Genomic DNA, 72,089 nt, shown 5'->3' on the forward strand with positions numbered 1-72,089 from the left:
AGAGGTCGTTATGCCTATCTTGTTATTGAATAATCATGCTAACGTGATTTCCGATTATTGTTATACGAAATAATGTTAATATCTTAATGAGCAGTGCTTCTTGCGACTATTTTTTTTGTTTGCGTGGGAATTTAAAAGCAAATCCGTGTTAATTGTCATAATTTACCAGGAGTTAATTTGCACATGGAAAAGGAGGGTTTTAATTAACGAAAGACTATAACTCACCTTGAAACAGAAAATAAATTAAAAAAGCTTTTTTTTTGTTTCTGCACCGTCCGATTTTTACCCACATGGCAGATAATCGTAACCCAGCATTGTATATGTGAAGTTATGTAAATAAATGTACATTCTGCATGACAAAATGCAGAATTTTAAATGAAGTTTACAAAATAGATATTCCTATTATTTTTAATTTCATTTCCATTTGACTGCTGTTCGCAGGTGAGAGAGCCGTCTCGCTAGTAGTTTCCATAACAGCGAATTATGCTTCCATTCATTATTCTTGATCTTGTTAATGTGCATTTTGATTAACGAGTTCCCCTTATTTAGTCGTTGGGACAGGAAGTGATGTATGTGACCAGCGACAATTCAGCTTTTTAACAAGAAATGTGCTCATTAACAACCTCATCAACTCAATTTCAAAGCATTAACGGATTGATAACAACTCAGAACTCCACGGCTTCTGTTCCATCTGCATGACTGGCTCGATTCAGTTCCTTTCCAATTCACCACATAACCTAAAAACGCAATCTTTTTAAAATAAAGTGTATACATTTTTTTCTTGCAATATGATTACATTTTATTTATTTATTTATTTATTTGTATTATTAAAGTCGTCAGGACTATTTACATTTCTCAGTGGAAAGGTACCCGAAAAGTCATACTGTAGTTCATCCAGGTAGATCCTGATAGTTCAAATCCTGATTGCTTACACGCATTTATACAACGAATTACATTGTGGGAAATATAATTTTGTATATGCGTTTTATACATGTGTGAGTGTTGCACTTACTTTATTAAATAGATAGCTGGAAAAAAAACATCAGTTGAGCCATTGAAGTGACCCTCTGTAATTGTATTTTAAACCCACCCATATCACAAGATTTCATCTTCAAAATGAACCCCTCATGGCCAGATAGAGGTAGTGTGTTTTCTATACATTGCACCTGTTACATGTTTAAAAACATCTGACGAGACCTCTTGTCTTTGGTGCATTTGTACCCCTTTCACACAGACAAGTTATGACGACTCAGAACCGGCACTGATGCAGAATTCTGGTCTGTTTGAATTGCCAATGCCGTCACAGAGCCATCATATTTGATACCGTCTCTGAACCACCTCACAAGCTTGCTCAGATGGCACTGAACTGTCTTAACTGCCTGTGTGTAATGCTATGCCAGTACTGAAGCACTATTGAGGGCGTGGATTGAAAGCCAACATCCCACGTGACTGTATACTGGACACAGTTGTTCAGCCGGGTAATGAAATGTTTCTTCCCATGCGAAAATGTTTTTTCCACTCACTATCCAAAAATTTTAGGAGATGTTCCAAAATACATCACAATGCTGGTGTTCCATTGTTGAGCTTTCACGTGAGCATCTTTTACATATAGCAAATACCATCATCCAATGTATTTTCACTCTCTGCTTTTCCCTGAAGAGCTGGACTCTCTTTCTTTATACATGACCTACATTGCGCCTAAAGTTCCTGCAATTTGACATTTAACAGGTTGTTACATATATAACTGAAAATTAAAAACCAACAAAATGCAGCCAAATGTACTACTTCGACAAACGACTGTGCCATTTTGTTTTGTGATTTTGTTTGGTGACTGACAGGTTTGAAAGTTGTACACACATGATCCCTTTGGCTGTGTGAAAGGGTTATGACGGTATTATACTGGCATAGATTGTGCAATATCGTGCTTTGTGAATGGGTATTTTTAAAAAGATTTTAACGGCTCTTAGTGGGATCAGTAGCGGCATTTGTGTGTGAAAGGGGTATAGGAGCGACAGTAAAATGATGAGATTTATTGTCAAGGGCACTGAAAATAGAGCAATGTGTCAGTGGGATAATTCACTATTTTTATTTACAGGTGATCTTGTGCAGTCAGTACCATATCTTGTAACTCATAAGAGGACTGATAGTACATTTTAAATTCCAGTGTACAAGATACCAGTAGAGGTTCATGTTAAACCTTGGATCTGTCAGGTTATGATGCCTAATAATGTCTTCATTATTCCATTCATCCACTCAAATTCCATGGCTCTTTATTGTTTTTTTAAAAAAAAGCTTCACTTCTAAATACATTTTGTGCAAAAACATTTCAAGGTTTCAAAGACATAACACTGTGAGTTCAGTTCAAGGCACATACATAATACACCAACAATTGTTTTATAGGAGAACAAAACTTTGGTTCCTGAATTTATTTTTCTTATGAACCAGATCCATAGACTGTGATATTTACTGACAGAAATAGAACATCCTACATTTGGTGAATAGTCAAAACATTTTCTGATTGGGGTATCCAATTTGTATTAAAATAGTTTGGATGTAATTTGTATTAACTGCGTGGTGACAGTTTAAAAGACCCACAGAAGAATATAGGCATTTAGGAGATGTCCCAAACACATTATTGTTTTTTTCCTAGATCTGACATATAAACTGTACTGACAGCATTTATTTGTTTTCTGATTTATATACATCTAAAAATAATTTGCATTTGAAAATTTAGCAGAAAGTAGCACTCTAATTTTTGTTTGATACATGATGACTATGATAAACATAACATAATACAAGTCATAACCAGCATATACCTACAGTAAGCCATAGCAGGGCCACTTTCATTCTTCCTAATCATATGGTGTGTTGTTTACTGTAATTTTCAATGTATTTTTAATTTGGATGTATTATTGTAGACTTTGTGCTTATGGTTAGTGACGTTTGGACTTCAGATTTTAAACTCCCAATTTTGAATTTAAATTGTGTTTGGTGCTACTGATCTTAATCAGAAGCCTCAATACATGTTTTTAACAAGTACAATAAACTACTATTACTGCACTATTTTATGTTAGAATATAATTTTATAAAACTCCTTAAAAAGTAACATTAAACCAAAGCTACAGACATGGAGACAAAATTAACATCAGATACATTCTTAAAACATTTGGAATACTTTTCTTTTTTCACATTCTGTAAATAAACACAATGCATGTTCTCTGACCTCCACTGACACATATCTTTATAATTCTCATTGTAAATCGAAGGAAAATATTGAAGATGGAGACCAATGCAAGCTCTGGTTTGTCCTCTGAAAGCTTCGATGAGCCAGGCAAAGAGATTGTTAATCCTAGCTTTTTGACATCTGAAGGTCTTTAAGTCACAATTGATTGGAACATTTTTAAACCTTTGATTACTACAGAAGAACTGGTTGCCATGTATAAGTCTTCATAGTTTTCTCCTAACGTCTTACTGGTGTTGAAGGAATACCCTTATTACATTATCGAGTTGTGGTACATGCAGCAAAAGACAATACAACATGAAGACGTCATTGCCATAGGAGGAGTAGATTTTTATCATATTCCTATTCTAGCAGGTACACAAATACAATGACTGTGCTTGTTTCAATGCCTCAGGATCATATATGTATGAGCAATATTATTTGAACTATGGGTATATATGTAGTTATGAAAAATACTTAACCAAGTCCAAGGTACCTTCAAGTATGTATTCCTAATAGCCTCCGTGCTAGTAGAAGTCTTGAAACATAAATCATATATAAATCAAAAAAATATTTTTGGTCATTTTTAGTCATCATAATGGTTTATATGATTTTTTAAATCTTATAAATCCATGTTAAATTACAACTAGTAAGTGTTTCAGCATTTGGAAAAAGGGCAATTTCATTTTTTTTTTAAACTATAACATACTGTACATACATGTGGTAAGAAACATATGTCTCTACAGAAAGAAAATATATGTGCTTTACTTAGTTCAAGTAAAGGCTGTAGCTAGGTGTTATATACACTGACAGAAAAGAAGGATTGTGACTAACACAGAATATACAGAAGAGACAATGTTGTATCGTTGCATGTTTGCTTTTTGTAATGGGATCCTGTTCTGTCTGGTTAAAGGCATACAGGGCTTCTGTGGTTAACAAAGCAACATATCTTTTAAACTTACCGGAAGCTAAAACTGATCACCTACTATTACAAGGAGCTGGGGAGGTCTGATTGTACAAATACAACTGTATAGTACTTAAGTAATACAACTCAACCAACAAATTATAAAACAATTAGCATTTTACTAAGGAATAGAAAAGATAGCTTTCCGTGTCATAGCCCACAGTATACATTACACAGTAGACAGGCTTGGGAAATATATATAAATATATATATATATATATATATATATATATATATATATATATATATATATATATATATATATATATATACTGTATATCAAAAGTATTATTATTACAAATATTCTTCCCAAAATCTGTCATGTGTGGCAGCATTCCTCATCAGGAACATTGCCCTTGGAATATGTTAAGCTGTTTGCTATGTGGCAGTCTCTGAAGCCAATACTCCCATTTGGGGTATAGATGGGTTGTATTCTGAAATCTCCTTTAAGGAGCTGTTCATTATTTAAAGAGACTATCTGAAAGCTTGTTTCAGTCATTTCAAGGATGGAATTATCCTTTTTAGTCCCTGCTTCGCAGTAGTCATCTTTTCTTCGTCCTCTGTTGTATTTCCACTTGGAAGAATCAGATCGTCCTTTTTTATGCATATGCCAGCAAAATATGCTCAGCAAGAAAACAAGGACAACAATCACAGCTCCCCCTATCAATCCTGCTAGGAGAAAAGGAGAGCTTGGGTCCTGCTGAGTGGCATGCTCAGGGCCAGTGGCCTTATTGTTAGAGTTAAAAGTAGCAGGCATAGTGGTAGCCTCAGAGCATACTGTATCATCTCCAGGACGGTAATTATTAGAAGCATCTAGAGGGATTATGCAAATGCGATAAGTGGATTTTGGCTTCAAGTTTACAAGGCTTAGCCTCTTCCCTTTCCCACTGACCACATTCTCTTGCACAATATCTCCTGTCAAGCTTTGACCCATTTTAACCCAAGTGACCTTGTACGCTGTGACTGAAAAGATGGACATCCAGCTAACTTTGATGCACGTGTCATTTACAAAATTAATAATGATTTGGATTGGCTCCCATGGAGGAGGGTTAGTCCTCTCTTTATTGTCTCCTTCAGGCAGAGGGGACATTGTAGATGAAGGTGAAGTTGGGATTCTATCTAAAGTGCCTGGAGTCATAATAGTAGATGCAGATGTAGGGTTGGTAGCAAAAGTTGAAGGCAAAGGCTCTGTGGGTGGACGAGTAACTGGTGGAGACGAGGTTGTAGAGCTGGGGCAAGTGATGAGATTCAGGTTAAGCTCTCTGATTACCATGCCTCGTACTCTTTCAGGCTTTTGACACATAAACCCACGTACATTTATAGACGCTGGCAAAGATTTTAACCACTCAATCACCCATTTAATGTTGCAGTCACAGTACCACAAGTTGTTTCGAACAGTGAGTTGTTTCAAGCTTGTAAGTCCATCAAAGACCCCCTTTGTCAGCAACTGCAGCTGGTTGTTTGAAATATCCAGTTTCTGTAGGTGGCGCAGATTGGAAAAGGCTGCCACAGGTATCTCACTCATTTGATTATCCTGCAAGCTGAGTTTGACTAAAAAGTCTCCAGGGAAGTCAGATGGAGGACTGGTTAGTGAGTTACGAGACATGGAGAGCTCTGTCAGCTTTACCAAATGCTGAAAGGTCCCATCTGCAATCCCCTCATTAGTCAGAAGATTCCCATCTAGAATTAAGCGTTCAAGTTGCGTGACATTCATGAATGCTTCCTTAGCGATGGTGGCAATTCGGTTTTCATCAAGCCGGAGCTCTTTGAGGTCCAGTGGTAGCCCAATTGGCACACTGCTTAAGTGGTTTTTTGTCAAAAATAAGAGTTTAAGGCTAATGGCTTCCCTGAAGGCAGCCTCCTCAATTCCAACCGTAGAGATGGAGTTATCATCCAAGTGCAACTCTTGTAGTTTAGACAGTTGAGCCAGAGCTGCCCGGGAGACAGTTTGAATATTATTCTCCTGTAGGTGGAGCACACGCACATTTTTGGGAAGGTTTAAAGGAAACTCATCCAATTGGTTACCATATAGGAATACTGTTTCCACAGAAACAATATTGTGCAGCTCAACCGGGAATCCAGCACTGTTGATTTGGTTGTTGTGGAGATAGAGAGTCTTGTAACCCTCCTGTATTCCATGAGGCACTGATGTCAAGCTCCGCTCGTTGCAGTAAATGAAACCTTTATCGCAGCGGCATTGCTCCGGACAAGAAGCAGCCCTATAAAACTGCACATGGAGGCCCAGTAATATGGTTATCCAGGATTTTAAAAATGGTGCCCAGTCTTTATTCCATAGTCGAGTCTGTAACTCCATCTCTTTAAGATGGAGGGATTTCTTAATTTTATTTTTGCAAATACAAAAAAAAAGTTAAAAGAATAAAAAAAAGAAATCCACTAAACAGAATGTCTTTAACAGTTCTCGCTGATGCTTACTTCTCTGGCAGGTTTGCTTTATGGAAGTAGTCGGGGTAATCCTTCTATAATTGCTTGTCCTAAACTCCCAATACAAGAGCAATGGTCTCATTAACTTGCGGCGCTCTTCTGACTGCCTCCATCCATGCTTGGATATCAGATGATAGCACAGCTCATCACATTTTGCTTTCAGCCAGGCAAGGGCCAATTTAAAATCAAGCAGCACAGAGAGACATCGGAAATACTCAGCAGGTTTATCATGCAGGACTCCCTCTCTTGCACACGCTCCCTCGTCACACACTGCTGATCCCTGACAGAAGTTGCCTCCTTTGGACTTGACATTTGGAGCCAAAGACCTATTTCAATAAAATAAATTGGAGATTAATAGATTCTGTAATTTTTAGGCTTTATACAAAAAAATATATAATATTCTATTGGATGACATCAGCAGTTAATAAAACAAGCCAATAAAAGTAATCTAGAAATATAGGAGATGCCATTAAGTAGCGTTGATTATCATTTGGCAAATGTAGTAATAATAGCCTATATTTTAATTGCTTTATGATTAAACTAGTTATTTATTCATAGAATCTGTGAATCATTTTTTATATTTGGATATAAAACCTCATTCGTATCACAACATAGCAAACAGAACTACAGTAGGAAAGGAGGAACTCTATTTTCAAATGATATGTTCTTTTGGGAAGTAAAATCTAACTGTACATATATTCGTTACAGATGGTACATTAAGTTATATTAGAACAATCCATAAAAAAAGCCAACACACATCTGCTGAATATTAAAAAAAAATAAAAAATAAAAATAAAATAAAATTTCTGTTACAAAGTTTAAATACTTTCTTTTTATGCCTGCCTGTTCTACCAGATCTATGGGTTTAAACCAGTTTTCTTTCATTTTCAGAGCCTGCTTGAGGTAAAATCAGTCTATTTGGAGGAGTGTTTTTAACAGCAAATAATGCCTTACAGATTTAGTACTGAGGTCTTCTCAAATTCAGAATCTAATTAACAGCACATGATACAGAATTATTAAAAAAAATAAAAAGTTAAATATGATTTACAAGACAAGATTATTTCCTTTACCCCGATTCTACAAGGAATTTACCTTTGATATTTCATGTGAACGGGCAGGCGCATCATTTTTATTTTACTGTTACCCCCTAACAGAAGGCACTGAATAATTTAATCTGTCACATTCCATAATCATTGACATTTCACCATACAACAAGCTTCAGGTCAGTCATTCACATATTTGAAAAAAAAAAAAAAAAAAGCTTTTTATAATCTATCCTTACAATCACCGTGCCCTTAAAGAGAATACCATTTTTTAATGTGTTTAAATAAGAGTCATCTTAATAACCTTTACAATTAACAGTTTGAAATCTCATTACCAATGAGATCTCCTTTCATTGAATCTGAAACAGAAGGTCACAAATGACTTTGAAACTCACTTATTTGGAAACCTTGATATGACAAATAGAACCAGTCAATAGACAGAAGAATGGAGAGCTTTGCAATTTACCTGCAACATGAACATAGAAATATACACTGTTTCAGTCTCTTCAAAAGATGTAAAAACAACATGTCTACAATCTATGAAATTGATCACATACTGTAACTCCAAACACTCCACTGAGAAAAGTAGTACAAATCGACTTTGATTTGATCATCTACCAAACTATAAAGAAAAACAAAAGATGAGTCACATACTTTTGGTAAATGCTTTAATTATAATCTTAGATGTAACTCTAAAGTAAAGAACACACGTGACTATCCTAATAACCTACAGATGAAGATGAATATCAGTAAAGGTTATAAATTGGAACAAGCTCCATACACAGAGAAATGCAAACAGGGTATTGTATAGCTAACAGAGAAAAATGCAGTGTCAAATATTGACAGGTTTGTACTTCTGGCTTGTCAAATATATCTGTAATTGTAATTTAAATGTCTTGTTTCACAGATTAAATGTTTTGTTTCACGGATTAGCGCCGATCGTGCACTACCTAATTATATTGTAGGTAAAGTATGGAAGACTAGTGCTAATCGAGGTCTGCCAAACCATCTGAAAGAGTTAACTTGCCTTTGCTACACTCACATAAACCCAAACCTCATACCATACTATTGGGATGTACAGAAGACGATTTAATCAGTTTAGTATATACGTGTTCTTTTATTTTGTATTCGATAGTGGCAAAACCAATCTTCCTTGAAATCCACATACATCCTGATGTTCTGTATAAAGCTGTGAGATACTGTTTTCAATTAAGAGGTCCTCAGTATTGATGGGTTATTACTTTTAGCTGACTGTCTAAATTAGCGACCTTTTCGATTTTTATTATACCTGTCTGACCTATATGTACTGCAGATCCATCAGCCGCTGGGATAGCATCAATAAATAATTTATAAATAAATTACACCTTTAGAAATCTAATTAAATGTTAAATTATAGTCCGTCTATACTAAAAAGAAAGAACACGTAATAAGAAATATAAGGGATACACTTAAGCCCTTTCATGTATAGTTTACAGTTACAGCAGTGTAATGAATACCTTGTGTTAATAGGCAAAGACGAGAGGTTCCATCAATGTGATAATATACAATATATTTTGATGAAATCGTTTTTTGTTTTTTTTTTAGTATTTTGGAACTTTCTATACAGATGAACAGATCATCTACAGTAGATTGTTCTGTCGATGGATCTGCAGTATAATATTTTTTTTTACAGATTCCATAACCGCAATTAAACCAAAAAACAGACCTTTAATAAAGCAATATTGCACCCACGTTTAATCTAAAGCTGTATAATAAGTTTACTCTGTGACTGTTATAAAGTAAAACATAGCGTACATTATTATTATTATTATTATTATTATTATTATTATTATTATTATTATTATTATTATTATTATTATTATGTTTTGAAACAAGCAAGCAAAAGTGATATATAATAGACTTACAAAAAAAACCATTACCTTAAATTAGGTTTAAATCCTCTTCATATTGCATCCTTTGAAACTTTATATTGAATGTTATTCTTTCTTTTCAAGTAAACAATTTATGCGTTCAGGAGGCGTAAAACATTCCACTGTTCCAGCAGTATTCTACATGGTACAGACGGGCTTGCTCTGTGCTGCGGACCACCTCCGCGGTTCATTAGCAGCATTCTTGCTCAGTCCAGGGGACGGTTCTGCAAGCCTCACACTCTGCCGCGTCTCAGTCCTGCTTCTGCAGCTTTCAACACAGGAATCACACTCTGTCTCCTTTTCCTCTGCTGCGTGTTCCTTCTGGAGATTAAAGGATTACATTAGGCAAAAACTATGGAGACTTATTGCTCCCACTCCCCGTGTGTGCCCCAAACAGTATGCGTGTGTTTCCAGTGATTGCTGCCTGATACTCCAGTAATAATGTCTCAGATCTGATTGTTTATACCTAATGTAAGACTTGACTTTTCCGCTTTAAACCCCTGAGAGATGTTTACAGTGATGAATTCCGATGATAGCGATCTCTCTCTCTCTACTGCTCTCTCGCTCTCTTTCTGCCCCTCCCACCTCCCAGTATAAAGAATGCTTGTAAAGAGAAGATTTACAAAGTGGCTGAATTCCACAGATTTTTAATTTGTTATTTATTTTTTTACTTAGTTTCTTATAAATTTCATCTCAGTTTTATAGATAAATCACTTAATGAAAACCAATATTCTGAAAGGATTTAAATTCAACAAGCTGTAGGTATAAGGATGAAGCTCTGTAGTTTAGCTATGTTGGTTAAAATTGGACAGCCACCAAAGGTGTGGCATACTGTTAATCACAAATCAGGACAACAAAAACAGGTCATGATTTGAACTTAACTTGACTGTATATCTAATCACATTTCATCTTTCAAAATAGCACTTCCAAATCCTCTACATAGTTTTGTATATATAGTTTCTTGAAAGGGAACATGTGTGGATATTGGCAAAAACAAAAAAAAAGTAATGCTTGCTGTGACTAAATGACGTCCTACCGTATGTGACATTAAATACAATCCTTAAATATAATCATATAGATTAAAACACATTTATAGATGCAAGAAACGTTAGCTTTTCAATACCAAGATTATCTATGTATCTGTGGAAGCGTGTTGGGCTTTGCACAGATAAATCCTGCTGAGATAAAATGCTTACTTAATGAGAGCTTGTAACTTTCAATCTAATCTGTCTTGCATTAGAAACTTCATACAGTACATCTTGTTTTTTTGTTGTTGCTGTTTTATATGTTATTATCCTAAAAGTAACAGAAGAAAAAATGTACATTATGATAATTGTTTCCCCCTGCTGTGGACAGCAGAATGACAAGCTTGTCAAACTAATCAGAAGTGTCTTTTATTCCTGAGATTCAAATGCAGCCTTTGTTAAAGTGACTAAATCATTGTGATACATGCAAAGTCTTCTAAGGTAAAGCATTATGACTGTCCATCTACTGGATCAGAACCAGTTTTGCACAGCTTGCTAACAATGTTTAAAGAGCCCCAGGTTTAACATGGGGGTTATGCCAATGATAAGATAAACAAATACAGGGGTGCTGGGAAGTCTATTTGGTGACTAAAGGGCTACACTTTTCAGCATTTCACAGCTGTCAGATGTCACATTAAAGCTTAAGGGAAGACTACCCTTTCATAAGGAGAATAGCACTGGAAGGTGTTCAATTTAATATCCTTGTGCGTGGCTGACTCTGGCCTTTTGACACAATGAAGGACAGCTTATTAAACTGGCCACAGTAGCTACTTATGTTTTATTCTATCAATCAGGAGTGGCAGCATTCTGCTATTTTTACCCGACCTTGATACCATCATTCAGAGTGATTAGCATAAACAATAAGTACTGCATGGGATCTGCTTAATATTGGCTATGGCTATTTAATTACTGTTAGGTCTGTCCTAGCTGTATAGATGTCTGAGTGACATCAAATTAATGGCAAAAGGATGACTTAATGGATGGCCTGTGGTTAAAATGCGATATGCTGATTATGTCACGCATGATTGATCGATCTTATCAATTTGTGATCATTAGTCACAGATGACAAGAGGGAATGCCAGACTCTTAGCTGATGATGATGCATGTTCTATGCACCTAAGAGTCTCAATGTCATTATGAAAATAAATTAGATATGTTTTAAAAACTTTTTTTTTTGTAATCTTATTGAAATTGAGGGTTCAGTTTCATGCAACTTTTACATTACACATTTCTTCAAATCTCATTGCAGTGTTTAGTTATACTGTATGTGCCTGCTACACTGGCACAGATCGGTCACATCTGGCTTTATTCCAAATTGTCATAATTAAAATTGGATCAAATTCTGTCTGGTATCATATTAATAAAATAATGGGGCATATGATCAAACTGCAGTCTGCTATTTCCGTGCAGATGAAATGAAATCTGTTTCAATCGTTTAACAGATCAGCATAATTAAATAGTAGGGTATGTGCACATATCTGATTATGTTTATTTGGATAAAGGCTGGTACAGTAGCAGATTAAATACAAAAATAGTTCTATGGCATCATCACATTCTATGCACATTGCTACCAAGACATAATACGTATCAGATTAAACAAAAAAAAACAACTCCCCTACAACACTGCAGTGTTAGAACATTATCCATATCACTTTCAGACAGTGTGCATAGAAAACCTTGTGGCACTTCATGTCATCCCATTAATATCTCAAACACCACCTCCGAGGTCTAGTAAATATAATATATACAACGCTTCAGTGTCCTAATCAATTCAACAGTCACTTTATTCTGATTTTGGTACTGTAAGGGAGTGCATAGTTGGTATGCTGCAAATCCAGTAGACTAGACCCAGGTGGCAGTAGTGTACAGGATTACATCACAAGCTGCTTCTCATTGCACTGAACTGTGTCTAATGGAATCCATTGTAAATCACAGCCAGCTTTATCAAGTTAAATCATATTATGTAATGTTTAGAGATATTATCTTTTTTTTTAATAATACAGTATGCTATATAAAATACAAAGAGTTGTAACACAATAAGCTTTATTTAAAAGTATGGCATTTTATATTTAGGTCAGCAAACACAGCTTTGCACCGTTATTGAACTATAAGAGTATGTGGCATGTGCTGTATTTTCTTCCCAAGCGGAATTGTTTAATTTAATAAACATGGAGAAATAAACAGTGAGATACTCATTATAATAGTGAAAAAGAACCACTTAGCTCTGTGAATTAAATACAATAAAGAGTTGATTTGATCATATGATTGGTCAAAATAATATAATATTGAAACTGACACATTTCCTTCGGTAAGGGGCAGGGTTTTAAATGTCTAGTGGAACTGGAATGTGATTTGTACATTGGTCTAATTTCTTCAGCCACGTTGTCAGCGCGTTCACATCTAGGTCCTTTTAGCACTAGTGTCGTCGTTTGTGAAAAATACAATTTGGTGAATGGCAAAAATAAATTCCTTAACCTCAACCATATATTTTTTCTTTTTGTGTTATTGTTCACTGTTTGTTGAGTCCAGAAAGTAAAACAGGAGCAGTATTCAATCATACCACACTTTATTTAATCAGTAGTCCTTCCAGTAAGCAGTGAATTATTATTATAAAGAAATGTGCTGCTGGGTTGATCCAGATGGATGTATCCCCTTTACATGCAGCAAGCTGTAACAACACTGAACAGCAACAAAAAGAGCCTTATTAGTCAGCAAGCACACCCAGATATGCAGGAAAAGGTCAGGGAGTGAGGATTTGTTTAGAGAATGGGATGCTTTCTGAAGTTACATCTGCAAAAAATATCCTCTTCGAGGTCAAACAAAGGAAGTCACAGCCAGAGAAGCTCCAGTGATGTTCTTACATTTAGTGTTTATATATCGTGAGTATTAGCCAGAGTTTTGAATCCAGTTTGGAATGGAGGGGGGAAAAATGTCAAGGCCAATACTTAGCTTCCTTGCACTGTACTAATAGTAGTTTTTACAACTAATAATGGATACAAACAAACAAACAATCAAAAAGATAATACCCTGTAGGTATCAAGGCACTGACAATTGGAAATCGTATTTCTTCTACACATGTTCTCAAAGAATTATCTTGATATCTTCATTATAAAAATGATGTGTTTTGAGATATGTTCCAACCTTTTGGTACAAGGTACTTTAATCCAATGGGTTACTTAAGTATTTCTTAACCAAATGACAATTGATATTACTAAAGTTATCTATTTCTGAATAAAGTATGGTGTTATCTAATCAATCCCAAGTCTCTGAAACTAGATGTGACCTTTCCAAATTCTAAGACCACATTCATGTTAGATTATTATTATTATACTATCATTATTTTCAATATTTTATAATGTACTGCTTTTATATGCCTTAAACAGTCAAAGCAAACACGGCAATGTACATTTCCTGTGTTATCAAGTCTGTTAACAGAAAACTTTCAAAGTCTTTCAAAGTCAGTTGCACACTGACGGTTACTGTTGGTAAAAATGGTATCATATTTACAAAATACAGCAACTGAACTTCAGAAATCAGACAGTAAATAACATGCAGAAGCATGTGTAGATTTACATTGAAAGTGTTTACCGTGCATGTGGAAAATAGTGTGTGATGATAGCTGGGGTATGTACAGTGTTCATTGCCTGGTCACGTGGTATAAAGGCAAGCACAGAGCAGAGGTAGCGCGTTTGCTCCTAAACCCTGATGGCCCAGGAAGTGACACCTGATTGGATTGGACCCTCTCCGAACAGGTCTAAGTATGCATACCACTCTGTGATGCTTGGAGGAGAGCTTCACATGCTGTCCCAGACATGAGGACATTCATCACAACGGGTGGAACAAACTAAGAAAAGAGTGAGGTGAACAATTGAAGAGACACAAGTGATGATGAACATTTTGGCAGAAAAAGGTACCAGTACATGTGGAATGTAAAAACATTGCATAATTTTATTTAACTTCAACAGAAATCGCTCAGGTCAATATTGAGCTCTGTTTGTCTAGAGCTTCCTAAGCAGCAGAAGCTCCATTTTGTTTAACAGAGGGTTCACATTTGATAGCATGATGTTTATTTTCCAATGACAGTAATTGCGGGGTCTCCTATTTTAGCTTAAACCAAGAAAGTAAATGATGTCATGAAAAGTCATTTCAATTGCTAATAAATCTTATAAAAGAGTTTAACTGCAATAGGCACGAAATGTTTGAGGTTAAATTACTCTGTGATGAAAAAATACATTACAAATTACCACCATTACCAGATCATCACATTTGCGCTAACAAGACTTACTTCAAATTTGGATTCAAATAAATCAATCATCAATCTTTATAATAAAATGTGTAAAATGTACTTTGCAGAAACATTTCTGTTGTTGGGTTTAGTAATACAATGTTGTCAAATCTATAATTAAATATGTATTATAAATATAAAATAATAATTGATAATTATATTATTTGTATGATACTTGGATACAAAGACCAGTAACCAAAACCATACAAAATATGCCTTTAGAAGGTGGAAAATGATTTTGTCTAGACTTGTAATTCTTAGGAATCTTCTCATTTCAATCCTATTTCCTGTTTTGGGGAAAGTTGATACAGTGTGGTGCTTGGAAAAGTAATCTAATGTTAAAAAGTGTAGTATCCAGGCGTATGTTTACTGTGTCAGTATAGTATCAGGGTCATTATTACAGTCAAATAGTAAAGTAGAGCAAATTATTCTAAGGATATCGATCCTTCAAGTAGCTCTTGGGAAATATTTGTAGACTAAACTGGATTTGAAGTTCCTTTTTGCCATTTCCGAGATAAAGCCTCCATAATTTGTTACATCAATTTGACATGTTCTTAGGATTTGTTACAGACAGTGTTGATAGAATTTAAAACCGCTTGGATGGCAGGACTGATATGTAGCATTTTTCAGTTTTGGCGCACAAGGTATGCAATAGAAAACAATCAAATAAAAAAAGGAAAATCCAAGGACCCATAGGGCTGAACCCATTGTTCAGATTACTTGGCCAAGAAACCCTTGAGAACAGCAGAGACTTTGTAACATTTTATTTAAATTCTTTGGTATCCACTATACAAGCAGGATATCTGTTTGAATGTGGGCCAGATGTGTTAAGGGGCAGAATTGCTGATTTACAGTGATATGTACGTGTAGGCTATGGCATGATTAAAAACAAATTGTAATAGACATCGATACATGTACAAGTTATGAAAAGATGGTGTGGTTAAAAAACAAAGACCATCAGCATTTATAGTAGTTAACATGAATGGTTACCATCAATGTCCATCAATAATGCATGTTTTCTTTTCTTTCATCTTTGCCATCTAAAAATCTCTCACACTCCATTCACAATTTACATAAAAGTAAATACCTCTCCTAAGCCTGTTTATGGAAAATCTTACAGCTTTCAAGTACCCTTGTGATACCGGGAGAGGAACAAACTAATGGCCATATGGCATATGCAAAAAGGTAAAAACAGCCTGATGTTTAACTCCTAACCTAGATAATTTTGTTCCTGAAAATGTTATTTTAATGTAAACTAATGTTTATGCTAAAGCTGTTTTAGTACCTGCATAAGTGCTTCATGTAATCACAGGAGACAAGACTTTAATATTCATTGCATATGACCAGCTTCAAAATAATGTGGATTTATTTCTATGGAACATTCTATCTAACATTATTAAATACATCTACTGCATTGGGGCAGCAGTGTGGAGTAGTGGTTAGGGCTCTGGACTCTTGACTGGAGGGTCGTGGGTTCAATCCCCAATGGGGGACACTGCTGCTGTACCCTTGAGCAAGGTACTTTACCTAGATTGCTCCAGTAAAAACCCAACTGTATAAATGGGTAATTGTATGTAAAAAAATAATGTGATCTCTTGTAACAATTGTAAGTCGCCCTGGATAAGGGCATCTGCTAAGAAATAAATAATAATAATAATAATAACTTGCCTAATATGGTATATAAATTACACAGCAGAACTACACATGGTTCCAATAAGGAGATACTAAAGGTTTTTAGTTGATTTTTAGTTGGAAAGTTCAGCAACCAAATATGTTCTTCTCATAACCTCCCTCCAGCTGTGTAAATGCCACTACATAATTGTGCCAGGGAAAATCACAAGTAATCTTTTAAGAGCACTGTTGGATTGTACAGCAGAGGACCATCATTCCTTTTTAGAAAAACATGTTTTTATTATTATTTGAAAAAATAGGTGAGAAAGTAGCAACCATTTCCTTCAGATTATCTGCATTAACACATATATCCATTCATTTAGTATGCAGCAAAGCACAAATCCAACCCAAACTATGTAAATATATCCTCGACCATGCAGTTATACTGCTAAACATATAATACAAGCCATGCAGGTCTACTGTAGTCACTGGCGTTAGCATTGAATTAGGTGCAATTTATAAGCAATGTTCAGTACAACCACAGCACATTTCTGTTGCATAGCCGCTGTCTCCTTCAGCTTGAACTGCTTTCTAAAACTGCACAGATAGAAGAAATCAATATCCAAATATTTTAATATCCAAAGCATTGTATACAAGAAATGATGAACAGCATCACCTAACTCTGGCCCAGTGATTACTTCGGAACAGGAATTAGTATAAATGGTTATACAACTTACTATAATCGGATTACATCATCGTTATTCAGTATGTAGTGTCATGTAACATTATAATTACTGGAAGTAATAGAGGTGAGACCTGTGTTACCACCTGTAGTAGAAGACCACCTGACTTCCTTTGTATTTCAAGATTAGTGCTAATTGTGGTCGGTGAAATCAGCCAAGTGAAATACAACACTTTGTGAGCACCATTTTAACCGAGAAAAGCATGTTTGAAGTTTGACCGGCTGCTGTGATTGAATAGTAGAAGATTGAACAGGTACTTTCTCTGACTGTGTACCCTGATACTGCTCAGTGGAGTCTGATAAAATGAAACATCAGTGCTATGCCTTGTACTTAAGCCACAAGACTTTGGTAACCAAGATGACTTCCTTGATGGCATACAATGCCTTCAATCAGATGCAGTTGTAGAACATCTTCCTTCCAGAACCAGGGACAGTGTATTGGATTTAAGCATTGAGCTGCATCAGTTTCAACTACAAGCTCAGATGAAAACAATTTAAACCCATGATAAGAACCACAATGATCCCCTAACAGAACAAAGATGGGCAATAACAAAATGGGTACTTCCTAAATAAACCTGTTGGTTTTCATGCCTTGCATATGGCATGTAATATTAAACTACTTACAGTGGCAATCTGCAGTCCCAGCTGGTCATTTTAGTGAAAATTCAATGCATTGACCTCTCTAGATGTTAAAACAGCTGGCCCTAAATGGTCCATTGCTAGTTTCAAAGGGTAACTTGTAATCATTCCTATTTAGAAGAAGTTGTCATATGTTTTCCTTTGAAAAAAAAAAATCAAAACTGGTTTGTATACTGAAACAAGATAGACTCTTCAGTTATGTCAGAGACAGTTTCATTAAACTAATGAAGTATTGTCATGTAAAATATATTAACAATCTCTTTCCGCTCTAATTATTTAGCAGTGGGTCATACCCAGAAAGATCATTCTTCTGCAGGTGGCACTGGGCCGAATACCAGCGTCTGCCACCCTGAGCAGATTAATTGAAGCATACCGCTGCAAATGAATCACATATGGCTAATATCCTTCTGTTTAACTTCACTCTGAAAGGCAAAATTACCTTTCTCAGGGCCTACTTTATGTCATTTTTCTTTTACATTTTTCACTCTATGTTTCAAAGAAACAACCAAGGTCAAAATACAGGGACTATTATTCGTCATAAACAATATAAATTAGCTTTTAAATGTTGTAGAAGTCATATGATTTCGTTTTAACTCTAGTAATAGTTCAACACCAGACTTTCAAGATTAATTACTATGGTTTGGCAGAACAATGGCTGGTGCATTCCGTCTTAGTGATACATTGAGACAAAGAAATCAAGCCACAGCGTCCATTATTCATCCTCACAGAAAATTACAGAAAGTTAGGTCTAGAGAATGTGGCTTCAAAACTGAAAATGTTCTTGAAGAAAAGAACAACAACAATCTTCTGGAACTTCTGGAATTGTATTTTATTTTATTTTTTTTAATTTAGAGTTGGATTTCTCAAATAGTGTCAAAGCACAATAAACATTGCCAGGAACACAATCAACACTGTTTAGATTGTAAGTGTTACTGTTTCATGTTTTTAAATATACGTTTTGCCTCACAGAGCTATACTTTATATCATTCTTTATCATCAATATACACATGAAGACAAAGAATCCCAACTGTAATTCTCTATAGCTTTTACTGAGTGAAAACGATTCCAGTAAGTGTGCCAATATTTTGATATACCAGGTTTAAGGTAAAAAATGATCTTAAACCTGTAATATGTTATTATCACCACTTTCTTTCTTTAATGTCTGTAACAGGTTTCCTAAAACAAACAAACAAACAAAAAAGTTCAGGCTTTATGTTTTAATATAGCAGTACATTACTGTGGCAGGGCAAAAGCCCTGCTCGTTTGAATAGTGTGTGTGGGGAATGTAAGGTTGGCAGGGATGGGGTTAATTCTGTCCCTGCCAACAATCACAAATGTGGCCATTCCACAATTAGGTAATTGAGTGCTAACTGGAGAATGGCCACCTGTATAAAAGTGGTGTAAAATCCTTTGTTGGGGGAAGAGGGAGTTACCTGTGTGTACTGGTGTGTAAACTTTATAGTGAAGCTGACTGTTTAGCCTGTATTATTTGGATTGTGTGAACCTTTTATTTTGGCCCTAGTGATGCATTTATTTTGTTCCTGTTTTTGTGTTAGTGTGCTTTGCATGTAAAACTGCAGCTTTTTGTCTCAGGGTCTCTTTCCTGTAACATCTTGGGCCACAGCGCTATCCTATCACAATTAGCATTCTCCTTTTTGGTTTATTTATGCATTATTCATGTATTTTTTATTGTATGTATGTATTATTTATTTATTTTATTTTTATTAAATAGCTTGATTGACTTTTTGAAGCAGAATGGAAGATGTACCGTTCAAGTTGAATGACTTTTTCCAATTTGATAATACCAAATTGGTAATGTCTTGATCAATATGACCCTAAAAGCACAAAGGCCATGTTTCAGAATGTGATGCAAAGAGGCCACAAGACCTTTTTAAGCTGCATCCCATACATATTGAGTTATTTAAATAATTTAACTGCCACGGTATAAAATAACATTTGATGATAGTATACTAATTACAGCTGCCTAAATAACTTCTTCCATCTCCCTACATAGGTTTCATAATAGAAAGGTGCAGACAGATGCGTAGATAACAAAGAGATACAGGCCTACAGTATGTCAGGTATGTAGATGTAATACTGTATATATTGATGCGTTATCATTATATAAACTTAACAAAAATGCATTGTTATTTTGCTCTCTTCTACGTAATTCACAGTGATACTAGTAGTTTTCTATGTAACAAACTTTTTTTTTTTTTTTCAAATACACAGAATTAAAAGCTCTTTGAACTGAAGACAGTTATGTATTTCTGAGTGTAATATGGCATGAGAGTTAACATTTTTGTACATTTCTCCTACACTGGAAAAATTATGTGTCAGAGCTGGGAATGATATGCTGGCTATCTGCCAGCTTCTCTCTCAGTTTCTAACTAGTATAACTAGTTTTCATCAATTACTTCTTTATAGTATGCTACAGAGAGCAAAGCCTTAAAATACATGTTCAGACTATGTTCAGGAAAACACCTATTTTAATACATTTATGAATGCATGTTTTTATTTAATTCAGTTTGTAATTTAAAGGGTCATTAGCGTTGCACCATGTGATATCTTTATAATATGGAATTGCTCAAAAGGAACGCAACTAGGATACTAAAGAATCAGATCATGCCAGGTACATTCTGATACAGAAAAGAAAGAGGTTCAAATTCAGTATTGGAGCCACAGAACTCAGAATAACTTGCATATAAAAAGTGCTTACAGTAGGGAAAAAATAAATAAAATGGCATTTGAAGTATTACTCTCATGAAAAGGCTGAAAACAATAGGTTTAGAGAACTTGAATAAAGCACTGTCAAAGAAATAATTTAAAATTGTGCATTTTCTTTTGGAATAACTTTAAATAAACAATACATTGCTTGTTACATATTTCAGTACAGTAAGTTCATTAATACATACCTATTGTCAAACTTCAATTATACCATATTGTTTGGTATTTATGTTGTTTTTTTGGTTTGCTCACAAGTCATACAGTACCCACTTCAGTATTCAGCCATTAATATCCATGGCCTCACTGATGACATACAACTTGGCCTAAACTGACATAAGTTCCTAGAATACAAAACTGTATTTCAACAAAATGACAGCATATTTTCTAAAGGCCTTAGGCTGTCCATTGGTTGGTTGCTTATTTCGGTTGGGTGAGTTGCCCCTTTTTACCACAATGTAATTATCTGCAAATGTTCCACACCCATGAGTTCTGTCCACTTCATGGATCATAAATGTTAATTGAAGCATGCATGTTCTTTTGTATACAGGCACATGATTTACTATCAGCATGCAAATCTTGTAATTCTAGTGAGTTGGGCATTTAATGTATTTGGCTCCTCCTGTGTGTAAAGTTTAAGTCTGATGACAGTCAAAACATATTTGACCTTTATTGTGTACATAAAAGAAAGTAACACGGCCTATTTTTCTAATACTATAACATAAGAGTAGAGAACTGATAGTGATGTATTCTTTGGTTACATGTGTAAATGTTTTGCAAAGCATATGTTCAGTGTGTGGTCACGCTCCAGATGGCACATGACACTTACAAAGGAAAAGTATTTCACACTTATTTGTATTCATTCCACATGTTTCTATCAGAGGAAGTAGAGACATGAACTGAGATAATTGTATGCAGGGAGGTGTTATGTTAGTTCAGGTAACAGACCATGTGGCTAAGGGTAGGATACATTAAGAGTGAGAGTTACAAAAATGCAAAATATTTTAAAATTCATATTAGGAAATTTGCATCCTTGACTATGTAGCCAACTAATCATATTGTTGGCTAATGCTCCACAAATCGTGCTTTAAACAGGTTTGTCATTCCAAGTTAGTATTATTATTATTATTATTATTATTATTATTATTATTATTATTTAGAGATCAATGCAAAGTTTTCATGAAGACATACACAAGACTCTTCTCGTCAATCTTACTGTAAAGATATTGTCAAAAAGAAAGCTTTTGAATAATGGTGTATTTATAGATGAATAGATGTTTAAATTCTGTTTGTTGGCTGCTTGTATTTCTGCATTATCGATCTTGTAATTCAGTTAAGAGGCTGCAACCACATAACATATAGAATCTGTAGTGTGTAAGGCATTGTTTAGAGGCTTCTGTGGGAAGGGAAACTAGTGAAAACAGAAATATTCATGGCTTTTAAAGCTGTGGTTTGGGCTGTTGTAACATTCATTAAAGTTCAAGGTTTTCAATGTTGCCTAACGAGCAAGTCTTCAGATATACAATTCATTGAGCAAGTCTTCAGATATACAATTCATTGAGCAAGTCTTCAGATATACAATTCATTGAGCAAGTCTTCAGATATACAATTCATTGAAAGGAAGAAATTGAACGTGCTGCAACGTTCAGTTTAAAAAATATCAATCATGAGCCAAAAAACATAGGCAGTCTATATACAGTATTATTCAAAATATTCAACTATTTGAGCACAGTACAAAATCATAAAGATACACAAAAAAAAACACTTAACCTAAACTCAAAACCTAATCATGACAAAACATCTGTAAAAACTGCTTTTGCAAAAAGGTGATCGTAACCATAACACAATTTAAATAAAAGCCAGATTATGTGGGTGCTTACAGAGCAGAGAACAAAGTGAAATCTAGAATTCCTAATAAGCTCAATTCTGATATGCTTCCAAGGAGTTTAAGGCTTTATGCCAAAGACTGCTAGAACACCACATCCTCATCAAGAAGCAGCAGACTTCCAGGGCCGAGCAGTCCTGCTTCATTCTATTCATTACAACGGAGACTGCATTGTAGAATTTGTTTGTGGGCCCCATGTTACAAATTCAGCAGAACAATCTGCTCCTTTTTGCTCCTTACCTAAAATAATGGGAACAGGATTTTATATGATTTATGTGCTCACAAAATGGCACTGTTAACGAATACTATACACAGAATATTTTATTTACAAATAAAAATGACTCATAATGGTTTGAGTTGGGAGTTTATTCCATTGCTTGCACCCGAGATATTCTTTTTTATTTGTGATTGTATATGAATAGAATCAGGCTGGTTTGTGTTAGGTCAGGAAGCTTTATACACATTGAATTGGAGTTTGACTTCCTGGGAAAATGTGAACATTAATCCTAATTAGATTACATTCTTGTAGTAATACAAGCTAAAGAAAATACCCACATAATGGCGTACATGTAGTGTGCACTTTTACAGAAGGCTGTGCACGCTAATATGATTTATTATCATTTATCAAATATTCTATAGTCATTAATAGAAAGTGGACATTTGAAATAGAGGAAAAGGTCACAAATGTTGACTTCTGGCTTTTCTGTGTATTCAAATATACGGACAACTAGGCTTGGCAAAGTGTACATATATTACGTGATTTTCTTCTACTCCCCCTCAGAAAGCCAAGCATAATGTACTTCTATTTCTTTTTCTAAAACCACACCTCATTATTTATTGTATGTTGTAATAGAACAAAACTACAAATAGGAGCTGGAAAACTGGATACATATATGGCTGGACTATTGGGAAATCAGCTTTGTACTGTGTGAATTAATAAATGCACAGCATGAATTGGTAAGGCATCAAATCATGACTCATTCAGTGGAGAAAAGCAAACACTCCACCACAAGGCAGGCACTGCAGGTATTAGAGGCCAGACATTTCCATTCTACTGTTTATTTTCTTTATCTACATAGACCACCTTGTTTGATTATAGGGGATTATTTAGTTTGCATGCCAATGCCACCCAGGTCCTAGGAAAGTTCTGCAATTACTCTATATTACATCATACCTGCTGTGACCTGAAGCCTCAATTATAAGGTTCTGGACATGTATTTCGTTCTACAATATTATTGTATAAGTTGTGAGAGCTGCACTCAAGCCTTCATTTCTGTGAGTGTGCATTACCTATATATCAATTGTAAGTATATGACCCCAGTGTCATAATTCACTGCTAAAACATACATCCACTCTAATGGGCCTTTCCCTAAAAGTGCATGGCTTAAAGAAATGACTATATATTATGTCACAGTGACTGCGGCTTGTCCACTCCATCAAGAGGAAAGGGTGCATTACTGAAATAAATGTTATTAGCAGGAGCACTTGCCTTTTAGATAAAAAATACACTAATTCTCAACTTCCTGGTGCATTGCAGTGTCTTGGTCTACAGGCGTTTAAAAGCCAGACTTTTCTTGATACAAATTTGTAACAGACAATGTATAGCATGTTCTTGTGCTTATAGTACACTGTAATTATTAAAGAACACATATCATTTGTAACATGACAATACAGTGGAAGACATCTTGATAAAGTGAATAAATGATACTCTAACTATGCATTATATGGACAGAGGCCTGTATTAAATCTAACCCTACTGCAGTGCCCCGTCAACTTCAGAATGAAGGTGGTAACAAACCACACAAAATGCTTCCCAGCACAATTGCTTGGTATCAAATTAGAAAATGGATCAGGGATTTTTTTTAACCTGATTGGTCAATACCAGGGTTGTAATCGCTGGTACAGGACCTTGAATGCTATCTTTCAAACCACCGGAAAATACGTAAATACAGTATTTGTGTATTTTTCCTTTTTTGTGCTTGATGAAAGAAAAATCTCTGTTCTTGTACACACCATCTGAATGTTATCTGTCAGTGTAGACTAATTCTGCTTCCTTGCTGTCCTATCTGTCTATTTACATTTAGTACAGCAAAAAAAAAAATATATATATATATTAATTGAAATCAAGAATAGTGTTTGCTTCAGCGGCAATACAGCAACCACAATAGCAACTAGTCTCCAGTTTGAATGACGAGTTGAAGAAATCAAATAACTGGATGCAGTCAGATTACTTGTAGTAACTTTATTTCAGCATATCACAGTAACTCTTACAAAGCCAGGAAGGAGGCTTTGAATAAACATTATGAACACACACTTTGAACAAGGTACTGAACAAACAGCATGATCATCATTAACACATAAACAACTTTTTAATTATTAAAACGTTTTATTTTATTTATTTCGCTAATACATTTTAGGACCTGACGGTAACACAAATACTGAAACTTACACAAATACATCTGTCCTGTTAAAGACAAGTTTGCATCATTTTTATTAAATGAAAAACAAACTGCTGATGTTACAGTACTAGCAACAACAAAAACAAACAACTAACGGGTCCTTGTAGGAACTTACTGTTACGTGAGGAATTTTAAGCTGCTTTTATTTTGACGGACATATTTTTTTTTGTTTTGTTTTTTAGCTTAACACGCTGGTAAAAGCTTTGTTAATATAGTTCTAAATAAAAATAACATTGACAAAGACAGTAAATGGGATAAAAAACAAATAATAAATACAAATCAACTAACCAAGACATGCACCCTAACTCACGGTACTTTTCTTTGAATGGCTTTGAGGATTTAGTATACAGTCTGCCCAATTGTTACTGTAACAATCCCTATATCACTAAGAAGCCCCACAAACTACATTCAATATGAAAATATGATATGGATAAAGACCTACAGAATGTTCTAAACAACTTTCTGTTTACAATTAAATATGATAACAACACTTTAGACTCTTTGATACAATTTTAAGTGATCCTTTAAGTACAACACTAAATGCCAGCCCAGATAGAAACATGAGAGAGAATCTATTATATCCTTTCTAAATGTTTTATTAATACCATATACATGTGAACAGACCAGCCATGGAAATGCATAAAGGTCTAATAGGTTTGGACACTTCTCTATTGCTTCAGTGTATACCAACACCAATGTCCTGGGTATAAAAGTAACCCCATGATTATAATAATTTTGCTGACAGACAGTACTTATTTTATTTAACAATGTTATAAGTGCAGATGTAATTTAAGTTGTGGGTATGGCTTAGTAGTCCCTTGAATGAAAAAGCTTGTAGCTGTAACTGTAACTGAACCTGTGTGCCAGAAAGCCAACACAAAGTGACTCATGCTTTGGAACCCTTCTATTTGCCATAATAAATTATAATAGGAAGCACGCTGTGAGATCTGCTGAGAAACTGAAATTCAACTCTTGCTTGTAAAGGATGCAGGGTACCCCTCGGTTAGTCCGTCCCTTGTGCCTTACATGCCCTCTAAAACCGCTCCATCAGCTGAACAAATGTTACAAATCTGATGGTAGTGGGAGCAACTCTAGACCGTTGTGCTGTGAGACCTGTATTGTCAACAATTAAACTCTATTAATTATTATTTTAAACTTTTAAATTATCTTTGTAACATGTTTGTATATATACAGTGCCTTGCATAAGTATTCACCCCCCTTGGACTTTTCCACATTTTGTAGTGTTACAACCTGGAATTAAAATGGATTTAATTGGGATTTTTATCATTTGATTTACACAACATACTTAACACTTTGAAGGTGCAAAATATTTTTTATTGTGACACAAAAGTTAATTAAACAAAAAAAAAAGACATTTGTTGGTTGCATAAGTATTCACCCCCCTGAGTCAATACTTGGTAGAAGCACCTTTTGGCAGCAATTACAGCTGTGAGTCTTTTTGGGTAAGTCTCTACCAGCTTTGCACATCTGGATCCTGCAATTTTTGCCCATTCTTCTTGGCAAAATTGCTCAAGCTCTGTCAAGTTGGACGGGGACCGTTGGTGAACAGCAATTTTCAAGTCTTGCCACAGATTCTCAATCGGATTGAGGTGTGGGCTTTGACTGGGCCATACTAAGACATTCAGGTTCTTGTTTTTAAACCACTCCAGTGTAGCTCTGACTGTGTGTTTAGGGTCATTGTCCTGCTGGAAGGTGAACCTCCGCCCCAGTCCCAGGTCTCTTGCAGACTGAAACAGGTTTTCCTCTAGAATTTCCCTGTATTTGGCTCCATCCATCTTGCCCTCAATCCTGACCAGTTTCACAGTCCCTGCCGATGAAAAGCATCCCTATAACATGATGCTGCCACCACCATGCTTCACCGTGGGGATGGTGTTCTCAGGGTGATGAGCAGTGTTGGCTTTGCGCCACACATAGCGTTTTGCACTAAGGCCAAAAAGTTCCATTTTGGTCTCATCAGACCAGAGAACCTTTTTCCACATGTTTGCTGTGTCTCCCACATGCCTTTTGGCAAAATCCAAATGGGATTTTATATGGATTTTTTTCAGCAATGGCTTTCTTCTCACCACTCTTCCATAAAGCCCAGCTTTGTGGAGCGTCCGGGTTATAGTTGTCCCATGGACGGTTTTCTCCCATTTCAGCTGTGGATCTCTCCAGCTCCTTCAGAGTTACCATTGACCTCTTGGTTGCTTCTCTGACTAATGCCCTCCTTACCTGGTCACTGAGTTTTGGTGGACGGCCTTCTCTAGGCAGAGTCACGGTTGTGCCATATTCTTTCCATTTTTTAATAATGGATTTAATGATGCTCCGGGGGATGTTCAAAGTTTGGGATATTTTTTTATAACCCATCCCTGATTGGTGCTTCTCCAGAACTTTATCCTGGACTTGTTTTGATAGCTCCTTGGTCTTCATGATGCTGTTTGTTTGGATATGCTCTCTAACAAACTCTGGGGCCTTCCAGAAACAGGTGTATTTAATCTGAGAACATGTGACACTTTAATTGCACACAGGTGGACTCCATTCAACTAATTATGTGACTTCTGAAGGCAGTTGGTTGCACAAGAGCTTATTTAGGGGTATCACAGCAAAGGGGGTGAATACTTATGAAATCAAGACTTTTCAGTTTTTTATTTGTTAATCATTTTGAAAAATATGTAGATTTCTTTCCCCCTCTTCGACATTATGGACTATTTTGTATAGATCAGTGACAAAAAATCCTAATTAAATCCATTTTAATTCCAGGTTGTAACACTACAAAATGTGGAAAAGTCCAAGAGGGGTGAATACTTATGCAAGGCATTGTATATATATATGATTTTGAATGACTGTTTGAATGACTGTCTGAATGGCTTTGAAGAAACAAAATATGTATAAGCAATATCATTAAAATTCATGACTGCAGGGAAATATAATCGTTTAAGAACAACCTTACAAAATGAAATGTGTTTTGCTTAGCTGGGTGCCTACTTTGTGAAGCTCAAATAGAAAGATAAGGCAACCATTGGGAGTCAATTTGTTTTCATATACCTCTATAACAGCAGTGTACCACAGGGTCAAGGAAAAGCACATACCTTAACCAGTCTTAAAAAAAAGACCTACAAAGTAGGTATAATCACGAGAATCGAGAGACTAACTAGGTAATTTATGGTATTTTTGAGATTTGCATCTGTGGGGTCTGGGGAACAGATGGCTAAACAAGGCAACAGACAAAACATAAATGCTTTAGAAGCCCTACTCACACTGAGAGTTGTTACACTGGAGAGATGTTAACTGTCTAATAAATTATGCCTCAGTGATGAAATGGGTGAAATAGGAGGAGTTCTTGTTGTTTGTAAGTTGAGAATTATTCTATTTTAAATAACTATTTTAATTATAATTATATTTATTACTAAATGCACATAATTATAATTATATTTATTACTAAATGCAATAGGTAAAACACACCTCCCTTGGCTTTAATTATGTCCTGGCCTAATTATGAATAATGATTGTACATTAATTTATTTTCCCCATTGAAATATTGTAAGAGATGGAATGTATATATAAAAACAAGTTTATAAATGTCACTGATTTAAAGCAACATTTTAAATTAACATATAACACAGCTGTTTTGCAAATTCTATAGATATTTCAGAACAACTGCTGATCTGAAGTTGAATTCAGATTAATTAGTTGATTAGTTGAAATGCATGGTATTGTTAACCCACACCCACTGTGCAGAATGATTGGTTCCTTTGATATACGCAAATTACAGAAAATCCAAAACATATAAAAAAAATCTTATGACCTATAAAGTTTTATAACCTTATTATCTGTTTTTTTTTTTAAATAATATAAATGGCAAACAATTTGACTGCTTTTATCGTGAACAGTACCATACCTTCCAATCGCTTAAGATTAAATGAATGCTTTGTTCTGAAAGATCTATCAGAAGGAAGGGATAAATGTCTGAAATATCACTTCAGTTTTGACTGATAAACTATGAAATCTACAGTACATCCACTCTTTACGAAGCCATTCACATTTCGTCTATTTGCATAACGGTCCACTCCACTGCCTCTGAAACACATACAGTATGTATTTACTAATTTATCAGTATTAAATACACACAATGTTAAACTGTATATATTAGCAGTTAATAAACTTTTAATATTATTGTTTGTAAAAAAGGACCAAGTTCCAAGTTAATATAACTAATAGTCCTGAAAATGTTGCAGACATCTTTGAAGAGATTTTAAAATGATCACAAATGCATATGGTTCCAAGAAACTTCCAACATTGGTTCATTTAATTGTAAATTAACAGTACATTATGTGGAATAGTGTCCTACAACAAAGCATACCATGTTCTATCAAATTAAGGTTTCCTGCAGGGGTTGATTCATAGGAAAAGTAATTAGTCTCTAAGGTATGAAATAATTCATCTTATATCTGCAGTGTTGAAATATGCACTTTATTTAGTGGTGACAGTGGACACAGAAACATGACCGATTCATTTAAGTACCCCCCACAACCAGTTTTCAGAATACCTAAAACTTTTAGGACTGTTTGGAGGACTGCTCTTACAGTGTTGATAAACATTATATTAGCTTACATTGGCCCGGACCAAATCAAAACTTTGACAACCCGCTAATCGCACTTAACAAAACTGTATTTAATAGCATTTTCTTTTTTTTGTAAGTATCTTATTTCTTCTACTCAAAAAAAGAAAACACTATTAAATACAGTTTTGTTAAGTGCTATTAGCAGGTTGTCAAAGTTTTGATTTGGTCCCAGCCATAGTGTAAGAAACAAACAAACAAACAAAACAAAACAAAACAAAACAAAACAAAACAAAACATAAAAAGCATTCCCTTAATTAGTCCTGAATTAGTCCTTAAAGTTTTGTGAATATGGCCTTTTACAAAGTCAATGAAAAAAAAGTTACTGAACGTAATTTAGAAAGGTTAAGGAACATGCTGATGCATGTCATCAAACACGATGCAATTGTTGTAGCATAAAAAAATGAACTTATGTTTGCAAATATTTTGGTTGATTTGTTGTGGCTTTGTGACTGCGACTATGAAAATATACGTAATTAAGCAGAAAAAGAATGCTTGGGATTTTTTACACATCAAAGAGTGGGTTTTTGATATTTATTTTGTTGAAGTACACATCCTCTTGCTTTCACTTACTGTAAGTAACAAAAATAAGCTTGTTCTGAGAATATGCACATTCTTATGCTGACAAGATTTTACAGTGATGTTGATTAGGTAAGCATACTTTCAAGGAATCAATTGGCAATATAATAATAGGAGTCAGCTATTTATTAAAACCCCAATAACAGCTTTCTACATGCCTTGGCTTGTATTGTCTTTATCTGTGTTAGAGAAACCTTCCTGAATATTTCAGACTCGCCTGGGGGCTGTGCGTCCTCTTGAGCAGTAATGCTGTTCTATCAAAAAATAAAAGATGCTACAGGGTGGGCAAACTACACCCAACCATAATTAAGCTGTAGAACAAATATATTAGATGAAAATAACAAGTAATAGAAATGCACTTGGCAAAAGGGCAACTATTCAGATGGACAGCTATATTACTTTTTGGCACTTGTAGCATGAAACACCTGCCAGCTTGGTTCAAGATTAAAACTGCTTTTTTCTACTTCCATGGCAAAAGCAAATTATTACATACTGGGGGGATTTTGAAAAAACAGTGTTATTGTATCAAACTCATGGTATAGTAACGACAGCTTTAGTAGCAAATGATTTTCAAACTAAATTTGTCAGCATCAAAGCCACGGTCTGTTAAATTTCTGTTTCAAAGTGAGATATATACTCTTTCGTTAATTAAAACAATCCTTTTCCAAGTGCAAATTAACTCCTGATAAATTATGACAACACAGATTTCCTTTTAAATTCCCAAGCAAACAAAATAAATGGTCACAAGAAGCACTGCTTGTTAAGATATTAACATTATTTCAGAATTCAACACAATTTCGGAAATCACATTAGCACAATTATTTAATAACAAAATACACATAACGACCGCTTGAAAATGCCAAAATCAATGCTACATACCGATTCACACTGAAGTTATCATTTACGACCTTTTGAAAATCCTGCCCACTGTGTTTAATTCAAATAAAACAAGAGGTTTGATTTATATATATATATATATATATATATATGTGTTTGTTTTTAAATAGTGTATCCGTCCTGCTTATATTATGAACATGTACAATACTTGTATAAGTAAAATGTTCTAAAATATAAAACAGTACACATTTGTATCTTATGTCAGCAGAACATATTGAGGAAGCATCGTTGTTTTATCTGCAAGAACAATTCAATAAACAGTTTTTAATTAAACCATATGTTTAAAAACCTGACATTGCAGATCCCCATTGCTTATATTCATGCAGAACATGGAACAGTTTTTTATTGATGTGTCCAATGAATATAAAAGTCTATATTTGAATTTTAAGAGGAATGCAAATATGAAGTGCTGTACAGTGACAGTTGACAGTCTTTGGCACCACTATGTAACAATTACAGGCCGATAGAGACTTCATAAATATTTTTTTTTATTTTCATCCCTATTTACTGACACACACACAAGGTAGGTATTCACCTTTAAAGAATTGCTGTGATGACTGCTTTACTGTTTTAATAAAATAAAATACAATGACCTATTGTAGTGGTAGTGTTCTTAATCTATCTTTGTTTGGTAATATTACTTTCTGTCTGTGCACTTAAAGTACATCCTATTTAAAAGAGTTAGTTACAATCTACAATCACACAATTTATATAATCAGCAGCCTTGGCTGAAATGTGGACTTGGAATTTATAGGAATAGTATTACTCTCTAACTCAAGAAAGTGTCCCTGACAGAAAAACACTGATAGGTTCAAGTTTTTGATCAGTCAAAAGAAACCCGAAACCTGTTGGTGCTGTACCTGTGTATACTTCTGATTCCAATGTCTTGACTTTCATTAGAATTACATTATTTTTCCAAGTTCAGGAATTTTGAAATACACTACTATTACCAGAAAGAAAAAAAAAAAACTCTATAGATTTCTGTCTGCTTACTACTAAGAGAGCACTGAGTTGTACCTTAACTGCACTCAAAACTCAAAGGAACACTGTAAACTCAAAGGAACGCTGTAAACTCAAAGGAACACTGTAAACTCAAAGGAACACTGTAAGATTGTATGCTTTACAAATGATGATATAACACAAAAGCAAGCTTAAATAGAGTATATTTGTAGATTATTCATCAGTAGCATATTAACTAATAGTTTCATGTTCATACTTACATTATACATGTTTTTGGAACAATTTGTTTATAATACTCACATACTTATAGTCTAAAGATGACATTTAATTATATGATGTATGTTTGCAATTTAAATGAAATGTTTTAATAACTCCTAATCCAGTATTACAGTTTATATTTTTTTCCTGTGACATTTTCTTTCCCCAGGGTTCCAATATGTTTTGTTGAAGGACATACATTCACACATTTTGGTTTCAGACACATTAATCTAAAAAATTTACCCGGCAATCTACTCAGAGTGCCTACACATTTTGGTGTACCAAATCATTCTACACTTTCCTTGCTTTGTTATAATATTTCGTTATCCTACTAATTACAAGAAAGGCACTTACCTTGACGAGCCTGCTGGTAAGGATGAGATAAGTAAACCGGTCCCCACACATACATTCTTTGGGATAAGCTCTGAAAAAAAAAAAAAAAAAAAAACTTTTTACAGATACTGAGACTCACTCAACTGAGCTGTACTGTGCTTGAGCTGCTCAGTATCTGCAGACGCCTACTCAGTGAGATCAACACCTCTCTGTTTCCTAATACTCACAGTGTAATTTAACCCTTCACACTCAGCTAGCCTGCAGATTTGGCAGCCAGTCTTTTGATGATGAGCTCACAGTGGAATCAGGTTTAGGCCAAGAGCTATCATGCATGTTCAGGAGGATTGCAGAACAAAGAGGAGAATGCCAGGGAAAGATCAGCACATACTGGAGTATATGGAAGGTTAGAAAGCTCCCATGAAGATAGCTGCAAATTTACAGAGGCATGGTGAAAATAAAATGAAGATACAAGGTTTGGTAAACATGCTGTACAGGACAATTAGATACTCTATTACTCTATTGCTCTATGGATATACAAGTATTTAAATTCAAAGCCTTTGAAGGCAGATCATCAGATATCTTTGAACAACATTTCATAAGTGTTTTTAAGACATCATACATGCTTTGAAATGAATGCTTAGTGGTCCCCTGAGGAGGGTGTTGCAGAACATTACTTTCTTCATAGTTCAGTTCTATCTTTTTAGAAAGCATGCTCTTTTCCAAAGTTTGCTATCTTATTGGGGAGTTTAAAAACATGGGGTGGATTTGTAATATCTGTTAATAAGAATATTTTGGTATTGATGAAAGAATAAATAATAGGTTACACTGATTACATCTAAGCAGTATTTCACCCAGAGACAAATGCCCTGCCCACTGAGTCATTAATCAGATGTGACTGCACCTCTCCTAGCAGATGAGTCAGTTCAGTGAATTTACTAAAATCCCAAGGAATCCAAGATCTGAGACCTATTGTTTATTTCTGAATGGCCTTCTATGCAATTAAAACGGCAAGTGATTTTTCAGATAGAAAATGTTTTTTGTTTTTTTTTAATCTGACCCAAACTAGCAACTGCAATACATAGAAAAGTCTTAAAGTTGTTTCAATGGATTATGTCACCTCTCCTCTACATGCTCCTAATGTTAAAGCTATTTTTGCAAGTGGTAAATCCAAGCTTATTTTTAACACAGATGGCACTCAGTTGGATTTGGAATATAAGCATTAGGTTGTTATGGTGATAAATAGAAAATAGATACACCTGCAAAGTACATTTAATTACATTAATGGTTGTAGAGACAGACATAATACAATTATCTTTATCGCATATAATATTAACATTGTTTACACAGTTTGTTTACACATTTCACACATACAGCAATTGCTGGGAAAACAATTACTTGATGCAATATATAAAAGGTAAAGAAGTTAGAGAATCTGTGCGTGTAAAATACAGGTTGTGCATTTTATACAAGGTACACAGTATACTTGGGTAATAGTATTCTGTATAGTATATTTGTTTTTTTGTTTTTCAGATTTAGGGTTTACTGTGGTATGGTGAGTTATGGTTGGTATCTTTCCATATTGCCACACATAGAAAAGTGAAATGCTGTTCTGTTTTACTTCTTGCTGCCACAATATACAGAAAGATATTTGTAAGGGGTGTTTTTCAGAGTTGGTTGATATTTTAATAATTGAAATGTGTGTTCATAATTATTTTTGTTTTCTGTTATTACAGTAATGTTACTATAACTTAAAGAATGAATGAATGAATGAATGAATGAATGAATGAATTTACCCACAATGCCAGTACATTTTGGAATGACCAGGCTTGTGGTTAGAAACAGGACATGAGATGTCTAACAAAGACTGGCACAAGTTGACAGCCAAGGCATGTTCTTGAAAACACACTTCTGGTCTTTTTATTTGATTTAAACAATTGATGTTACAATAGGCATTTTACAAAAATGTAAAAATGACATTGTCTAAAAATACAAAAATAAAATATGTCTAAAACCGATAAGCCACTGAGTTCATTCATTGATTGCATCCCAGATTACACCTATTGCCAGCAAGAGTTTGTATTGCAATTGGTGTGATTGGGAAACACATCCATTTAACACCAGGCTAACTGTAAAACTTAGCTCTAGGGAACTCTCAAGTGAGAAAAAATGAATAGGGGCATGTACTGATTTTATCAGGGTGCACTGTGATACTACCCAACCAGAAACAATGAAGACGATAATGCCGGGACTGCAACCAAGGATGTAAAGAATTCAATCAAGCTTTGTGACAGATCGAAGTTCACCGAAGCAGTTCATGATTCCAAAAAAGAAAAGTATTGAAAGCTATTTCAAGAGATCTAGTGAGTTAGGAAACAGCAAAGCAAGTTTCAATACATCTTACAGGTATTGTTATTATAATTTATATAGAAGTGATACTGGCTTTTTATGTACCGTAATAAACTTTCCAAGATTAATCAACTGCAATTTTCAATGGCACTTCATATTCATCTGGTATGACCTTTACTTGAATATGATTACATCATTCTAAACCAACACCAAAAGAGATTACAAGCAGTGCAAGAGATTCTGTTAGTGCGAATAGCAATGGAAAATTGAAACATGTATTATAAATAACATGGTATAATTATAGAGGTTCAATGGTGCCAAGGCACGTCTCTTTTATTATAATTATCATCACCACTACTGGTACTTTTAGTAATAGTCTTAGTTGAACATAGTAGCCCTAACAGTTTTTTTAGGTTCTAAAAATAAAGTTGTTTGTTTTGGCACAAAGATGTTTTCTCTGTCCGCCCTGCTTATAGAACACATTGAACAGCTGCTATTTGTAACACATTTATCTTCAGACCCCAGTGGTGGCAAAATACCAAACATAACAATAGCTTTGCTTTCCCATACCACCCTTTAGGTTTAGTGTTGGTTCAGACTGCTTTGTGCCCACAGCCATTACAAATCTGGAACTCATTTCAGCATCACATTTTCAATAGACATCAGATTACATTTTTTGTTACAGTCTGCACTGGGAGTTGTTAGCCAAGTTCTATGATTTTATGGTCCGCCTTTTCTGGCTAGTGTAGTTTTTTTTTTTTTTTTACATTTATTTTAATTGTAATTGTTTATGTTTTTTTATTTCATTTACTTATTTTAGATATTTCTATATATAGAGATATTTCATATGAAGTTAGTGTCTCTTTTGATCTGTTATAAATAATAATTAATGCACAAATGTGCTTTAAAAGATGTTATATTGTTTAGATACAACTGGATGATCATTTTAAAGTAATGACTGAGCACAGAGACAGTTATATGATAGCTATTTGCTTCACTTAAATATTTACAGACCCAGCACTGTTAAGATGACATATATTGTCTTTGTAAAAGGGTGTAATTACATTGTTTCTTTTGTTTCTTTATAAACTGATATGGAGTGTAATTTGACACATGCTTTTACAGTAGTGTCACAACCCCCTGAAAAGCCTCCTCTGTTAACTTAGGGGATGTGCTATTTACTATATGTACAGTATATCTACGATACTATTTTCTGCTCTGTTACTTAGCTTACCTTTACAAGGGACCTCCATTGCAGGTTGGTTAGGGGCTCAAATTTAAGTGCTAAAAAGCATGAAAGGTTCCCTTTTGTAGATCTGCTTTCTTGTTTGCAACAGTTTGCATTTTGCCTTTAAGGGGAATAGTGGAGGTAAAATGAGCAGCTTGTGAGGAAGCAAATTGCTCAGTGAACAACTATCTGCAATAGGTCAAATGTGAGTGGAGGACAGCTGGAGCATAATCTGGAGAAGTGAAACTGCTCATGATGGTTAATATGTCAAAGTAACATTCACAGTAAATAGAATGGGAAGCTTTTCTTTATTATCAAAATGTTATACTGGGAGGAGGAATAACTCCATGCAGAGTGACTAACTCTATCTGATCCATGTTTGAGCAGGGATAGACATAGAGGTAGAGATAATGAGGTGAAAATGAGGTGAAAGAGTGTGTTTGTATGAATATATTTATTCTGTGTCTGTAACATCAACATATTTCAAAGTATTTCAAAATCGACTCTGAACTACACTCACAATATGTAGATTCCAGTGCATGGTTCCAATGGAAAAGATGTATTTTGTCTGGTGTTGAAGGCTTTCTTGTGACTCTTTATAAAGCTCTTCAAATGACCAAATGTGTCTCTCTTAGCCATTCACACAAATGTACTGCTGCTCGACTCATAGTCATCACCTACTACCTCACTGTTCTTTTATGTTCACCTACCCTTTGATCTGATTGGTGTTTCTGGAGCCTGTTTTGAAAGAAGTTTGATTGGCTGTAATAACTGGCTCTTTGCAAGCCACTTGCTCTAAATTTCTATTCAGCTTGGCTCTCTTGCACAAAAAGGTTGGTGACCCCTTATCTAAAGCACAAAGAACATAATGTAGGAATCCATTGCTGATTGGCATGATTGTTTTTATGCTCTTAGCCAGATGCCTGATGGACAACGTTTCAATCTGAAACCACTACATTTAAAATTATATTTCGTTTTTTTGGATAATGTAGAACAATCTCTTGGTTCAGTGCTACACTTACGATTTATCCTGGCTAGATTCTGCACAGGGACATCCAATATTTTAAAAGGATTCCTAAAATGTTCCATTCATTGAAAAGCTGTTTCTGCTGTTTTGCTGTGACCCTGTCCTTTCAGTCACCTCCTAGTTTGAGTACCTATTTCCTGTTTGTGCAAATTGGACAAATCATGAAATCCTTTAGAGTTTTAGATTTTCAATCCGATTATGCTAGTTTACCATGGCTTAGAAGATCCATAATGGTAACATTAGTTCTGGATGTTAACAAGTCTATATTCAATAATATTTCATTCAGTCATTTTACTGTAGTATATTAATGCGTGATTGTAAGATTACAGACAAAATTGCTTACATTTAAATTCTCCTCTCTTCTTGGCACAAAAGTCAGTATTATTTTGCCAAGTAAAACAGCATATGATAACAGTGTTCCTGGTCATTATATAAACAGCACATTTCATACTTTTGTTTTTGTATTTCAAGTAGTACTAAACAGAAACTGCTGTGTGTGTGAACCTCCAGTAAAACAATGGGTACTTTCATCATTTTAAAAACATCTATAACAATAAGCGATTGTTCCATTCTTTATTAGATAAAATTGTTTAAATGCTTCAGTGTTCTGTAGATTAAGCTTTTCTGGCCGGCGCTATAGTAGTACTAGTCATTTTGCTTAAGGCAGTTTAACCTTCTAATCAGAATGGTTACATTTCTGACTCATTATATAAACAACATAAAATAATACTTCTTCAGTTGAGATACTGAACATAAATTACACCTTTTATTGCTATGACAGGCGAGTTCTGTTTATGTAAGAGACATGGAATTTAAATAGTTTGAATTTCTTAAAATATATCAACTAAAGACCCACATATGTCAAAGCTTATCTGCAATGGAATTTATCAGGCAGAATCTCAGCCTATAACTGACAACACTTACACATTGACCCTGAATACAGTGAAGCCATGTCTCCTTCTGGATTTAATGTACAGAAGGTATCTAATATCTTAAAAGGGCTAGGGCTTACTCTTTAAAACGGAAAACAATGACAGCTGGAGATGCTCTGCCAAGTTGTGTCTGGCATACTTTGTAGAAAAACTATGCAAAAATAAATAAATGATATACTTAACTGAAACACAATGCTTGTTTAGATTATCTGATGAATAGCAGCATTGGAAATTAGCTTTTCAATATTAGTTGACTGAGGTTAGAGTCAGGAAGGTTTTGATAAGTACAAGGGTAGGCATATTTTTCATTCTGACACAAACATGTTCTTTGTGCCCTTGCCAAATGTAGAAGAGTGTACGAGGCCTGATCTTGTTCCAGTTTGTTCTTCTACAGATACATCTGTGTTGGTGCATTTAAGCTGTAAAAGGACAGCAAATAAAAACAAACCAAAAAAAAACGTCTTTGTTCTTGGAGAGGATATAAATCTTCAGCTCCTTAACTACAACATATTCTGGTTGAGGAGGAGGTTTTACCAGTAGGACTGTGTTTCTTTTCTTAGGATCATAGTGTACAGATAGCGTTGTCGGCTATAGGATCAAAGCAGTCGTTCTGCAGCATATTAAAAAATGATAGCAACTGTTATGAAAGCAAACTTTCAGAAGTATCTAAAAAAAAATGTCAGGGCCTTTGTAGGGTGTGATAATCAAGTTAATTAAACATGTGCCACTGGTTTTAAGATCTGAACAGCAACTTTAAAATGAAAAAGAGTAAATGGATAATTTGGGAAGAACAAATTGGAAGACAATAGCTGACTAGTAGAAGGAAAAGGTGAAAGGAGATGACTTTGTAATAAAAATAATAATAATTATATATATATATATATATATATATATATATATATATATATATATATATATATATATATATATATATATATATATATATACAGCTCTGGAAAAAATTAAGAGACCACTGCAAAATTATCAGTTTCTCTGGTTTTACTATTTATAGGTATGTGTTTGGGTAAAATGAACATTTTTGTTTTATTCTATAAACTACTGACAACATTTCTCGCAAATTCCAAATAAAAATATTGTCATTTAGAGCATTTATTTGCAGAAAATGACAACTGGTCAAAATAACAAAAAAGATGCAGTGTTGTCAGACCTCGAATAATGCAAAGAAAATAAGTTTATATTCATTTTTAAACAACACAATACTAATGTTTTAACTTAGGAAGAGTTCAGAAATCAATATTTGATGGAATAACCCTGATTTTCAATCACAGCTTTCATGTGTCTTGGCATGCTCTCCACCAGTCTTTCACTTTATGCCACTCCTGGCGCAAAAATTCAAGTAGCTCGGCTTTGTTTGATGGCTTGTGACCATCCATCTTCCTCTTGATCACATTCCAGAGGTTTTCAATGGGGTTCAGGTCTGGAGATTGGGCTGGCCATGACAGGGTTGTCCTGGAAGAAAACTTGCTTCCTTCTGCTCTGACAATGTTCCCCAACTCTGAGGATTGGTTTTTCCAGCAGGACAATGCCACACAGCCAGGTCAATCAAGGTGTGGATGGAGGACCACCAGATCAAGACCCTGTCATGGCCAGCCCAATCTCCAGACCTGAACCCCATTGAAAACCTCTGGAATGTGATCAAGAGGAAGATGGATGGTCACAAGCCATCAAACAAGGCCAAGCTGCTTGAATTTTTGCGCCAGGATTGGCATAAAGTCACCCAACATCACTGTGAAAGACTGGTGGAGAGCATGCCAAGACGCATGAAAGCTGTGATTGAAAATCAGGGTTATTCCACCAAATATTGATTTCTGAACTCTTCCTAAGTTAAAACATTAGTATTGTGTTGTTTCAAAATGAATATGAACTTATTTTCTTTGCATTATTCAAGGTCTGACAACACTGCATCTTTTTTGTTATTTTGACCAGTTGTCATTTTCTGCAAATAAATGCTCTAAATGACAATATTTTTATTTGGAATTTGCGAGAAATGTTGTCAGTAGTTTATAGAATAAAACAAAAATGTTCATTTTACCCAAACACATACCTATAAATAGTAAAACCAGAGAAACTGATAATTTTGCAGTGGTCTCTTAATTTTTGCCAGAGCTGTATATATTTGCTAGATGATAAAACTGTTTATTGAAAAACATTGTAACTTAAGCGAAATACCAGTATTAAAGCTTCATGCATTTATGTAGTGTGTGCTTTAAATACAAACATCTCTTTCAAGGCATCTGAACCATTGAATTTGAACTTGGCAGAATTTGAATTGCATTGAATTTGAATTTGGCAGATGTCCTGTATTTAAATTAACCTGTTGCCAACCGTGCACCAAATTGAATGCCTTTACTTGTAATGAACTACACATACAATCTGCAGTATCTAAACCACACATTATTTCTTCATGCACTTTAGTTATCAGTATTATGTTAATTGTTCCCTCAGGAAATTGTATGTTATACCCATTGGCACTGTTTTATATTGTGTTACCTTAGCACAAAGAAAGAAGAGGTGAGACATGCTCTGTTTACTTGTTGAAAGAGTTGTAGCCAGCAGGTATTTTTGTGAGTTATCAGAAAGCTGTTGAGACAAGGGCTGAGGCAAAGGTGAAACACAGGAAACTGCCCACTGAAAGGACTTGCTGCTGTTTTCTGTTCTGACACTGTTCCCAACACAGCACATATTGATTTCAGACAGAAAAAAATGAAACTTCATCCTCAGGCACTGCAGTCTTTTAAGACATGCCTTCTATCACTTAGAATTGGAGAACTGTGGGGTTTATGCAATTCTAGCTTGTAGGGATATAGATGAACATATATAAGGATAAAGCTTTTTTTTTTTTTAAATCTTTTTAAATCATATTTTACATAACAAATATTTCACAGCAATTCATTGTGTACTGATTAATTTATAGTGTTAGTGTGTATGCATTTTCTCAAAACGATTTAACTGAAGTTTAATTAGTTGTTATGACCAGTTTTCAATCCAAGATTTCTTTTTTTTCAGTATGAATATTTATAAATAAAATATGGCAATTAACAGTATATTCATAATTAGAAGCGCCATTCAATTTGTGCCCATATCTTAATATATTTTTTTAAAATATTTAAGTCTAGGATATCCCATAATTAATATGACGTTTCCTTCTGGTAATTATTTAAAATTAGCTTGTTACTATGAACTTGTTAAAAGTGACTGAAACTCTTCCTTGACTTGCATCTGTGTGAGGCATGCCATTTAAGAAATACATTAGGGTTGAGATCATGAGTTTGAATACCATCAGCACTAACAGCTCTACGGGCACACTGGCATACATCCAGAGATTGTGTGCCAGGCTCATGTACATCTCCAAAGAGATATAGTAAGGTAAAAAAAACAAATATCAGTATGACAGTTGAATCTCTTGCTTTAAGCACATTTACTCATCCTATATCAGGAGTTAGAACAGACAGGCAGTGACCTCTGGTTGGATGGTTTCTCATGGTTCCCTTTCAGCAGCAGTTAATGTTATTAAGTTGCTTGACAATGACCAGCGACTTACCTACATTGACGGTTTTCACTCTTAAAATTTAAATTACTCGAAAGATACGCAGTTATCCGTTCTTCGCTTTTCCTAAATACATGTATTAAATACCCTGATGGAGTTTGAAAGGCAGGATCACAAAAATAAAAAATAAGTAATAATCCCCTCTACTGCCTTTTACAGTGCATGTTTTTTTTTTATTTTGAATCTAACCTGCAGTATTCTGTTTTATTTTTATATACAAGCCTGTTGTTATCTCTACTGGACCTGTCAGCCACCCATTCTTTCATTTTTGTACAAGGAATGCACCAGAGAAAATATCAGTAGGAGAGATTTCATCTTGAAGCTAGCCACAGCACTTCAGCAGAAACATTTTGATCAGAAAACTACAAAGCAGCAGACTGCAGCAGCTGTACCTGGATTCTGTGCTGCACCGAGTGACACACACACAAGAGAAAACACATGTTACTTTAGTTTTTATGTATGTACATATACCTGTTTACACACTAGATTTAATTTTTTTAAAAAATTTTATTACAGTGTTTCAATTTTTGAAGTAGTGCTTTATATGTGGTAAGTTAGAAAATAAACCCTTTTATGTTTAATTGTTCATTTCATACAGCGGTGCATTTTGCCGTTTGTTTCCATGCCATTTTGTAGCGATGAGGTGCACTCGTGGAAATCAGGATACAAAACAATTCAATGATATAACGGCAGTTCTGGAAAGATTTAATAAACCAATCAGTGTTCCTCAAGACACTCACGACGACAAGTCACTATTTTACAAAATATTACTGTATCCATTGTGAACAAATCGCTATTGGTGCCAAGAAGGTGTTCTTTTAAGTGAAGTTCCTGTTCCTTTAGCCAGAGCATTTACAATGAGAAAGATATGTTTCACCACAAGGGTGTTCCCTCAGAAGGGGTTCCTATAAGCGGAGACTACTGTATAGAGTTCAAATGCAATAAGACCATAGCAATTGAAGGCATTATCAACAAACAGCTTAATATATTTTATAATTAGGGTTCTTTTGAATGAATTGTAGACAGTCTTGATTGAATTTTTTTTTTTTTTTTCAGTTGCCAGATGGATCTTCTCCACTGAAAGGACATACAACTATTGTTTTAGATTAATAGGAATTACCTTAACTTTTCCTTTCTAAAATATACATTAGTCTACAGTCATTTATATGTATTGTACATTTCTATTAATCTCATTAAGAAATTACAAACTCAATCCTTTCCCTATTACAGTATTTCCAATTGGCTGACAGTTCTAGGGTTAATAATAAAGATATATGAACAATTTAATGACATTAAAAACCATTTTCTAAGAGCTGTTTTTTTCATGTAATTAACTTGATATGGCCTACACACAATACAAGGATTTTGTTATACCCTGTGGTTGAAAACATCAGTTTTAAGCTGTTTAATGGTCTCTTCAAAGGCCTACCTTATCTATTCTTACACAGAAGGAGCTGTAGACTCCATTAATGTAGTCATTTCTCTTCAGTACTAATAATCCACTGCCATAAAATGTAGGGAGAAAATGATCTTGCAGGTGATGCATCTTTTCCCTTAGCCTTTGGACTTGCTTTATTTGTATTTTTTTATACTTCTGGTCTTTCATTATAGATCTTGAAGCTAAAAACTGAAGCTGAAATAAACATAATGTTAAAATTGCCTAAGGTAGTCCCCGTTCCTCATGCATTTTTAAAAAATGTTTGGCCAGTTTAGTTTTGTATAGCACAGCACTTCAAAATAAACAGTTAGCAGTATCTGCAACTTTACTTCTTACAGAATGAAAGCAGTGTTTAATCAGATAGAAATGTGAAGAGTCGTTCTTTTCCTACTTAGTAAGCAGATATGGTCATTTAAATATCCCCTCACCTAAATGACTATGAATTGAGTAATCTGCATTGGTACGTCCAATTTTTTTTCCTAAAACAGACCTGCATAGCAACGCATTTCCTGAAAACTGTCATGACCTGTGCATGTAAACGCCACCATTTTCACTTACTGCCTATTTTTTATTTCATGGGGATATGTTGAATTTAGACCCTCTATCTATTTTCATGAATGTTAACATATTTATAAATTACCATCTAGGCTATTTCTTTCAGAGTAGAATTTGCACAGAAAAAGTTCAAGGAATGAAAAATGTCTTAAAGAAATCAATAATCAGAAATAATTTCCTCATAAGCCTGACATTCAATCTCCGTGTGGCTGTTTCCAACACACTATTGGGAACTAGTCACATGGAAAGTACAGTGGTTGTATGCCATTTGTGGACATAACATCATAATGACCACTCACTGCCTTAGAAATTACAATGCAGTATGTCTTTGTTATTGTCACAGTAGAGTCGCTTTGTCCAAAGTGTGAGATTTGTTATGACTTAATCAAATAGTTTGAAAACCTCCTATTAGTTCTAAAAGTATAACTGCAACCAGTACACAAGATACCTAAAACCCTTCCATATAATATAACATTTTATTTACACATTCTTCTATTTTATTATAAAACATATTTATTACAAAAGCAGAATGCTAACAGTAGGATTCTGGCTGTAGAGCCTGTAATCGCAGTAAAGGCTTGTGGCAGGGTTATCTTCCTGCACGCTTTTCCAGCAACCTAATTCCCCTGATTAAGTGTGCCTTAGCAGTAATGGTGCTGCTACAATTGGGCTGTCCATATATAACATCAGAAGGTTGCAACAGGCCTTAGTTTTAGATCAGGGCTGTTATCCAGTTTACCAACACAGAATTATCAAATTCCTACTTATCACTTTGGAAATGAATGTGCTGGAACAAGGGAAATGGAGAAATACTTACCAGGAAACAATGCATAAAGCAATGAAATAAATTAATTGCTGGCACATTTTCCTGGCTCTTAAACCTGTCGTGCCACCAATTCAAAGTTATGAACTGAAAAATCAGTTCCCATTGAGCAAAAGATAAGTGTTTAATTAGGAAAGGTCCTCACGGTGTCATGTGATTATTAGACAGTATTAATTTTTGACAGTGCTAGTAAAGCGGAACTAACCTTCTTCATGTTCAGTCTCCACCCTGTCACTTTGATTATGTACTGTAATGCAAAAACACTTGTCAGGTCTCCCTGACTTTTTGTCTGTGGATTATGTCATAAGCATTTCCTTCTACTTGAATTGCAAATAAAAAAAATATGAACTGTATGAATGAAGCCATTATTTTTTAGTAGGTAATTTATTCGTTCATTTATTAAAATTGCCCAAATATTCAAATAATGTTGAAAAAGCTTAACATACTTTAACTAGTAGAAGGAAAAGGTGAAAGGAGATGACCTTGTAATAAAAATAATAATAATAATTATATATATATATATATATATATATATATATATATATATATATATATATATATATATATATTGATTTCACCTTAGCCTAGAGTAAAACCAGACATGTAAATGATATAACAGTAGCTAACAACCAATGCTGTGATAAATTGAAACCTTTAGGGAATGTAGGTAATAGAGAGGATTCTCCCCATCTGTTGCATTGTAAAGTTATCTCTATTCAGGCCCAGATTCAATGGAAATGCACGGATATACTGCATATCCATACACATCAATTGAAAAGTACCTACAATGTGATTAAAGCATTATCACACACTCCAAGTGGACAAATGACCCCCCATAGCTAATTTGGTCCTTAAAGGCTTTTACTCCCAATAAGTATTATCAGTGCACAAACCTTATTTTATCAGATGCAAACATTTCAGGCGATTCAGGAGTGTTGATGAGTACAAAGCAGAATCTGCAGTATAACCGGGACTAAATATAGTATCAGAATCATTTTAAACATAACTTTACAGTGGAAGGATAAAGATTACTGTAAATACAAATAAAAAACCTTTGTGAAGTTAAAGTCAATTGTAACCCAGGCTGTTTTTTTTTTTAATTCTGTCATGCAAGCTATGAAGATTGTAACCTACAGTTTATGAAACATTGGATTCCAGACCACAGTGAACCCAGCTCATCGAATACTGAAATAAAGACTTTCATTCACTCATACAAACTGAGGGAGTTACTTTACTTTTCAAGCTGCAGTGAAAGCTGATCTTGCACTTATTTTGAAAACTGTACAATCCCAATATTTTCTTGGCACTTTTTTTTATTTAAACAGCATAAAATAAAAACTGTATCTAAAATAAATGAGCAAAAGTGAGTCTCTGTTTCAAACACACACTGAGCATTGCGTGTTCCATGTAATTGCATTGCTGCAAAACACATGGAGAGCAGTAAAAACAATGCTTACATGTGTATAAAATGAATAACATCCTTGGTAGAAATATTTCAGTACATTAGATTGTTTTTGCAAACAGTCTTACTGAGCGGGGAATGAAGAAAAATGGAATAGTAGGCAATTTAAATTATAGGATAGGGTGCCTTTAAACTGCTTTTATTGCATGTCGTATGGATGTATTTATGCATTTATATAGCTATGGAAATAAAAGTAAGACAAATATTAATGTCTGAGAAAAAGTTTCCACATGACAAAAAAAAAAGCATTATATAATTTGAAAATGATTTTGTGTTAGTATCTCATATTGATTGAAGTTTTTTTTTTAATGTAATTGCTATATAGATATTTTTAACGTTTGAAATTGTAATGATTCTGTTGATGTAAGAGCTGATCTCTGGAAATGGGAACCTTCTGCAATGTGTGAAGGAGTCCGGCACTAATAGAATATATGCCAAAGTAAAGAAGGAAGGCTGCTGCATTAGTGCCTGCTGTTGTCCTGGATCCCTCTGCTGTGCCTGAAGCAAGGGGAGATTCATTACAATAGCATAGTATATACTCAAGAAAAACATCTAATATCACACACATAAGCGGATACAGTAAATCAATAAATTAGTATTTGTATACATACCTGTAGTCTTATAAACAAAATGCTTTGTGTAATACATTAGTTTGTTCTTTAATATTCTGCCTGGCAGTGGTTTATAATGTTGACCCAATTATTTTGACATGTGGAACAGGAGTGATAGTGATAGGCAACCAAAGCTCAGAAATCTGTGTATCTGTCTCCTCTGAAGCTTCACTTCATTAAAAACGAAGTCATCTGGCTATCGGCAGGATGGACAATCAACATATGCAGAGAGATATATCCATACCCATCATTTTCTGAAGTCTAATTTAGATGACATCAAAAGCTGTATAAAATGTATTGCATCGTATGGGTTTTCTTTGTACATTTTTTAAGGTTATATGCAATATATAGCAAGAGAAAGGTAATATACTATAACAAGGGAACATCTGATATGTAACAATCTATGGTCTAGTCTTCATAAGAGAAAAGATGGAACTAACTCAGTAGTAACAGAAGCTGAAATGGCTGGTTACAAAGATTGTGCTTTGCCTTCATTTCACGTATCCACAAAACACCTGAGTCCAGAGCAAAGCTAACTCAAAGGAACTGTCACAAACAGTATGAGACTGAAAGATCACCTATATATCTTTTTTCTAAGGGATAGTATTGGAAAACTGCAACTGATTTAATGAAGCGAATAACTACCTTATGTGTGGGAGTGCAATCAGATGTACTGTATATTACTTTATCTGATGAAAGCGTCTTGCATTTCTGAGGCAACAAGGACTGATACTTAAGTGAGGCAAAGTTCAGACGTTGATCATAATTTCATGTCCTTTAACTTGCAGCAAATAATTTAGATTTAATCCCAAAACACATTATTGTGCAGGTGCCGCTTTTTTGTATGAATTCATTTTGCGTTGCTCGAATTTGCATGTGAAATAGTACAAATGTATTTAAACCATAGGATATGTAAATCTTTCATCTATCATCTATCAAAAAATCAATCCATCTGGCTGACAGCTGCAGAGTCTGATAGAAATTGCACTGTCAGTGGTGAAGAAAGGTGCAGCTGCTCTTCGTTTTTAAAGGTGCGTTATGAGGTGCTCTAACATGAGATTTTTTTCATTAGACTAAAATTATTCTGGATTCTTCTTCTTACTCCTCTGACTCATCCCCAATGGCCCAAATGGTTTTTGTGACCTGTGTTTTAAATATTCAAACATTTGGTAAACCTGCACTGAACTTCACCTTAAATGCCTCTTAGTGCTATGAATTAAATTAAACAGGACTTAAATTCATGAAGCAGTGTTAGGGAACAAATAAAATAAAACTTGTTGCTGCAGTGCAACTTCGTTTGAGCAAGGAACACAGTCTGTATTGAAATTGTGCTGGTAAATTTAGATCCTGACAAGAATACTTTATTCAATGAAAAGTACAGAGCTCCTGAGGCACCTAATTACCACTATTCGCTATTTCTTTGTGGCTTTCATTTGTTCACAAAATGACCTTTGAAAAGGGGCTAGTTAGCAAATTGGCCAGTATTGATTTTGGATCAGAAAAGGTGGATTGAAGTGGCATAAGAGCACAATTACTCAAATGTTTTTCAGTGCCAAAGTTGGTATAATGACCTTGCTTTGAGTTGGACAATCTATGACCATAATATAATTGGGCTGTGTCAACTAACAATAACACTTCTGGAAAAGATGAGATGCATCATATGTATTTATATATATATATATATATAAACCAGGCTTTAACTACTGATAGGTGCACTATTTAAACCTATTTTTTCTGGGCTGAAATCTACCTACATCATGGAGGCATTACTTTCATTAAAGTTTTCATATAGAACAGTGAAAATTACCTGTAAATTAAGCGTGAATAAACGTAAATTAATGTTATAATTTTTTAGATTTTATTTTATAGTTCATTACATTGGTACACATAATAGACTGGTTAAATAAAACCCTGGAACAAACAAGGTATTATAATTTAAAACAACCTTATCCACTAGAATTTCTAATTCCTCTGCGTGCAGTTTTAGTTTGCGTTGCCTCTGCCTGTCCCCTGCGGAGGGCTGCGTCTGTTGATGGCTCATTTTCGGTCAGTGTATGCCACATCCACCTTTCATAATAAGCCACTGACCAAAAGACAGCTGGGTCTTTTTATATCACGGTGGTCTTAAATTATCACTCACAATACATGTAGTGTGCATGCTATGGTATGTAAATTAGCAAAATAGTTTGCACATAAATGAATGCGTTCTCTGTTAGTAAATGGGACAGTAAATTTAGATTCATGGTGCACGTTAGGCTCACTACTTTATGTGCATGTTACCACTACATTTAGTGCCTTTTCTTAAATGAGGCCCAAAGTATACACATATATTCTATTATTTAAAATCAGCTGAAGCAGCTGCTTCCCTTCGTAAGTTGTTCTCAACTTCGGTACTTGTCCATTCCCATTCTGGTCTTCATTCTAAAAATGTCCTAAATTATTGAATGGAACCTTCTAAGGATCAATGCAGTCATGTAGGACCTGATTGAAAAGGGTTAGGGTTAAGAAAATAGAAAGGAATGGATCAGAGGACCAGAATTGAGACCCACTGGTCTTCTTGAGAAAGATTATTGTCCACAAGATCCAGACTTGGTAGTTTTATATGTTATATGTTTTATTTGTTTGTTTCTGATTAAACCTGAGTATCCATGAGTATAGTTTGTTAATTAGGGTTTGGATTGATTTTGAATTCAACCGACAATCAAAATACAATATATATTTCTAAGATTGCACTGTCGCTGTTGCAATGTAGTAGAGAATGACACTTCTTGTATCTTTAATGACAATAGCAATATCTGAAGCTGGATTCCATTATGATTCTGTTCTCGATTCCCTTTCAGTGCTCATGATTCCAATGTGCCTTGGAGATTTCATGTCTATCAAGCAGAAAGTAAAAATCACTTCCCATCATTAGAAATGGTAATGTTTCATGCATATGCAGGTTGTGATATTTACCCAAGGCACCCAGCAATTCTCAGAGGGCTTAAAGTGTGTCTGTCAAATAAGGTTTTGAGAATATCTGGTTAAATAAGTTCTGTGAAGTGTCTCATGCAGTGCTCTTTTTTGTCATCAAATGCATTATTAAGCATTCACATTTTTATGTTAATATAAAGAGGAAAAAAATATTATACGATGAATTCTAATAATACCAAAGCCAAAAAGAGGTTTAAAGAAATTAAATTTGAGGTTGGCCTATTAAAAGATAATCATGGGTTCACAGCTAAAAGTAAAACACCACAACGATTGATTGATTGATTGATTGATTATAGGCATGAGAAGAAATGTATGTACCTAGGCTTTCAAGTCAGAAATCCCACTATCAGCACAACTAAAATCAATAAACAGATTGGATAAGCTTGGAACTCTAATTACCAGACCCACAAGATTCTTGACGTTAACATAATGGTAATTAGCACACGCTTGTTTGGTTATCAAGCCTAAAGTGGGCCATATGCCTCACCAGATTCCCTCACTAGCAACACAGTGGGAAGACAGGAGAGGAAGTGGAAGTGGAGATGAACAGTATGGATATTTTTTCCTTTTTGTGGATATGATGGATGGGATCTAAGATGAGAGATTACATACAACATTTGGTCTCCAATAGTGCACCAGGCAGGCTTATAAAAAATGTACAGTTGGAGTTCGGTTCAAGTTGTTGGCCCTAAAATATAACCAATTTTATGAGAATTGGTGGAGAAAGAAACAGAAAAATGGGCAGCAAATCCCATTCAATTTCTTGTCTTCACACTTCTGTGTTAACAGCTCACCTCTCAATTTTGTTGACGATAACTGAAAAAAACAGCTGCTTTTGTCCCTGCATTGTTTCCATCTGGTATTAGTGAAACCGATGTTTAGTAAGTCGTAGCAATTTGCAGTGAACTTCAACGGCTAACATAAATCAACCTGACTCACCAATACCACAATAATTCAACCACTGCTAATTCAAGAAAGGACATAACACCTTCTGGCTTGCAAATGTATTCCTTCACAGACTGTCAAGGTGACAGACCAGTTTTCCTGTTATAAAGTGTACAGATTGTCGCTGTACAGTATGCTAGTTAAACTGTTGTGAGAAACAACATTTTCTATTAACTTTTGTAATATACCTGTTATCCACCACACAGGAAGAATAGACTTCTGTCTGATCTGACAAGAAAGGATGGCTAAGTAAAAGAAGATATAGATATGTCAGAGAAGCCGTAACCTAAAACAATTAGGCTCATCCAAAACTCACTACAATATTTCAAATAAAATACATCCTAAAATGTAGTTTTGTGATCATGAACTGGCAACAACAGCTCATCTTCCTTTACTCCCTTCAACAAAAACAATGGCCATACTATATTTGTTTCTATCAAGCAAGTGCTTTGTTCTCATAATAAGCTTTCTCTATGATTACTCTACAAGTTAACTTGTGCAAGATAAAAACATTATCAGTATGTGCTGATTGTCTTACAACAAACAGAGTGTTGACAGAGAACAATACTGAGGAATCATTCATAAATGAGAACTGGGCTTTACCGGCAGATTGTCTAATTATATTTGATTGTCTGGGACATTATGTTCAAAGCCTTTATTAAGACTTAGAAAAGATAGTGTAACAGTTATACAAGAGATGTGTGCACTTGATGGTCCCATTCCAGTTAAACTTGTTTTATCCTCCGTGTCTTTCAAAGTAATCTTGTGTGAGTGACACCTCATGCTATACTGTTTTTTTCTCATTATTAAATTAAATGAGGTAATCCTTAAACTATGAAGAGATAACAGATGTCCTAGTGGAGTAAAATGTGAGACAGAGGTGAGGGAGACTGTTATATGATAAGTGATGCTTCTGTTCTTTCGACGACAGGTTGTCAAGCTATGCTGTCAGTTGAAAATGTTGTGACATCCTTGTACTGTGTATTAAAAGTAAACAGAGGTTAGCTCGGTCAATCATGTCTTTTGCTTAAAAAAGTGATAGGGCCAAAATGAATCAATGTACATCTCTGTGGGATGAATAAAAGTATGTTTTATTGCTATGTATTGAAATCTGTACAAAATGTGCTTTAAATTACATCCTGATCCTATCAAAAAAATAAAACAACATTTCAGGTACAACTATAGAAGTGATTTGTTGCATTTATTTTGATCAGTGCCGTGGCCACTAGCTCAGACATCAGAAAGAGGTTCATTGGTCTGGAGCAGGCATTCATGAGGAATTAAACATGCATTCATGAGCCAAAATATACTGCATGTAAAAACACAATACATTATCATAGCAGTACCTAATATGAGATGTGCTTTAGTCTGGGCTCAGGATAGAGCATTACAGGCAAGGTGCAGACATTCAGCGCGTGTTCCATGGCAGGGCACTATTCCATCCTAACAAGTGGCCTTGGTTATTCATTTAACTGACTAGTTATCCTTGAACTCCAAATGACTGACAAAAGTAATCAGTTTGCTGGTCTAAGATCTAGCACTACTGTTTACAATTCCTTGCTGATGCTTTTCGGGGTTTGTAACAGCCTTTCATTTAAAATCCGAGCACATTGCATTTGGCCATCAGCAAAAGGTGCAGATACTGTATTTTTATTTTACCCTTTCTCGCCATCTAAAACATTTAGATCTTGAAAGCAATAAGACATATACTGGTAGTCTTAAATATTAGTTATGTTTTTCTTTTGTTTGGTCTTTCAGTCATGCACGCAAACAGGGAGACGGCCATCTTTAGAGCCTGGAGGAAGGGCTACCCTCAGCCATGGATTCTCTAAGGTTTCCTCCTACCAGCGAGTAGGGTTTTTCTCCTTACCTGAGTGTTGAGCGGTTCATATTTAGTTTCTGCACGATGCGTGGCAGGCTGGACAGGCCGGGTTCTCCCTCAGTGCATTTCATGCTCTGGGGGGTGGGCCCGTGTCTCAGCTGCTTACTTTTCATTCATCCTTTTCCTATTTTTTGTGCCACTGCAGTTGTTGCATTAACCATTCATCATCTTTATTTTATCCAGTCATGGTTTGGAGGCTTTGTCTTTTGGGGGGAGGTAGCCCTACGAGCCCCTTCCTATCTGTGGCACTAGACTACATTATGTCATCGTGAATTCTCATTTAATTTCATGTTTACTTCAAGAGTGAAGGTTGTTTGTTCACAGTTTTAGCCTCAGCTTGATCTTAGTGAAGACAATAAGCAGAAAAAAATGTTTGCAAATTCATCAGATAATATTTTGTTCAAGAGTCTTCAAGAGATACAACATTGCATCAAATACAGTATACTACATACAACATATCTGGGCACCATTTATATGTGGCCACTTAGGCCTGGATTAAATAAAGTAGCAGGTTTGTAGCCCTTGAATTCCCGAAATGTGTTTATGACGACAGTGGTATTATTGTTTTCAACATCATGCATGTTTCGACACACATCCATTAATATAATGTTCTATATAACTGAACCTAAAAATACATAAAATGACAATGTTCTTTTACTAAAGTACTTGCCTTTCGCTTGATCCAGAGAAACCTCCCTTTTATATCTATGTTTGTGGCAGATTTTGGATTGTACTGACCTAGGTGTACCTGTATTTTTCTCATATAAACCAGGAAAAATGATCTAATTGATTTTGGCACATTTTTACTTTTAAAATGTGGTACCGCATTGCAGACTGTTACAGTATATATGAAAACCTTCCTTAACACCATCTTCTTTAAAATGTTTAGCAGGCATGCAGCAGACTGTTACTCAGCTAATGTACGGTTGTTTTAATTAGCAATTGCTCTCTCATTTGATTCCTATCACTCGGTAAGTTTATGTGCACATCTATTTGTTTTCTTCTGATGTAGTTAATATTGTATTTGTTATAATTAAATGAAAGGCGCATATTGCATAGCTAATTAATGAGATGCTTGTTTAGAGTCACTTTATCCCTTTTTATAAATTAGGTTTTAAAATGACACATGTTTGACATAAGATAAAAACAATTACTGGCAAATCGATTTGCCCAAATTTTACTAAAAAGGTTATTAAGAGTTTTACAACAACATTACTGTAATTATGCATGGCATCTCTAAAACACAGAACTAACATTGCCGATCTTGAGTTAACATATTTGTTTCCACTCTCCTTACTATATGTTACTGTAACAGAAACACCAACATCACCTGCAGAAACTATCATTTTAATATTTGTGACCAAAGAAGAGTACATTTATTATAAGCAGTCAGAAAATGAGGATGTTTTCTTGTTGAAAAAGCAAAACAAAGAAACGAAAAAGGATTTATAGTAACATGAGGAATTAATATTATTTTCTGATACAACCTTCTTATCTAACATATTGCATGATAAATTTAATTCTTCCTTGTCCTCAAGCCAATTGTTCTCTGAAGAACAAAAGCATTTTCCTGACTTTTATCCCAACATTTATCCAATGGTATCTCCCCCTAACACGAGTGTCGATGAATTGGATGGAATTTAATATGAATATTGGTCTCTAACTGTATATGGAAAAGACAGCTTTGCCTGCTGTGTATGGTACAAATTATATCTGATATTTGTAGTAGAGCATTTGTATATGGAGCATGGAAGGGGTACTATAACAATTCCAGCATCTAATAAAGATCAGTCATGCTTTTGCCCATGTTTTAAACAAATCATTGCACAGTGTCCAATGACCTATTTAACCAAATTATCAATTGGTGTATCCTAATCAATCCTACTGACTTTTTCACAATTCTGATCAATGGAACCACAAATATAATATTTGTTTCCCCTGCTTCCTTTGTCTGCATCCAATAGATTTTTGTTGATGGGCCAGGATTCACTAGTTTGTGATCAGCTTTTAAGAAGCAGTAGGGCTGAACAGTGTGAAGAGTCATCCGTTTGAGGTTAATGCTTTGTCTCCCCATTGTGTGGAGGGGCTGCTGCAGTCGGGATCAATTTCCACCTACTGTGTAAAACATTACACAGGATCAGAAATAGCAAAGGCAGCTTGAGTATGTCAGAAAAGAACAAAAAGGTTTTTTTAATGGGAAGGTTTCTAAACTGAGCCAAATCAATCCAAGAAGCTTTGACTTTGTTCAGTCTATTAAATGAATATCACTTTTTAAAAAATATATCTATTCATAATATATATTCTTTTCGTATATTCAGTGTATATGTGATGTGTGAAGGATGGAACACTGTTTTTAAGGATGCTACTTATACTTGAAATCTCACATCTTACACCATGAGCTCACATGAGGAGCTCTAATTTCATTTACACAAATAGCATGCTTGGTTTGAACATCCTGGGAGTTTCTGGAGATATCAGGTTTAATGAGTAAAGATCTATGGTTTCAGTACTGATAAATAAATATATAGGTAAGAGTGTTTTAGATGTTTTTGGTGTTCATGTCTGTAGCATTTCCAGGATGTGTGTGTCTTTTTTACCTCATTGGGCAAGACTATGCATTCTTTGAATATACAGGGCTGGAATAATTATTTTGACGTTCCCTTTTAAAAGTGTACCATAGTAAAAGCATAGCAAAGTGTAATAAAGTATAGAGAAAGCAAGGTAAAACATAGGTAAGAATGTAAATATGAACCCATTATGTGCCTTTGTCCTCATTTGAGGACAGGCTACTTTGTAATTTTTTGGAGCACTTTTAACCAGCATCTACCTGTTATTAAAATTCTCTCTAACTATTTTGTTATGATAACTTACTGTAATTTTGTTAACCGCAAAAGTCTAAATGTAATTTATTACATTACACAAATACAGCTTCTGATTTTATCAAATTACTTTTTTTGGGGGTACCTAATAGGTTAAGTATAGAAACAAACACTAATATTCTTGATCATAAATCAGAACAAATCGGTGATCCAGTTTAATAAACGTCCCCGTGCTTTGATGTGCAGATGTGCTGTACTTTAAAACCTCTCTCATTGCTTTGGGTATATAATTATTAATACAAACAGTTACTGCACATGGTTTAAACTGCCACAATGATTTATGAACAGCAAACTCTTTAACCACTGTATAGGGGTCAATAAGTCAGGGGTTACAGGCAATATCATATACTGCATTATGTCGATTAGAATGTGCCCTGTTAAATCAGACAGCTACCCCTTAGTGACTATCTGCTTCAGATGTCAAATGATTTGAATAAGTTACTGTTTGTTTAAAGACATGTTGCACCTGAAATAAATAGTGACAGTGAATAGAGAGAGTATATGATATTGCCTAAAATAACACCTTGATTATTGATCAGTTAGTTCTGATATAATACCACATTCTTGTTATAAATAGATACAGTACAATACCTCCCCCTGTGAATTCTGGATTTATTGAATAAAATGTACCCTTTATCCATCTTTAAACAGTTTCCTACATGCCATAAATCCTTAATTACAGTGACTAGGTTTAAAATAGTTATCTGATCACATGGGAGAGAAATGATACCTACAAGTATGCAGACACAAGCATTGCAAATTGAATGCTATGGACATTGGCACAGGTTTATTATGTCTAGCTCTGCAGCTTCTATTTTTAGAAGGAGAAATTGATTTACAATCAAAGCCCCCAGCAGCTTATTTTCTTTTAGAAAAGGGATTGTATTTAGACAACTTTTTGTAGCTCTGCTCTCTCAGGGTGCTTCCATCTGTCACTCATTCCTCAGGGATCAATGTTTTGCTTTGGGTAATGGGTTGCCTGACCATTCAGAATATTGAGGGGAAATAAAAACATAAAATGAAATAAAGATGTAACCTGTATTTCAAAGTATGTGATCAACTCTGAAACCACTGTGCAAGATTGGAAGTGGCATCTTTATTCATATTAATGTGCATGCCTCCAATCTTTCACAGTACAGATTTTATAAAGCTAATCAGATTGATATATTTGTATTTTTGCTCACATGTGTTTCTAAATTGTACTGAAGAAAACTCCATCCCAGGGTGTCCCGTGTTGCAAGTGCCTGTTTTTCTTTATCTAGAATATGTGTCTTCTGAAATGTTAACAGCAAATGTTTTTTCTTGTCAATTAGGGCCCTACAGTGTATACGTTGCCTCGAGAACAGATTTGGTCAATTGTATTAATTGAACCTGTTGTAGAACAGGTAGCCTTAGACAAGTTTTACCTGAACTTTGACTTGAAATGTATAAACCTTTATGTCATTGTATCACACATCACAATAAGCTTACTGTATATACAAACATATGTATTATGTATATCAGGTTTTTATAACTTTATTTACTCAACCCCTCAATGTGATATAAAATAGCCATTCTGAAATAGCCTTCACCATTTAATCTGCCTCATTTTATAGGTTCCCATGGGGTCTATTAGTTGAGCTGATTTTTTTCAGACTACATTTAATATTCAGTTTAATTAACTGTGAATTTTGTCCATGGGTTTGAATCTTATTATTGCATTTTTGTTCTATCATGTATAGGTCCACCTGCAGTAAAGCTTAACGTAATACTTGTTTCAAATGAAGTTAAAATTAATAATTTACAATGAAAAGCAACCTAGTTTTGGCATAAAATATATTACGAAAAATACCCTTTACATACAGTATAGTTCTGAATATTGTACTCATTAAATATTGACTTTCCTTTAATTTCCTCCATACTGTTAATCTCCAGAATGTGATTCCACAACCAAATCATTATTAGCAATTCCAGTCTCTCATTGGGAAAGGCAAGAATCCTTTATGAAAGTGTTATATAAATAGTCCCTGCAAAGCTACTGCATATTACGATTCATCCCAACTAGACAATCATCTCCAATGGCATGATAATAAAAATGACTTATTACTTATTTCTGATTTCAAATAAAAAACAGTTCATTCAAAACAGTCAAATTAATTTCTTTAATCTAAATGACGTTATCTCCTGACACCTTATCTGCCTCGTGGCTGTGTAGCTTCACTGTGATTTTTGGTGACATGCCAGTGCAATTGAATACATAAAACAGTACTTCCCTGTGTTCATAAAATCAAAAAAATGTAGGTTGTTGTTTTGAAAAGATCCATACTCATCTTAAAAATGTGATACTTTAATGTTTTATTCAGACATAGAAAATACTAGGTTTGATACTAAATAAAGGAGTTAAAATGTCATTTAAGATGTGTTGATTATATTCCAACTAGTGATTCAGGCTCGGTTGTTAATAGTAGTTAAAACTGTGTATTATATATTTAAACAATAGTGTCGGAAAAAGACTGACAGTCAACTATAACCCTCGCCTTTATTTCAAATTGCTAACTAATGGCTATGCATAAATCAATTTTACATAAAAGATGCTGGGGTGACATTTTGAACTCTGTACAAGACACCGACTGCTGTTGTTAATTATCTTTGCTGGCTGGTGGCCCCTGTATTCTGATTGCATCTCTATATGTAATATACCAGTGCAGACTTGAAGGATATGCAGTTCTACAGTGTAAATGAGGACAGCTGGGAGATGGGATATTAGCTTTACCCAACACCTTTCTGCCTGGGATTACTTCCAAGTAGCACAGATGCATTTCAGTAACAATTTTCTGCATGTGTTTAATGTGTCAGTTTAGGAATAAGAAATCAAAAGGCATAGGGTATTGCGTGTCCTAACAGCACAAATGAGGCTGTAAAGATTTCGTCATTTGTCACAGTTCATTTTCAACAGCTGTCTCTGGGCAACAGGACATATTCTGGATTAACATTTACAAATGAATGATATTTATTTAGCTATGGCCAGATGTTTTGCATCACCCTTTAATTATGTCTCAATCCTAAAATTCTAGGTGATGCAAAACTTTTGGCCATAGCTGCAGTATCAGATGTCATGTTTGAAAATAAAAACACAGGTTTACTTTAACATGTGGTTCTTTCACAGCAGCAGATTTGAAACCTATTTAACAAAACCTAGTTAAGATTTTTTTTAATTATTTTGTTAGCTACAACCACATTAATATCTGATTATGAGCACACAGAGATCAGATTGCATTTTAATCCATGATTTAGCAGCTAAGTGCACAACTTTCACAAGAAGCATGTATTTCTTACACAAAATAAACATATTTTGAAAAGTTGGTTGGGGTTTTAAAAAGTAATAAGCAACCACATTATTGACTGATAAATTAAATAATTTATTATACATGTGCAACAAAGGACATATTTTAGCATAGAGTTATAGCCAATCTTTCCCACTGGGGGGGGGGGGGGGGGGGGGAATAGAAGTTTGTTCCAAGACTAAGATAAGTAAACTCTGTGGCCGTCTGCCTTCTGTTGTTGTCTACAACAACTACAGAACAAATCTGTGATCAAATCTTTTCATCAAGGACTACTAGTCTCTCAAAAAGCTACATTTCTGAGATACAAAAGGTAACCCAGGACTAAAGTACAGCAATAATTATTGGCATATTAATGCGTAAGAGTTAGTTTATACTGAGAACCCTGTAGGTTTGTAAGTTGTAAACACCAAGCTTATCCCAATCAATTTCATTTATAAATATCAGACATCTGTTTGTGTAAACAGGATACAGATCAATATTACAAAAAAAAAATCTGTTAAGTCTCCTCTCACTCACTGCTAAACACTGTAAAATCAGCTGAAGCACAACCATTTTCCACTTGAGTTCCTTTAAATAACTCTCGCCTCTGATTAGCCAGACTCCACTAACCCTTAAGAAGCTTTAAATCCCACAACCTGATACCATTTAATCAATAACACATTGTTAGTGTGAAGAGCAAAGGACTAGAATTGTCAGAATTTGGGAAACAACCAAAGAGAATGTTGTTTGGATTAATAGTCTTATTGTTTTGTTTGTGTGTATTCCAACACTTAGACTTGTATAGCATATATTCCTGATGGTGAAGGGATTTGTGTTGACCTATCTGTTTGTCTGTATCACTGCATGAGAATAAGTGTCAACAACCTCAATAGCATACATGCTACATATTTTTAATATGACAGCAAGATCTATGTGATAAAAAAAATAATCTCTGGAGCCCATGGAAATTTCTTACAAGTAAGCAGTTTACCAAACCCCTGTTCGTGCTGCCAGCATTTATCACAAATACAAATTTCACATACTAGTAACTTTAAAACTAAAAACTTGAAAACACCCTCAGGGCACAGTCGATAAATACACTAAGATATTAACATTCCCCTACCCCCCTTCCACATGTTACCCCTAGTGGATGTAAGAAATGACATGTTTCTCTGTGGTATTTACTCTTAGAGCTCCCACGAAGGGCTGAGTGTTCCAGGGGGGCAGGCATATTCTTCAGATGACACTGCTTACTGTTAAAGGGCTCATCAAACATGGTTGGACTCCTGTAGCCAGGTTTTGCCTACTGTTCTTGTCTCCTCTTGAAAGAAAAATTGCATAATGAGATTTCTGGCACCCCATGGTGTTGCAGTGATTAAGCATAAGCAGGTATGCAAGTGCATGCAGATTGTAGGTTTAGTGACATAGACTGAGAGCAGAACTCTGATGAGATAGAAATACCTGAGGTAACAGAGTTATTTGAGCTCAGGGGCAGGCATGCAGGCAGGCAGGCAGGGAATTATTATGTTACCCTTGGGACCACGATTCCAAAGTAAATGCTGTCGTTTGCCAGGTAGTATATTTGAAGGGATTCTTTCTTTCTTTCCTTTAATTAAAAACAGAAAGGTTCAGGTCCAGTTCATGCTTTCATCTATACGTGAAACAGAGCTACAAAACCATCGTCTTTGCTCATTTCCAATTTCAATCTTTTCTAGAAAAGGAAACACAGGATGTATTCCGAAAAAAGAAAGTAGTCAGCTTCATTTACATTAATATTGAATTCACTGCTTTTATGTCCACAACAGAGATCAAGGTTTTGATCACAAAGTATTGCATTCTATTTTAAGTTAAAAGCTAAGCTGAGTGCTGGTCACAGTGATTGAACACACTTGGATGTAAGTGTGTTGACCTACTTTACTGAAAGGTCAAGAACTACAATCTTTGCATCGATTAGTGAAGAAAGACTTCACACATCATTTAATACCTTACCCTGCCAGTTCAATGAGTTGCCATATCCCATTTTATTTATTGTAACTTAGTGTGCCCAATTATTTTACCCCTATTTTTGCTCCCCAATCTAGAATGTCCAATTATGTTCCCTCACTGCTGCAACTCCATACAACAGGAGAACTGAAGTTCGGTGGTCTTCCTCTGATCCCACAAGCAAGCCAATCGCCTCTTTTTTCCCCCCAAGGAGCTCTACAGTGGATGTCACAGTGCTACCAGCCCCTGAAGGACAAAGGCCTGATAGCTTGAGCTATCCTGGGAAAATAAAACTGAATAAATATGTAGAAGAGCCACAGTCTCCAATTACATTTTAAACATGTATGACAGTATGCCACATTAAATACATTGTAAGCCAGATGAGTTAATCATATGGAGGAAAGAAACTATTGACCCTTCGAGCCAAATTAAATGTTTTACATTTTTATTCCCTTAAGGATCCTTGTAGAATATGCTCAGTGGTATGAGAAGATAATTAGACTGAGGCTTCCAAAACTGTCAAGTCAAGAGGAGATTAGCTCATGGAAGTTTTTCCAAGATCAACATTTTGATGCCACCTTTGTATCCAGATCTGTAGTAAGTTCTTAAAGTGTGCACTCCTCTCCATAATTGTAAATCTTGAAAATATTACATGGACATGTTTTATAAATAGGTACATTATAGAGTTTGAGGACTGAGTTTTCAGTAACCAGCCTCCAAAAACAAAGTCCTGGAAAGTGAAGATCATGTTCTTTGAATGCTTCTGGGTTACCATACTAATGTCAGCATTAACATTTCTTATTGCAAGCCATTGGGGGTTTCAGCAGACTGCATTGTGTATTCATATTTTTCTTCCTTATGACAAAGTATGAACTATTTCACCATTGCATTTTTGCTCTGCAGCCTGTTTCTCAGATAGTCGATCAGTTGTTTAAGATACATCTTCAATAGATTAAATACACCTTGAAATAGTTGTAATAATAAATAGAGATATGCATTTTTCTTATGCTCCAGTCTCGCCCCCCAACTCCCACTTGTTATTTTCTAGGAACACTTCTAATTAAAACTGAAATACTTCATTTTTAAAAAAAGCACACAAACCCAATCGTGTAACATTCAATTATGTAGAATGAAATATTCAAAATGATTACTGGGAGTGCACCCTACATAGACACGTTGGTGTGCTGGAATAGAGTACTGTATGCTTGTCAGATGCTATTTGCTTTATTTATTCGTCTGTGCTCTGTATGCAGCTACTGTATACAGCTTGAGTGCCCAGAACACTAGCCATATATTGTGTTGTGCATTTGCCAGCTTGAGAAACTAGCACTTGGGACATCTGCTGGTGACAGGATACCTATATTAACAGGAAAGTCTTTCATTTTGTAAATGTGCAGATCATTTCAGATGCCAACTGTCTCACTACAGTGCTTGCCAGTTTCATTTTACAATTCCTGCACATAACTATTGTATAATCTTAATGAATATAAGAAACCTTTTAGACTTTTTCCCCCACGTGGAGGTAAAGTTTTTATTGAAACAAACCTACACTTTCCATGTTGGCCAAATGACACAGGCAGTTAAAGAGTTCTGTCTCATACATTTCACAGCCCTGTTTGTATCTCTCCCCATAGGATATTACCCGACTTCAACAGTCAAGTATTTTTTTTTTTTTTTTTGTATTATAGGTCCATTTCCCCCAGTGTTCATATGTCCAAAAATCAAGTTAAATGAGTTGCATCTATAAAGTTGGAATAACATAAACCATTATAGTCCTTGGCAGTGGTCCAAGGGTCTGTTAATATAAATAGATAAGATAAATGTGAATCAGTGTGTTTTTTATTCCCATAATTATTGTGCTAATGCTCACAATAATGCAAATAATAATGAAATATAACAGTGCTCTAGTTGTAGTTAAAACACAGAATGTGTGAAGAGTATGCTTCATTTGCTTTCATTTTCAAAATGAAATGCACAGTATAATCATTCTCAACACTCAGCAGGAATCAACCAATGAACTGACAACTATAACGATTATTAATCATATACATTAATATCTGTACTACATACTGAAGTTAGAGGTGATATATTTAGGAATGCAGACAAAAGCATGACAAATATTAACATAAATAACTGGCAAACTGTGGATCTTTATTAATGACACTGTATTGCTATCCATTCCTGCCAGTATATTGTTGTCTTTCGTAGAACCAGGAATTTAAACAATTTTCAGTGATCAGAGTGAAAGGTTATGAATTAAAGAGGATGGTGCTTGTAACAGTGTGGCCTATTTTGATCCATAAACTGACAGAGACATGCACAAATACATCATAACAGATGTTACAAGATAAATTAAGCCTGATAAAAGTAACCAATCTAATAGCCTAAATGCATACAACTCAATCTCCATAAAACACATTACTATAGAATCCTATCTGTAAATATTTAATTCTAATTCCAGTAATGGAAAACGCTTATATCCAGACTGTAGTGATAAAAAAAAGCAAACTCTCTTTGTATTATAAAACCTAAAGCCTTATATTACTGTTGAGTATGATGCAAGCCATCTGTTATTTTCCATGACAAGTGGTTCCACTGTTATTGTTTTATCCAGTATATCTAAAAATGCTGTCAAACAAAAGAAGTTCTCCTGAGATCCCTTTAGTAATGTCTTATTTGTTTATATAACTATGTTTTTAAACTAGCTTTTTGTGGAATGGATACAGATGCAGCAGGTGACAACAAAAAGGTTACAACTCATCGTATTCAAAGACACAGTAGTATTTATACTGTAAATCAGGTATAAGGTATATTCTTAATTATTGATCACGATCTTACTATACTTTACCATTAAGCAAATTGTGTGAACATAGATGACAGGTAACCATTTTTTATCATGTTACAAACATGCAAATATCTGCTTTTAGTATAATATACATCCTTAGTTAATTTGCAGAAGCCAAAAAAGTTTTTTGCTTGAATGTATTTTAAAAGTGTTTTTGTAGGCAAAACAGGTACTGTGTATGCATATATTGTGCAAGACTTATAGAATAGACCTATATTCCTTGTTTTCGGGCTAGTGGATTTGCACCAGATTTGAGTGGCTTTACTCCCGGTTGTCATTTTGACATGGTCCAAATGGCATGGAAACAAGACTTAAAAGCCCAGTTAGCAATGTTTAGTCACAGTAACAGAATAGAATGGAGAAGATTACATTGAACTGTCATTGCTGTCATTAATATATTACCTTAGTGTTAAGTGCTGGTAGTTTAGTAACATTTATAAGCATCAAGATCAAATAATGGTATACCATTACTATAAAAATAAAGTTGGCATAAAGCCTGGCATCTTTTTATTTCATAATTGTAAACATTACAGAAAATATCAATACTCATTAAAACACTTAAGGCTTTTCTGAGATGAGGACTTTATAAGTTAATGAAGATATGCCCTTATTATTTGAGAGTGAATGGTAATTGGAGGTGTTCATGCAAAGACACGCAGTACAGGTTGACAAGATGCAGGCGTTAGGCCTTGGAAACTCTTAATCAGCTTAAAATGCCAGGTATCTAACCTTGATTCCAGAAACATGTACCTCAAGGTGCCCATACTCGATCAGTAAAATAATGACATTGCCATGATGTCACATAAAAGCACTTGTGTTTGTGAGCATCTTTAATCATCAGATTATATTTATTATATCATTTTATGATTATATTTGAAAAATAACAAGTTTACTGTATTGTGTTTACTTTTCTTCCTACACAATGAACTACATCCCATTTGGGGGGAAAATTGCACCTGCCTATCTGACCTGAAATCTGAAATTTCAGCAAGATCGATTAATGTTAACCCCCTTTTTGAGCTGTGCAAAAAACAGGTTTAACATGGGAAGCTCATTTTAACCTTAACTATAGTGACGCTACCGCACCACTAGAATATACATACACAAAACAGTACCCATAGCTGTATAAACCTTGACAACTGTATTTATATTGTATAGTCATCGTCCGAAACCTTTGTGAATCAAGTTACAAATCTCACATTTAACACAGCAAAGGAACTTCACTTAGAAGGTAAACACTTGTATGTATTTACCTCACTTGAAAAAGGGATTTAAAATGTATTGGAAACAGTCTCTGCCATCTGTATTATATATGTGGTTAAAATGACAACTTATAACTTGAACTGCCAAAATCTACAAGACGTATCATACATTAAACTCATTAATTTGATATGCTCTGCTGACACCTCCCCAAATGTGAACGCTGTCAGCCTCATAAATGCTATCCCTTCCTGTTGTCCTAAGATTTCAATACATCAGACAGATTAACAAGCTCATATAGAGTGGCCAGTCAGGAAGCATGTTTACCATTTAGCTGTTCTATAAATCAGTGATTGCATTTATTGAACACTTAGTAGCTTGGAAAATAAAATGAGTTGCATGCACATCTTTGCGCATTGAACTATAAATTACTTTCAATAAATTCACAAATGCACTCTGGAGATCAGCACTACCCTAACAGGCTAGGTGCTGAATTGTCCTTCCACAGCATACGGTGTTAAAGAATATTACATTTTCAATGTATTTCTTTAAAAGATTCAATAATATTAAAATTTTAACATATTTTTAAATATTTGGAATTTTTAGATTAGATTGGGGGTATATTTTAATGTGGAGTATCTAAATCATGGGTGCACGGTGAGGGTCATTCAAGCCCATGTGTTAGTTCCAACTAATTAATCCAGTTGGGGTTTCCCTTAAAATTAACAACAAAATCTGGCATAAGGATTCAGGACTTGCAAATATTATATTTAAATATTTTATTGGTAGTCTTAAAGTTATATCATGATGTACAGTTTCCTGATATAACATTAATGTTTTCTGGCATATGGTTAAAATTGCCTTCAGGTGGTCCCATACTATCTGTGAATGATCATTGGTCAACATGACAATAAACTTTATCACAATCAGGACTGAAATAAAAATACCAATGGAAATTGAACCTGTCGAAGTTGAACTGTGTGTTGCTCAGGTCATAATAGTGGCCAGGTTTGTCCTGTTATTCATTTGGTTGGTAAAGCTTATTTATTGAGAGGATTCACTGCATGACTAAGCACTATAGGACTGTGCAGTTAATATTAGCATGGGATATGTTCTTGTCGATTATTGTTATAATGGCCATTAAATGGCTTATTTTTCTGATGTGCACTGCTTGCTCTGGTTTTGGTCTGTGTGATCTGCTTTTTTTCTCGGTTTGTTTTTAAATACGTTACCATGCAATACGTTTAAGGGATTGTGATGGAAACATGCAGTTTAATGTTAGACTAGTCTGTGAATCTGTCATGCCGTTGTCACATCGACAGCATGATGTGACAGAGGAAAAGCCCCACACAATAGAAACATGTTGTAAATGTATAGTGGGTGGTGTTCGGGATGGGTTTAAAGCCCCATGCCTGGGTGCAATGGAAATCCATGTGCAGAATGTGGTTAGGTCAAATTGGTTAATTGTTTTCCAATTAACCTGACCAGATGTATAAAAGTGCTTGACTCAGAAAGCACACTTCAGTTCAATGAGGAACTAGGTGGGCAGAGTATAGTGGCTTATGTCCTTCAAATAGCTGCTACAAAGAGGTTGTTAAAAAGTGTACTCTTTAGGCAATTTTCTTTTTGAATTTTGAATGTATTTAAAAATGTGTCAAGTCTTGTGCTTAAAAGCATATTTAATAATCTGACTCCTGCTTTTACCTGCCTGATATTCAGCAGCCCTGTCACACAAGACATTTTTTTCTATATTATGTTTAAATCTAAATATAATAAGAAGCCAGGTCTCATGTTGCTGACCACTTAATTCATATCAAATGGTAATTGTTTTCTTGTTTTATGTCTTTCTTGGGACTTTGTTCAATATCAATACATGTAACTGTACATGCAAACATTTTTTTTTATTATTAAAAGACATTTATGTAAGTTTAGTTTAAAATAACTAAAAGCGTTCAAGTGAAATCCAAAACAGCTTTTCTTTGCGGTGGGTTTCACAGCATGCATTTCCTGCATATATAATAGCATCAAAGAAGCTGAGCTAAGTTTATTGCTGAGACTCAGACAGGGCTAAGATTATCAGAGATGCTTCAGTCCATGTGCTTACATCCACTTGGACTTGGACCTGTATTTCTATAGCTTAGTCCAGATGGCTCTGATCAGTGAAAAAAAATCCTTTTCCCACCAGTCACATGGCCCAGACCGTCTGGATGCAGGGTCTATCTGTAGGACTCTTGATAAGACCTCATTTATCACCGAAAAAGCCTTTAGTTGTAATTAGATAGTAGTGTAATAACCTTACCTTTTCCCCTCTGTGACTGCATTGTAACCTCTCTTTGTCAAAGTAAAGGTTAAGTGTATCTTAGACAACTTGTCAACAAACACATTTAAAGTAATCTTTGCTATAAATTAAGTGTGCCTCAACTCTTTAACCCTTTAGGACATACACCATAAATCACTCTGAAGGTTCCAGTTGCAAAGAGATGTTAGTTTAGTAATCTTACTACCTGCAACAGCTTAACTGTAGCCTTTCCTTCACACCTGCTAACTTTCAGATCATTAAAATCCAGGAAGTATAAAGCCCATGACCTTCCAAAAATATCAATTTTCACTTAAACAAGCAACACAATCTCTACAGTATTATAAAAATTGGCACCTTAATATTTATTTTATTCTAATATACTGTAGTGAGCGAGGGGGATTGTTTGTAGAGGCTAATTGAGTTGGACTGTTTGATCATACTTTACTCAGACTCTAGTTCCCTTATGTGCGTGAAGTCGTGGAAAACTCATGAATAATACTCCCTCCCTCAACACCCTCTCCCCCCATGGAAACATTGTACTTTATACCCATTTCTGGACCATCATGTGCTACATCTCACACATTCATTTTTAAAAGACTGATGGTTACTGTACTATGTTCCAAAGTTAAAATGCCTCCTATAATAGTTTATAGAATAGATGATGTTTGGCAGAATAATCACAATACATTGAAAAATCATGATGAATGAGAACTGGCCCCAACAATACATCTTGTAAATAAAATATTTTATCAATATGTTTTGCATCCCATACAAGGCCAGATTCCCTTGAAAATCAACAAGGCTCTATTTTTCTGTACAAGGTCTAAAATGCCTTATTTGTCACTTCTATACTGAATATCACCAGCAGCAGACACAGCCTGTGCTACATCATGCACAGTAAAAATAATAAATTATTGTTGATAATTTGCAATTCTTCTTTCAGAGAATGGAACCTCATTTTCACCTTCCCATGGTCCAATGGTGATTTTGCATTGATATTGATTGAGTTAAATAAAACAAAAAAGAATAAGAAAAAAAAGTCTCTTCACTTGTGATCTTAGTATTTTTCATTGGACTTTTTGTAGATCAATCAAGAGGATGGTTTCACTCAGTCTTGACATGTGTCATAAGATTACTTCTCCTCTCCTAAAATACTTGATATAATTGGACTAAAGAACATGCTGCTACTGTTACAACAATTAGCTAATTAAATATCAGTGAGGTTTAGAAAGTGTAAGAATTTATAAACTGTGTTACCTAATTTTCCAACCACAGAATTCCAAATTTACTTTCACATTATGATACTGAATAATACATTTTAATAGGATTAGCCTAACAGTGAAGGTCAGTCTACCCATCATTTATATTTGCCTTTAAGAATTCAACTTGATTCTAGATAGAAGTATGGTCCTTCACATGACACTGAAAAGTATTAACAAAGAACAATATGTTAATGAATGTTTGATTTCAGGTTTTAAATTTGAAAAATAAATGCAGTTTCACAGATGTACAGTGAATTTGATTATGTCATTGCTTAACATTAACACCACAATATATAAGGAGTAGTAACATTTCTTGAAAGGTAGTGTTACTGTAGTCTGCAATGTTCCTCTGCCATTCTAAAAGGACAGGGTGTGAGCCCATAAAGTACAGTGATTCCTCCACTGAAATACAAAATAGTAACAACCAAAACAGAGTCAATGAAGTACTGTATATCTTTCGGAGAATACATGGTCCCCTTCTAACAGAAGCGTGAAAGGATTACAAAATTCATAATATAGAGAACATCTGTGCCTATGCTTGCCCTTTGAAAACACGTACATATCTTCAAGTGGCAAAGTGGCAATCCCACTGGTGGTCTCAAAAGCTTTTATGTTTTGTGCTGTTTAAATTCACAGATGATACATCTTCCTTCAAATAAAAAAGGCTGCAGCACCGCCATCTTGTTGTGCGCATTTCCTAATGTTTAAACAGTAAGCACTGAGACATCGAGAAAGTGTAGTTTGTAATGAAAACAGCGTATCTTTTTTACTTTTCAAATGGCGGGTTTGGAGGGAGGATGGGTGTAATGTGATAATTCAGTTTTGCTGCATCAACCCTAGCTGGGAGACTTTTGTTGCAGCAACAATCTAGTGATTAGCTTATTTCTGTTTATTTTATTTTTTATATTGACCCATGATGTCACAAACCTATATTAGAGTTTGGACAGAGAGGCGGCTTCCATATATACCCTTGAATATGATAAATGAAATAACAGAAGAAGGTCAAACTGTCAGCCTCCATGCCCCCCCACAATATAATACATTCAATAACCTTGATAAAGACGGTTCTTGGCAAGTTTCACCATAATTAGACAAGCACATATCTAGTGGGAATATGCATTTCGATATAATATAACAGGATATAACAGGAGGCTGTGTGGTCCAGTGGTTAAAGAAAAGGACTTGTCACCAGGAGGTCCCCGGTTCAAATCCCACCTCAGCCATTGACTCATTGTGTGACCCTGAGCAAGTCACTTAACCTCCTTGTGCTCCGTCTTTCGGGTGAGATGTAATTGTAAGTGACTCTGCAGCTGATGCATAGTTCACACACCCTAGTCTCTGTAAGTCGCCTTGGATAAAAGCGTCTGCTAAATAAACTAATAATAATGAATTGGCATCTCAGCCCATTGAATTGAATGGAAAGGCAAGGGCTGGAAGTGAACCACAAACCATATGGTTCAAAGACGAACGTCTTACAATTCAACTAAAGAGCAAGGTCTCTAGTCAAGAGGTAAGTATGTGTGTTGTGCTGATGTCAGTATGATTAGCTCATCAGCCGCTGGAAGGAGATCCATTACATTCTCCCCCTCCTTAATCAAAGTCCGTGCTCCAGTGTATACCCAGGACTCGGAGCAACTTTACAGAATCACGAGTCTTCAAGTCAACTATAACAACGCAAAGAACATGGATATTTAATTACCTGTTTTAACTGCATAATTCAAATTGTAAACTGCCTTGTATGGATTGTGGCTAAAATACACTTTCCTGTTTCCTTACTGTGCAAATAATGAGAGCATATGCAAAACAGCACTGTAGTTTGCCTCATGTAATGTGATTTTGTGTTTACAATTAATTAAACATGTAATCACACATATGCAATTACAGTGTAAATACAGTGTAGTTAGAGACACAATGTAAAGTGCAACCCAAAATGGCTTACAGTTTGCAATGTGTCAACAACGAAAATATACATTATGATTCATTACACTTTTTTTTACATCTATCACGGTTAGCAATCTGGGAGCAGGTGTTCCAGGAGCAAGCAATAAAGAAAAGCTTTTAACATAATGCTGTTGTGAAAAAAGACTGATCTCAGAAAACACAATAAAAAGAACAAAGGGATTTATTATTATTTATTTATTTTCAAAATGTATATTTCTCATGTAGAATTATGATGAAATGTCATTATTTTTATTTGAGCTGAAAGAGGGGTCCCACCAGCTTCAAAAGAAATATGAATCCAGATCAGTTGGCCAAAACAAGCTGTCCACAAACCTTTATATAACAATTAACTTATGTCCATTAGAGTTTAGGGTAAGAACCAAACACGCTTTAATCCAGAACTGGTCTGAACATTTTGCTTCTGTTGTTGACAGTTTCCTTTAATCTCTGATGGCCTGACAAGTCTTGTGCATCAAGGATCAAAGATATTTGTTTTCCATCTCTGCTCTATCTCACCAAAGCTTTGTAATAATCTTGTGAACCTGAGAAACCTTTAATCCACAATTCTACAGATACATACACTGTTCGAGGACATGTCTTTTTTAAGCATTTAAATATCTTTAGCTACTATTCCTAAAACTCTTAACGAAGCGTGTCTCAATGTGAAAGATATTTAGCTATGTTCATGAAGATGCAAGTTGGTTATGCATGCATTATGAGTTGCCTGCTCCCGTTGTCAAGTTGCTTACAAAAATAAACTGAAATGGAAGAAATAGAAAGCAGCTTAAATTTAAATTAATAATAAACCCAACTGATGACAACACAATGTCCCCGTGGTGGAAGGACTACCTCATCCTTTGACACTGCCCTGGCCAAATATTTTGTATTACACATTCAACATATATGGCTAAATGTGTATTTGATTTTAAAATGCTATCATTTAATCAATAACATTAAAAGGTATTTTTTCTCTCTCTGCTCAGTTAAAAGTTTAATGGATCAATTTACAGGTTAATTGGGACAAGGAAGTTGTCACTGTGAATCAATCTTACTTTCATAACATTCTAAGATTATCATTTGTGTTTAGTGTTAGAGATGAAGTTTAACAAAGAATATATCTTGTACTACTTTGTGTGAAAAGTTTGAATATGTTGATGCTTTAGTTCTACAAAAGGAAGACCATCCCACAGAAAACAAATGCCACAAGGGATCTGTAAATGTTTGTCAAAATGACAAACGTTTATATTTAGTACAGAAATAAAGTATGTAGCAGCACTATAATCTGATGTAGATTAAGTAGTCAGATTGATATGCAAAATAGCCTGCCCTTTTTTGCAGCTTTAAGAATTTAAACTTAATCTGCCCCCTGGGGAAAATCCACATCCTGCTAAAAGAACACTTTTTATAAACACATTTAAGATTGCAATACTACCTCCTTTACAATAACACACTGGACTGCGACTGCCATTTTCTGTCACCATTGTACACAATGTAAACCCTGTGTTTGCTTTGAGGTTTAGGGTTATACAAAAAGGATTTATTTGGCAGGTGTCTCTAACGTAACACTGGTTACACAATTCCAGGATGCTCTGCCAACCTCCAGAGAGACAGCTATACTAATTTACTCATCTTATCACCATGAACATGTGTATGATAATGCAAGATTCACTGGGGACAGCAAAACAACAGTCCCCTAATTGTTTATTTAAAAACTGAATAACGGCTTTAGTGCAACACATATTCCACTATCAGTTTGTCAGTGCCCTTCTGGGAGATTCATGTATGGTTATGATACTGGGCCTCATGCACTACACAGTGGTAACATGTTCTGCACGCAGAAAGCATGTTACTGTGTGCTTTGTGCACCTGCTGCATTCATTAAGCAGTGGCACACAACCTTGTGCGTGGAATGAATCACGTGTAAAGAGGTAATTAATGTTAATTTATGGAAATGTATTTAAATTGTTCCCCCTAATTCCGTGAGGGAGGTGCTT

The 72,089-nt window shown here is 34.9% G+C and overlaps 1 protein-coding gene across 4 annotated transcripts; it reads right to left on the minus strand.

The window, feature by feature from the left end:
• Window positions 1-4,436: 4,436 nt before the first annotated feature.
• Window positions 4,437-32,934, minus strand: LOC117416952 (leucine-rich repeat transmembrane protein FLRT2-like). Of its 4 annotated transcripts, XM_058991782.1 has the most exons (5): window positions 32,822-32,934; window positions 32,616-32,685; window positions 9,589-9,900; window positions 8,065-8,135; window positions 4,437-6,952 (listed from the first exon to the last, which is right to left on the minus strand). In XM_058991782.1, exon 5 carries the CDS (start codon window positions 6,496-6,498, stop codon window positions 4,504-4,506), a length of 1,995 nt encoding a protein of 664 aa, XP_058847765.1. In that variant the 5' UTR covers window positions 6,499-6,952; window positions 8,065-8,135; window positions 9,589-9,900; window positions 32,616-32,685; window positions 32,822-32,934; the 3' UTR covers window positions 4,437-4,503. The 4 variants fall into 4 exon arrangements, with proteins under 4 accessions (XP_058847765.1, XP_033884360.2, XP_058847764.1 ...); XM_034028469.3 differs by lacking the exon at window positions 8,065-8,135; XM_058991781.1 differs by lacking the exons at window positions 8,065-8,135; window positions 32,822-32,934 and having other exon boundaries at window positions 32,616-32,756.
• Between the last annotated feature and the right edge of the window lie 39,155 nt (window positions 32,935-72,089).

Source organism: Acipenser ruthenus, chromosome 18 (genome assembly GCF_902713425.1).
Source record: "Acipenser ruthenus chromosome 18, fAciRut3.2 maternal haplotype, whole genome shotgun sequence".
Taxonomy (NCBI): domain Eukaryota; kingdom Metazoa; phylum Chordata; class Actinopteri; order Acipenseriformes; family Acipenseridae; genus Acipenser; species Acipenser ruthenus.

Coding starts and splice junctions, on each gene's coding strand:
- LOC117416952 (XM_034028469.3), bottom strand. CDS start 6,498: ATGGAGTTACAGACTCGACTATGGAATAAAGACTGGGCACCATTTTTA.